Source organism: Caloenas nicobarica, chromosome 21 (genome assembly GCF_036013445.1).
Source record: "Caloenas nicobarica isolate bCalNic1 chromosome 21, bCalNic1.hap1, whole genome shotgun sequence".
NCBI lineage: Eukaryota > Metazoa > Chordata > Aves > Columbiformes > Columbidae > Caloenas > Caloenas nicobarica.
In genome coordinates, this window is record NC_088265.1 from 7290125 (window position 1) to 7360929 (window position 70805).

The window sequence follows — 70805 nt, forward strand, 5'->3', positions numbered from 1 at the left end:
CTGGCATGATGCATGCTAGGATGCTGGTGGGGAACACCCCACACTGGTGGGGGACACCAACTGGATCTGACTCCATTCACCACAACTCTTTGGACCTGGCCATCTCAGATGAATGCAGAGCAAAGTGATTCACTGCAGAGCTGAGGTGCCTCCCAAACTCTGGGAGGAACAACAGGAGGCCAGAGAGACAGTGTGAGTCCTGCCTCTGTGTGTACAAGGGAAAGGCTCTGTCTCTAAACATCCCTGGGTGCATAAGGAGTCCACGATTCCAGCCTAGATGTGGACGCCTGACAGAACTCTGATATTTTTGTGTGTTACTCCAGGAACAAAACCCCACTGACTCAGTGAAATTCATCTCAGCTGCCTTGGACAGGCTCATTGCAAGTGCTTATCTCTGCTATGTCACCACTGCTCAAGATTCTAGAATGTGCTCTCAAAAGAGCCAGAGCAGTCTGAGAGGTTCTGGGGTCCTTGGAAAAGGCAAACATCAAACCCATCTTCAAGAAGGGCAGGAACGAGGACTGGGAGAATTACAGGCTGGCCAGCCTACCTCTGTCCCTGAGAAGGGAATTGGACACATCCCCCTGCATCCATGTCCAGGCACTTGAAGGACAAGAAAGGGATTGCTGAACCAAAACGGGCAGGGAAAAGAAAGGCATGTTGGGTACATAGAGTTTTTCAAGGCCTCAGACATGTTCTCCTATCAAGTCCTTATAGCCAGACTGGTGCTGTCTGAGCTGAAGAAGTAGAAGCTGGGTGGGGAGCTGGCAGAACCATCCAGGCTGAATGTCATCAGCGTTACAAAGCCCTCTGTGCAGCCAGTTACTGGTGGCATCACTCAGTGACCAGCACTCAGGCCAACACTGTTGAATGTCTTTATTCTCCTCCTGTATAATGATGGAGCAAACCTTCAGATCCTTTGTGGATGATGCAAAGCTGGGTGGAGGCCTTGAGACAAGGTGATATTCACGGATTTCTTCAAACCTGAGTTATTCTATCATTCAATGAATCTTGCCATTGGAGAAGTTTTTGAAGACAGAATAGGTAGAGGAAGAAGAACTGGAAAAAAAAAAGGGTCAGAAAAGGAGATCTAAAAGGTGTCAACATGACTACAGTAGTTCCTGTGAAGAATGTTTCTCCACTCAAATCATTAGTAGGAAATAAATTTGATCAGTTTGATAAAACAGTCATAGGTTTATCTGCTCAGGTCCCTGGCCATAAGGAGGATGATGAACGGGTATGTTATTATGAGGTCATTTGTGTCTCAGAAGCTCATAATCTGGTAAGAAGCATATGGTTGTGAAGGGGACTGTGAGGTCAGTCCTATCTCTGGAGGTGACAGGCCAGCAGCAGGAACGTGGCTGGTGAAGTACCTCTGCCAAAGTGCCCCATAGGCTCTACCCAGGAAGAGGGTTTGGAGATCGGTTGTCAACCCCATTCTGCCTGAGTACATGACGGGACAGCAGCAGGCACATGGTTGTGTCTATCAGAGAAGCTGAAAGGCCAGCAGCAGTCATGGGATTTAGAAGATCATGGTGAGGTTATTTCTCTCTGGTGAGGTGAAAGCCCACAAGCATGTTAACTTGTTTGGTATCCTGCTTGAAGGACAGTTTCTGAGATGGTAGAGATTTACTTGGTAGTGGGAAAAAGCAACAGAGAGAAAAAGTTACGAACTGAAACATGGAAGGTGAAGACTGGATATCAGAAATGTCACTGAGAGGGCAGTTCTGCGGTGCAAGAGGTCACCCAGAGGGAGTCTGGATCAGCTCATGGCTTCTTGTTTCAAATAACAGCCAGTGAGGATGGAGACACCTCACTGAAGGTACAGAAATGCTGGGGTGAGAGCAGAGTGCGGAAGTGAGATGGGTGTCTACAGCCTGCAGGGAAAGAGGGGCAGGTGTAGGACCCCGTAGAACAGCCTGTGGTGGAGATGGCAAAGGGCTCTGGCAAGGCTGGAAGGCACCAATAGAACCCAGGTCTTTGTCCCCTTGGCCATGGCAGTTGTCTCTGCCACTGAGGCCTAGGAGAAGACATGTTGTCCTCATGGAACTGGGGCCTCATTGCCTCCTTACAGCCCCATGGTTTTGTACCATCGTTGTCCTTCCCTCGACCTTGCACACCCACATCCCATGTCCCAAGAAGAGCCCTGAGGCATGTGTGAGGGACAGGATCCTCCTTCCCATTGTCTTGAGATCATGGCTTCTCCTTTCTGCTTCAGAAAGCAAACCAAGAGGTCTCTGAGCATCAGAGCCATCTGCAGAGGGCCTTGGACTACCTTAATCACAGCCTCCAATTATCTGCTCTAACGAGTCCCTCGGGAGGCTCTTTCAGTAACAGTCCACAGTGGGACCTGCTAATTCTTCAAGGATCTTTGAGGTTTTGGTTTGGCTTTGCTTCCTTGGGAGCTTTTTTGAGTCTCTTCTCAGTACCAGTTCATGGACTCAACCTCAAATACACCATGGACTCATTAAGAAGACTAAAGCCCTCAGAAGCCATGTGTCGTGGTTTAACCTGAGCTAGCAATACAACCACGATAGCCACTTGCTCACTCTCTCCCCCACCCCCCAACAGGGGAGAGAATCAAAAGGGAAGGGAGAAACTTGGATTGAGATAAACATAGTTTAATAAAACAGCAAAATACTAATACACTACTAGTAAATATATATATATAATAGAAATAAAAGATACTCAAGGCAATTCCTCTCGAACACACTGAGCAGCCAGTCCTAGGAAGCAGCTCGGTCACAGCAGCTGATCCCAAAGAGAGAGAAGAGAGAAAAAAGGCAGAAAAGCCCAGAGGAAAAGGCAGAAAAAGGCAGAAAAGCACTCTGCAAAATGGCAAAAGGCCAGGCTAAATGTCCTGACCGAACTTCTTGACCACTCCCAGAGAGAGAGAGAGAGAGAGGGAGAGACATAGCAGAAGAGCAGTGCAAAAAAGGAGGCAGAAACTGGAAAGCCCTACTCTTAAATAATTAGCATGATGCTAATGGGATGGAATACTCTAATTGATCATTCTGGATGTCAGTCAAGCTCTGCCCCACTTCCTCACACCTGAGCAGGGCACTCAGAATGTCCTTGTCTCTCAGACCAGAGCAATTAAAAGCATTAACTCTGTGCTGGGGTGTTATCTGCTATCCAAAATATGAGCATGCTAGCTATGAAAAAGAAAGGTTTCTAACTGCATGAAGAAAATTAACTCATTTTCAGTCAAACCAGCACACTGTGTCTCTGCCACCATTTTCTTTAAGTATTAAAGACTTGTAGAGCTAATTAGGGAGGTTTCAGGGGGTAGGTAAAGAGGACATTTTCAATGAGTGATAGAAATAATTCTCCAGTTGATAGTGACGCAGAGTATCTTCTAAGGAGGTGAGGAGTGGTAAGAAAAAGCAGTCTCTTGAGGCTAGGCACAGGATGGACATCCTTCTTCCTCATATCTCCAACCCCGCCTATTTCGCTCATTGGCCCCCTGGGAGTTACATCACTTTTTGTTACATCACTTTTTGTTACATCACTTTTCTTTTCATTAGGTTGTCCGTTGATGATTGCACTTGATGGATACAGGTTCTTTGCAGGAATTCCTACCTGCTTTCCTTAGAGAACTGCATGTAAACAGGCAAAGAGGGTTTTTTTTGTTGGTTGGTTGTTTTGGTTTGTTTGTTTGTTCTTTTAATTGGAGGAAAGAAAAAACAAAAGAAAAAAGAAAACCCAATACAACTTAATGAACAATAAAATACACTTCTCAGCTGTCTGGTTAGTTTAAGCAGCCTCAGTGAGGACCATTGCCACAACTCCTACAGGGAGTATGAGAGAGACGGTTGAAAGACGATTCAGCTTTACCTCCCTGAAGATCAAAGCACGATGAGAGGTGAGAGAGATCTGACTGATCAAAGAGTAAGAGAAGGAAGAACCTCTGGAGAACAATGGAAAGTGCAAACGTGCAGACAGGCTTCTGAAGGGATGAGTTCAGACATGGTGAATTGAATAAGGACAGGTAGAAACACCTGGAAGGTCAGGGAGATAAATATACAGCATGATAGACAGAGTTTAGGCAATGCAATCACAGGATAAGGTCAATAATTCTTCTCCCACAATTCATAATGTGCTGGTTTGACTGAAAATGAGTTAATTTTCATTGTGCAGTTAGAAACCTTTCTTTTTCATAGCTAGCACAGTCATTATTTTGGCTTGGTTTCAGAACAAGAGATAACACTCCAGCACATAGCTAATGTTTTTATTTGCTCTGGTCTGAGAGCCTGTCATAGTTTGATCACGGGGAGACAATCAAAAACCGCAACATAAAAGAAGCAGAGACAAAGCAAAGCAGCAGAAGACCCAGCAGAAGAGAGAGAGAGTCCTTCTGGTCACCACCTTTTATATCCAGGAAGTCGTGAATAGGATGAAATACTCCAGCTGGTCAATTCGTGGTCACCTGACTCAAACCACCTCCTCTCGTTGCTCCCCACAATGACCCAGGACAGAGCCAAAGACATTCTGAGCACTCTGCCCACAGGTGTGAGGCATCAAGGAAGGGGGGAAGGATGGGCCAGAGCTTGACTGACATCCAGACAGATTAATAAGAGTATTCCATCCCAGTAGCATCATGCTTCATATTTAAAGAGAGTTAGGAGCTTCCACTCTCTCTTTCTCAGGCATTTCTCTCTCTTGCTCTTGGGCACTTTCTCTTGTGTGCATTTTTAATTCCTTCGCTCTTTTTACCTGAGCCGGGGGAGTTTTGGTTTGGGACGTTTAGTTCAGCCTTCTCCCATTTTGAAGAGGCCTCTAGGCTTTTCTGCCTTTTTTTCCTCTTTTTTTCTCTATTTGGGACGAGGGTGTTGCTTCCTGGGACTGGCTGCTTAGTGTGGACAGAGTTTGTGAAGAATTGCCTCGCGTATCTTTTATTTCTGTTTTATATATATATTTACTAGTAGTTTATTAGTATTTTGTTATTTTATTAAACTGTGTTTATCTCAATCCAGGTTTCTCCCTTCACTTTTAATTCTCTCCCCTATTGGGGGTGGGGGGAGGGGCATGAGTGAGCAGCTGTCATGGATGTATTGCTAGCTCAGGTTAAACCACGACAATACACATTATGACATTTCATATTTAGGCAGGAGAAAAATTAAGCAAACTTTTTATTGAAGGTATTGAATAATTTAAACTGATTAAGAAGTGGGGGATTTTTTGTGTCGTTATGTTTGTTTGTTTGGTTTTGTTTGTGTTTTTGTTGGTGGTTTGGTTCGTATGTTTGTTGGGGTTTTTTTTAATGTATTGAGAGCAGGTCTCATGTTTCCAGGCAGAGCTCCGTGGTCTGATCATAAACATCCAATGCAAACATCTAGAGGCCCCAGGGTACCTGAATTATTTGCCTGGGACTGGTAGTTATCCAAGAAGACTGGCAGATCCATGATGCTTCCATCATTTACATCTAGTCTTCAAGACTTTTATGCTTAATTAAAAAAGTTTCAAGAGTGTAGTTAGAGAGGAAGGTATGTAAAGAGCACTTAGAAGAAGAGATAGAAGAAATCTCCAATTGGAATCAACGCAAAGTGTCTCCCAAGGCAATGTGCACCAGTAGGAAAGCAGTCTCTTTTGATGTCCATCACTGGATGGACAGCCTTGCTCCTCAACTCTGTGACAGCTGCGCATTCCTAGATGAGATTCAGAGCTTTCAATAGTCAGTTGATGGCTCTTTAGCACCTTCTGTGCCCCATTGTTCCTGTCCTCATGTACTCACCTAGGCTGGTGCAAGATGTTGACAGTCACGTCCCCTTCCCCCAGGGCAAAGTGATTGCAGTCACATTCACATCCCCTGACTTGGGGCTAGGAGGGTGGGACCCTCAGTCAACAGGCAAGGTCCTCAGCCAGAGGTGCCCAGACCCAGAGAAACTGAGAAGCTTCTGGACCATACTTGTAATGACCACAGTCAGGTCATAGAATCGTTTTTGTTGGAAGACAACCTTAAGAACATAGAGTCCAACCATTAACCTAACGCTGGCACCAGGTAAAGCAGACAGCTGTTTAATTTCCTCAGTCTCCACAGTGGCTCTACCAAAAGCCTACCAGTACCCTTCTGAGTCCTTGAAATACCCTCTCCTGAGGCAGTCTATGTCAAGGATGCACGAAGCATCTGGGCCAGTCACAATGGGGTGCTTTTGTCAGTCTTTCCCAGTTAGACTCCATCTTCCAGTGCAGTTAGCTGTTGGCATGCCCCTGTCACTCCAGAAATACTGATGGATTCCGCTTCTCTATAGCTTCTTGGCATCAGGGGAGACTGTGCACTGGTGTCTACTATAGCCTCATACTCCTGTGAGTCTGATGTTCCAGGCCACCAAATCCACACAGTCCACTAAACTCGGTTGTCCCTTTCCTCCACCTGGCTGGAGCAGGACCCCTCTAGTCCTGGTCATAGTATTTGTTACCAACGAATGAGTTCGTGTGGCACACATGGGTTTGAATCTCATCCTTGTTACTCACTTCTTGTAAATAGGAATCAGAGGTTCCTTCCATAGTATCAGAAGTGAGATTGGCCCTTCTAGTCTGTCTGGGGAACAGCCCACTGGAGACTGGAGTAGCAGTTTTTCAGGAAAAAACATGTGATTGTTTTTCCTTGCAGCTCATGTACCCGTGCCCCTAGGGTCATGGTGGGTTGTCCACCCCACTTCCTCATATTCTCTCCATGGTCATGGAAGTAAAATCACAGGATGCCTCGTGGTGCATATCCTCTATATCCACCCTCTTGAGCAGAAAATTTCTTACTCCTAATAACTGAGATGCTGCTCTGTACAGGTGTGGAGTATAACATATCCTCTTTGAATCGCTGGAACTCCCAGGACAGTTTCTCATCTATCATGTCCGGTAGTTTCTTCACAGCCAAGACAAGGGACTAAGAGAGATTTTCTTTGTATTGCTGGAGTTGGCCAGCCAATTCCTCCACCACTGGTTCCTCTACGTCTTTCCAGTTCAGTACTGCCAGTGAGCTAGGGTATGATGATGGCGCGCTCCATACAACCTTCCACCACATGGGTCATGGGCACTGGGCTTCATTTGGATCATTGGGTAAATTGTCCAGGTCACTATAAATCACCTCTAGTATGGCTAGTTCCCTCAGGTACTGGGTACCTCTCTCTATGGTAATCCAGTTGCCTGGGTTACATATAACATTTTCCTTGAAGGGACACCTTTCCTTTATGTCTGACAGGAGTCGCCTCCAGAGGCTGAGGGCTTGTGCCCCTTTTCCAATTCCTTTGTCAATACTTCCTTCCCTAGAAAGGGATTCCAGCTTCTTAGCTTCCTTACCCTCTAATTCCAGGTTATCGGACTTGTTATCCCAGCATTGGACCAACCCAGTGACATTGTGCCTACCTGGATGATGGCTGAAATATTTTTACATATCTAGCAGATCATTCAGGGATAGAGATTGGGAAGTTACCATCTCATCTTCTCCTTCTTCCTCCTCCCCTTCTTCTTGTGTTGGCCCTGCTTTTTCATCATCCTTTACTAAACGAGCTGACTTTTGCTTCCAAGCTTTCTTCTTTTTTATAGGGACAACCGATATTGGCATGGATTGGTCTTCTTGCCCATCTGCAGTGCCTGTCACCAAGGTTTGAGTAGCTGTAGTGCCTATCACTGGAGTTGGAGTAAATGCAGTGATTGTCGCACTGTCATCAGATTCAGACATCTTCTCTTCCCCTTGCGGGTACTGAAGAGTGTTGAATGGGGCTCGGTAGGCATGGGCCAGGCCTCAGCACAATGCCGTGATCTGTGTCTCCCTGGAATTCCCAGGGTGACAGCATGCTTTTTCCAAATATTCTACTGTTTTTCAAGATTCTGCACTTGTTCAGAGGTGAAGTTCCAAGACACGTGAGACACATGCAGTCCTAGACATTTGCTCATGCTGTTCCACACAATCCTGCCACTCAGCCTTGGGGCAGATTTCTAGATGGTATTCTTAAATTTATGGCTGACCTTTGACAAAACAGAAACAATGCTCCCCAGAGATAGTAACAGAAGTATTTTAACTACCAAAGGATGTTCACGGTACTGGTAAGTTATTGTAATGAAGGAGTAAACATCACGGAAGAAGGCAGCAAAGGTGCCATTCTGTATTTCCGCCATAAAAAACGTCTCAGATGAAGAGGTGTAATTACTAATGTCTCCACAAGATGGTGCGTGAAGCACAGTAATGGTTTCAGGACAAAGGTCAACTACCAGATTAAGCTCAAGGTCAATGTTCTAACAACCAATTTCCCAGGCAAAACACGGTTAATCATTGCAGAGCACCGCAAACTGCAAAAGCCAACACCATTCTTTAACATGTACCACAAAAACCAGAAGCATAGTTCAGATCAAAAAAAATAATATCAAGAACAGAAGAATTAATATTGTGACTCACAATTTTTAAGAGATATAAATCCCTTAATACACTGTAGTTAATCTGTTATTATGTCAAATACTTCTAGCACCCTGCTGGGCAATAAAAAGGACTGTTGTGGTTTAATCCCAGACAGCAAGTAGGACCACACTGCCTGTCACTCATTCCACCTCCCTAAGTGGGGTGGAGGAGAGAACTGGAAATGAAAAAACCTCATGGATTGAGATAAGAACATTTTGCTTGAACAGCAAAGGATGAGAAAATAGTAATAATAACAAAATAATAATAATAATAATAGAATATACAAAACAAGTGATGCACAATGCAATTGCTTACTGCCTGTGACACCGGTAACCTGTTCATTCTCAAGCAGCAGTATTTTCCCCCTGGTCAATTCCATTTTATATTCTGAGCATGATGCCATGCAGAAGGAATACCCATTTGGCCAGCTTGGGTCAGCTGTCCTGGCTTTGCTCCCTCACAAATTTTTATGCATCTGGTAGAGCACAGGAAGATGAAAAGTCTTCGTCTACCTGGTAACAACCAAAACATCAGTGTATTATCCACATTCTTCTCATACTAAATCCAAAAAACAGCTACTAGAAAGAAAATTAGCTCTATCTCAGCAGAAGCCAGGAAAGTATCCCCAAGTAAACAAAGTCTCTGCTCTCCCAGGGGAGGCCATGGGGACCCAGCAAGATCTTGAAAAGGAGGCTGGAGGATGATTAACATCTTGTTCAGTAAAAGCCCATGGATGGTTCATTGCGCACACTGGAAAACACCCAGAGTCATGAAAAATACTCTGAGCTCGTTCCACAGGTTTAGACCCCTGGGCAAGAGTTCAGTGGCAGTGCGGCCCATCCAATTGCATCTGCATCCCTCCCTGACCATGAACAGCCAGTGCCAATTTTAGGGATCCCAGTGTACTTCAAGTGTTGGTCTGGATTAGCATATGTCACACAGGACCTGTGGGAGACAAAAGCACCTTGCAAGTTGAAGGTGGAGGTGGAAGCTGGGTAGGGGTTCCTGATCTCATCTAAGCTGGCACCAGCTGTCTGTGTCCCTGTAGCTGAAGGCGTTTGTGTTCTACAGCCATTCTCAGTGCTGGAACACACTTTCCTTAAAAAAAAAAAAAAAAGATATATATATATATTTTCCCCCCAAAGACTTAAACAAACAAAAAACAAAAACCAAAAAAACACAAAGCTCTAATGTGTATTGACACCTTTCTTTCCTTTGGTTCTGTGTTTTCAGTTCTTATTTTCAGTTCTTCTTTTCATTGATATAAACTAACATTTGAGAGGCCTATAGGCATTAAGAGAAGATCATTTTGTGTCTTGCAGAGAACCCATGCACTCAAAACTTTCCCTGCCCAGGACTTCTCAGTCTTTGCCCAGAGACAGTCACACTGATCTGTTGACCTCTCTTCACTGGTTTAAATGTTGGTTTAGATGGTCACCTACAGCACATGAGGATTCATGCCCCATAAACGTCTGCTCTGCTCCAGTCAGAAACAGGGCCCAACATCATCATAGGAGGATAAGAGAACTGAGGTTGGAAGGGACCTCAGGAATTCTGCACTCCAGCCTGTCAGAAACAGGGCCAGACCAAGTTGTTCAAGGCTTGATTCAGTCCAAGCTTGAAAAAACTCCCAAGAACAGAGACTGCAAACCCTCTCTGAGTTCCTGGCTGAGCTCATGTGGAAAAAGTTTTCCTTATATCATGGCTGAACCTCTCCTATTTCACCATCCACTCATTGTCTGTTGTCCTTCTACCATGCACCATGGATAGGAGCCTGGCTCTGCATTCTCCGTGACGTCCTCATTGGTACTGGGAGGCTGTGATGAGGTCCTCATCCGCCTTTCCTTCTCTGGGCTGGACAAGCCTGGCTCCCTCAGCCTCTCCTCACAGGGAAACTACTCCAGCCCCTGGCTGTCCTGAGAGCCCTTTGCTGAATCTGCTCCAGCTTTCAAATATCTTTCCTGAAGTGGGATCTGGAATATTCCAGAGAATCCCTTCTCTCAATCTCCTGGCCATGCTCCTGGTCACACAGCCCAGGGTGCTCCTGGCCTCCTTTACTGCCAGGGAACATGGTACCTCCTGTCCAGCTCCCTGCCCACCCAGACCTTTCCCACAGCTGCTCCCAGCCAGGCAGCCCCAGCCTGTGCCACTGCCAGGGTGAGTTCCCTGAAGGAGCAAAAACTGGTGTTTGTCCTTCTGGGATTTCCTGAGGTTCCTGCCAAAGGTATGTTTTCCTCCTCCTAGAAGCCCTTCATTGAGCACAGAGTCCTGGGAGGGTGTTTCAGTAAAGACTCAGGCACAGAAGGCATTGAGTCCCTCTGCACCAGCATTACTCTCTGCTGTTATTAAATTCCCCTCAACAATAGCCCCGCATTTCCCTTGTTCAGCCTTGGTCTCTAACACAGACCTTGAAGCTCTTGGTTTGCTCTTGAGCTTTTCCTTTCCCAAAGTCATCCATGCACAGCAAAGGCAATGTACATAAACTCCTTGTCTCTACCTGTCCTTGCTGTCACCCCTGGCAGTTTCTTTGTGGTCCCTGTCTGCACCTTGTGCTGTTACAGCCCAGCCCTGCTGCCCCACAGATGGTCCCACAGCCCCACAGTGCAAGCACAGCACAGGACAAGGTTCATTCAGGGTGGGGAATGGTTTCCGGACGTGACGCCCACAGCAGTCCTTGGTGCTTTGTCACTCCATGGCCCTCCTGTTAGGTAGCTCCTGGAGAGGCCATGTCAGCTGTGGGGTTCACAGACAGCCCTGCTCCAGAGTCTGTCAGGGTCTGGGCCAGGAGGGAGGCTGGGCAGGGCTGACCTTTCCCTGAGGCAGGGCCTGAGCCCAGCAGGAGGATGGAGATGGCCTCACAGTGAACCTCACCTGGAAACCTGGGCTGAGCAGCCAGTGCTGGAAGTGGCCAATGTGAGATGAGCAGTGCCTGGCTGGTGACGAAGGCCCTGGGCCACCTTCCTGGTCTGTTCATGCCACCAAAGCCACACACCAGTGTCCTCTCCTGTACCTGTATGTCTTTGATCCCTTCCACAAGACCCGGCTCTGTACCACAAAGCCCTGGTGTGAGTCTTCACTCTGCATGGTCATGCAGCATCAGATATACACTGATGTGTTTCTCTCCCAGGTGCTGTCCAGCCCAGTCCAGCTCTATGGAGGCTCTGCCACCTCCCCTGCCCTTTCTCCACTCCTAATGCCCTCTCCCCAGCAAAGCCCAGTCGGGGCTGGTCCCACAGCAGTTCCCATTGCAGGGTGCTCTGGGCAGCCACACCACAGCCTCTGCCCCTCTGAAGAGCACAGTAGCTCCTGGGGGTCAGAGAGGAGTCAGCCCCAGAGGTGGGTAAACTTGCACAGCAAAAAGAACGGAGGCACCTGTGTCTTTGCTCTCCTTTCCAGGAGAACCTTAGAGGTCTGCAACCCCTCCATTCCATCCCCTCTCCCCAGGCCAGCACAAAGCCCTGGCCCTTGAGTTCCTCAAGAGCTCTTACTGCTCCAGGCACAGAGCAGCCTTCCCAAAGATGGTGCAGCCAGAATGACGTTTCCATTTCCCATTCATTCTTTCTATGCTGAGGATGGACCTCAGACAAACCCAAAAAATATATTGCAGTAGGTTCCTTTATTTCACTTAAATACAATGGGAGACTCCCCATTTACACAAAGTCTCGGGGTCACACAAGATGGGTGAATAATTTAGCAGGAGGGAATGAAGAGTGACATTTCCTGGATCACATCAACAGTGCCAGTGGAAAAAGGAAAGGAAAATATAAAGAAGGAAAGGCAAACTTGGCCTGTCATGACACAAACTAAGAGCCCTTTGCAGGGGGAAGCAGGCAGTCTATCGCTGCTGAAAAATATCCAGTCATCAGTTTCCTCAGAGCAAACTGGAGGTCCTGGTTCCTCATGCTGTATATGATGGTGTTCACTTCTGGAGGCACCACTGAGTACACAACAGTCATCACCAGATCCAGGGTTGGGGAGGTGTCTGAGGTGGGGCATATAATATAATAATATACTACTAATAATAATATATGCTACTACTGATAATATATACATAAAATAAATCATATTCAGTGCAATCCTTCCAGAAACTCCGGTTGTGCTGAACAGCAGGTTCCAGAGAAGGGAGCACCATGGTCTCAAACAGCTCATCCCAGTAAGAGAGAGCAAATAGGACCCACACCCACCTGAGCAACCAAACCTCGCCTGCTTCTCACACGCTGGGTTGTAACCAATCTCCTTGTACACAGCCTCAGAGAAGAGTTCTTGAGCTCTCCTAGAGCCTGGGGACAGAGGCAGGGCTGGCATAGGGAAAGGCAGAGGGGCGATGGGACCCCACTGTGCTCACCCAGATCTGTTCCATGGGCCAGCACTGGACCACTCCAACAGCACAGCCCCACTGTCCTGTCCAGGAACAGCTGCCACATCCCCAGTGAGGGCCATATCGCTGTGGAGATTATCTGGGGCAGTGTGACCCTTGCATCATCCCTTCGGCAACAGCGCTCATGTTCTTCTGGTCCCTGGGTCATGCCCCCCACTCCTGTTCTTCTGGTCCCTGGGTCATGTTCCCCTTGTCTGACCCCAGAGCAACTCTCGTGTTTCCTTTTCACCTGGACCTGACCCTTTTCTGCCCCATGTCAGCCCAGAGGCCTGACACCATGGAGATGGATCCTGCTGCTCTGTGCTCCTCCTGCCTTCTCTCTTGCCCCAGAGACCCCTCCAGCACTACCCACAGCACTGCCAACCTTGGCCATTTCCCCTAGGCTAACATCTTCCCCAGTCCTGCTTTGCTGTTTCTCTCCGTGCCCCATCACTATGTCCCACTACCTCTGGGCTCTCTCCACCGCTTGCTCCTGGTGCCCTGTGGCCAGTCAATGGGGAGGTGCATGGGACAGGTGGCAGCACACAGTCTCATCCCCTCAGCTCTGCTTACTGACACCCCACAGCACCCACAGCCCTTCCAGGAGGCATCACTGGGACCTCTGTGGAAGGACCCACCTCTGCACCCGTCCCTGGCACTGAGCACTTGCCCAGCCAGAAGGGCCAGGACCAGGCAGAGAAGGGACCCAAGATGATGGAGATGATGATGGGCACGGAGAATCTCCCACTCCCAGTCAGACGGCCCCAGGTGAGATCTGCATGGGCAAGAACATGGAAGGGGCAACACCAGTCCTGGGAGAGGCAGAAGCAGCACCAGTCCGGAACCCCATCACACAAGGCAGTAGGGGGTGGAAGGCCTCAGGGGGGAGTGATGGAGAAGTTTCCACCTTGCTGAGTAAATTACAACCCTCCCAAACCCCCACACAACAACCCCAGTGCCTCCTCCTGGGAGTTTCACACTCCAGCGAGGAGCTCCTTCCACTCAACTGTGGGTCAGAGCCTGGCCCTGAGGATAGCCAGCCCTGGGGAGAGGACAAATTACCTGCTTGAGGTGGAGATGCTGCTGTTCTGGGTGTAGCTGCAGAGGAGGAGAGCTGGGCTGAGAGGGTGGGAGTGCACGTACCAGGGATCCTCCTCTCCAACACACGGTGTGTATGTCTGTAGATGTCCCTGACACATCCCACCCAAATTGCCACTCCTGTAGCACTAGAAAGACCAGGCCAGGCCAGGGTCCAGGGCCTCTGCTCTGGGTGGCAGGCACAGGCAGGCCAGGGGATAGTGCTGGAGCTGCAGGGCCCCACGAGCAGTGGCCAGAGGACATCCAGTTCCACCGAGGCTGCTCCCTGCTTGGCACCAGGTTGCTGCACTCCACAGGAACATTCTTGTTCTTGGGAGGTCAGGGGCCAAGAGGGTGAAAGGCCTTCCCCAGCTCCCTGTCAATACCCAAACAAGGGGTCCCAGCCCTGCTGCTCACCTGAGCAGCGCATGGCAGCATCTTCTTTATGCCGGCAAGCACATCCATCCCCAGGCTGCGCCCAGCAGTCCTGCAGAGATGACTCTGTCCCCCGGCACTCCACCTGCTCCAGCCAGATCGGGCCTTGCTCCACCCCAAAAGCAGCCTCATGCAGGGCAGACGCTGCGGGGCCACAGCCCAGCTGCCTGCACACCACTTGGGCATCCCGCATGTCCCAGGAGGCATTGCACCCTGTCCCCCAGGAGCCGTGATGCCAGACCTCCGCTCTGCCCAAGCACCCATCCTCGCCTCCCAGAGCATGGATCTTCTCCCTGCCTGGAGAAGGCAAAGAGCTCCCATGGCACTCAGACAGCAGGCACAGCCCTGTCAGGCAAGAGGACTATACAGAGGAGCAGCTCCCTACCTGTGCAGCTGGTGGAGTTGGGGCATGGGACCAAAGGCTCTGGAGGCATTGCAGCTCCCTGCAGACCACTTCAGCATCTTTGGGACCAACATGGGAATCACCAACAGTTTTCCACTGGTCCCCATCATGGATCTCCAGATGTCCAGAGCAGAGGCTCTTCCACCAGCTGGACAAATCCTGGGAAAAAGAGAGAAAGAAAGAGAGAAAGAAAGAGAGAAAGAAAGAGAGAAAGAAAGAGAGAAAGAAAGAAAGAAAGAAAGAAAGAAAAAGAAAGAAAGAAAGAAAGAAAGAAAGAAAGAAAAAAAGAAAGAGAGGAAGGGAGGAAGGGAAGGAGGGAGGGAGGGAGGGAGGAAGGAAGGAAGGAAGGAAACACAAAAAATGCTGGTGACAAAAACACATCCAAGACCCATTCATCTCTTCTCTACACCATCAGAGCACTCAAGAGTGTGTCTGCCACACACTCACGTCCAAAAGTACTGCTCAGACAAAGTGCTCCCACACCAGGTCCTCTGTGCTGCCCAGCACTGTTCCCCCAGCACCACAGAAGTGTAAGAAGTTGGGGTCCAGGAGAAGTGACCCAGATGATGATGACTGCTGTAGCCTACTCAGCCCCTGGAGAGCTGCAGGCCAGGCAGGACCATCATCACCTTGGTGCAACCAGAATCACACTGTGATCTCAGAGGTATTCCTGGGATGCTGGGAGGTTCCTTTTAGGTGGGAGATGTGACGGAGCACAGAAATGGAATAGCTTTTACCATGGCTTGTGCCTGTCCAGAGCCTTTCAATGCCTGCCTGATGAGAGATGTTCTCAGCCATTCTCTGCCCAGGGGTGCACAGGTCCCAGACCAATGTCCCGGCAGGTGGCAGGAGACTCGCATGTCCTCCTGGCCTCATTCTGCCTCAGAGATTGACAGCAGCACAGATGAGAGTTGGCAAGTGCTGGCAAAGACCCTGTTTCACGGGTCAGTGTGGGGAGCTGTGAGCAGGCAGGAGGGGGTGGGCAGCTGGTCAGCGCTGCCTGCATGGGGTCCTGTCCCCATAGGGCTGTCACAGCCCCAGGGATGTCCCAGTACCAGCCTTTGCATGTGGTGATACAGGAGAAGCAGCCAGAGCCAAGCAGCTGCCAAGCTCTTTAAGCCCAGCAGTGCAGGACCACACAGCCAAGTCCTGGGGACAGGCAGCAAGGGGCCCTGTGCCGCCTACTCCTCTGCCCAGGGCCCAGCACTCATGCTCTCTGAAAAGTCCCTTCAAGTCCATCAAGGTACACATGTCTCTGAGGGAGAAACAACCCAGCATAAACAACCATCTCATGCTCTTGCTCCAGGGTGTGGGGTGCCGAGCAAGTCCCCCTGCTGGTGTCCCCAGCACAGGGATCCTCAACCTTGCTGGCTGGGAACTAGCAGAATAGGTGGGGAACAATGGAGACCAACGGACACCTCAGGGCAAGGATGAAGGATTCCCCTGCAGCCCAAGACACCAACTGAAGTGGGTCTGATGCACTGTGGTAGGGTTAGTTCACCCTGGGGTTGGCTTCCTTTGGGCTTTCCCCAGGGACTGAGGTCATGAGCAATGACAGTGCCAGCTCAGCAGTTCAACCAGCATCACTGGGACATACTCCAGCTTATCCATGTTGCTCCCAAAGGGCACAGCAGGGGCCCTTCCCCCATCCCAGCCCCAAAGGTGGGGAACAGGCTGACTCCTTACCTGAACATGTCACCCCAGCATCAAAACGGTGATCACAGTTATGTTCACCCCATCCCGTCTATGTGCAGTCAGACAAGGCAGATTCAGCGGCATTACAGCCGACATCATCCATCCAAACGGGACCAGATCCTGGCCCAAAGTGTCCGTACTTAGAAGCTCCAACAGCAGAACCACAGCCCAGCTGCTTACAAACCACTGCTACATTGTTCATGCCCCAGTAGTCATCATACACGGTCCCTCACTGGCCTTGGTGTTTCACCTCCACTCTCCCAGCGCCTGCCACCATCTGCTAGTGTCATCTCCACAGCACCTTCAAACACCAACATGGGATGAGCTGGGAGAGTGCTGAGCCTCAGTGCTGCAGGTCAGGGGGAACCCCCTTCCTGCATGGAGTCAGAAGTGCCAGGGTGGGAGCCCACTCCCCTCCCGGCTGTCCCCAGTGCAGTGTGAGGGTCCCTTCTATCCCCACAAGCTGTGCAAGGCTCAGGGTGCCCAGGTCCACCACTGTTTGGTTGTTCTCCATCCCACCACACAAGGTACCTCATCCCACTCCAACGGCCACCTGCCCCTCATCCATGCCCACCCACACACTGCCCAGCCATGCACTGGGTACCCACTCCTCCCCAGCCCAGCACACTCTAAACAGCCCTGTGTACCCAGGTTTGCAGCTTCCCATGAAAACCACTTGCCCTTTCAAACCTACCCCCAGGGCTTTCCCTATTCCCACTGAGATGATCTCGAGCATCCCCCCACACACATTCCCCACTACCCTGGAGTCAGCCCAGCCCCTGCACTGGGCCAGGCCCCCCAGGAGTACATCTCTATTCTGCAGATGTTCTCCGTCCTCTTCTCTCGTGGGGCACACTCCCCTTGTGGGGTCAGGGCTCCCCTGCAACAAGGGGGTGGTGAGCAGCACACAAACCCTCTGGGGCAGCCCAGAGGTTGGCAGTGCCCTGGAGATCTCTGGGTGCTGCCATCACCAGTGAGGCCACCACTAGCTCCAGAGGCAGAGTGTTGGGAACAAGGGATCCCAAAAGGTACCCCAGGACAGGGTGTGAATCCAGCCAGGCACAGGCTTCCCTGAACACTGTAGATACTGAACACTGAGATACTCTCTCCCACCCCGACGGGCCCAGGGAAAGGCACAGGCTCCATGGAACTGAGCACCCTCTGCCCCTTGTCTCAGTAGCACCTGCAAAGAAACCCCATTTCCAGAGAGATCCCCATGACTACACTGGTACCCGCTGTCCCTGGGTGGTGGGACAAGGGCATCGGCACTTACCCCTGCACAGCTGTACCCAGAGGAGCAGCCATGGCGTCTGAGGGTACAGGAGTCTCTCTGTGCCCATCCTGAGTGTCCTGCCCTGATGGCACATCCCTCTGTGCTGCAATTCCTGACACAGCTCCAGGGAACTCTTGGGAACAATTATGTCGGGAGGGCAATATCTCTCTGCAGATGCCCCCCCAGCTACAGGAGGAGCCAACTGAAGCAGCAGCACCCTTTTAGACATTATCGGGAGCTATCTCCCCTCCGACACAGCCCAGTCCTCCAATGAACTTCTCCAGCGCCATTCATGACCATATACGAGGGATGGCTCCGCTGCAGGTGTCACATCACTGTGGTGGTGCAGTGTTACAGGACAGGGCTGGTTGTAATGGGGAAAAGTGGTTTTTCAGCCCTTGAGCCCTGCTGTGTGGACCAGGAGCACTGAGCATGTCCCATGACAGGCACATCCAAGACCCCAAGGTGTGAGTGTCCAGCCACTCCCGTGCCATAAGACCCACAGGGCTGGGACTGCACTGGGGGCTGTGTCAGGATGGGAAGGAACCAGCCCCCGTCCCTGCGACAGACCTTGCTGTGCTGGGAGCAGCAGCTGGGAAAGGGTCTTAGCCCAGGCCAGCGCCCCATCCCAAGAGTGCTGGCTCACCCACCCTTCCCTGGAGGCCCACACGGAAGGTCCCTCACAGGAGCTGGAGCTGGGACATGTCCCTGTCCTGGCAGCAGACATGCAGCCCAGAGGCTCAGACGTGTCCCTGGCTGTCAGTGTGTCACCGAGGAGCCATTATTCCCCACGAGTGGATCAGAGCTGCAGCCTGCAAGTCCACAAACCACAGCCCCCGTGCTCCCCCCGCGGCACTTGGACGGGAAGTCTGTGGTTTGCTCCTGGCGCCATGCCCAGGCACATCCCTGCAGTGCCCCCGAGCCACCCCCATGCAGACATGGGCCAAGCAGCTCCCGTCCCCCATGGTGACTCTGTGACAGCACATTGGACAGTCCGCATCGAGCTCCATGGCCACGGGGTGCCAGCGGTGACGTGAGCACTGCACCATCCTACTGCCACCACTGTGTGCCCAAGGGTTATACTGACAGTGACCTCACATCTACTGCCACTGCTGTGTGCTCGTGAGTTACACTGTCACATGAGTGTGTGCTGTATGGACTTGTGCTGACAATGGTTCTTCCAAAAAGTTGTATTTGAGTGTGGTGTAACTATTGTTTTGGTGAATTCAGGAGCACCTACACAAGCTATGTGCCAGCTCCTGGCCTGTCTTCTACTCAGCCACCGGTGATGTCATAGCATTTACATCTGATACTGGCCTGCTCCTGGCCTACAGGTTATTCAGACACCAATGACCTCAAAACCATGTACACAAACTACAGGCCTGCTCCTGCCCTATCAGCTGCTCAGGCAGCAGTGACATTACAAGCACTTACACATGCCATGGGCCTACTCCAGGCCTGTGAGCTACTCAGGCATGACTGACTGAACCATTTGGCGACCTTACAAGCACCTGTAAGGACTTGCACCTGGTCCTGGCCTACCAGTTATTCAGTCAGGAGTTACATCACAAGAACACACCCAAGCCATGTGTCTCCCTCTTGATTATCTTCTGCTCAGACACCAGTGACCTGACCACCACACATCCACCCACTTGCCGTCTGCTCACCTGCAAGACACAAAGGCACAAGCGACAGCACAAGCTGTGACACAAGCCATGTGCCTGCTCTTGGCCTATCAGCTACCTGGGTGTCAGTCATCTCGCAATCACTCACACAAGCCATGAGTCAGCTCCTGGCCTATGAGATACTCAGGCACCAGGGTCCTCACTGGCACAACCCATTTGCTATGTGCTCATGTGGTGCGTGACCACATCTGGCAGCCCCCACCCAATCACTTGATCACTCCTGACCAGAGGGATGGGGGCAGGAACTGGAAGAGCAAAAGCAAGGAAGAAAATCTCATGGGTCAAGATAAGGACAATTTAATAAATGGAGAAGTAATCACTCACAACAGGAGATGTATACTTGGCCTGTCTCTGAGCAAAGCATACCCTGAAGAACACATCTGTCCCTCCAGTTTTATTGCTGATCATGACATATGATCCCTTTGTCAGCTGGAGTCAGCTGTCCTGGCTTTTTCCCCTCCAGCTTCTTGCCACCTCCAGCCTCCACACTGTTAGGGCAGAATGAGAAACAGAGAAGACCTTGAGGCTGTGCCAGTGCTGCTCAGCAACAGCTACAATGTCAGAGTCTTGTTCAAGCTGTTCTGGCCACCAAGGCAAAGCACAGCACAGCAGGGGAACAAGAAAATTAGCTGCATCCCAGCCAGACCCAGCACACTCTCCACCCCTTATTCCATACCGTGTGCAACCTGCTCACATCCTACAGTGTTCAAGAGATTTACATCTACCACCACTCCCTTCCCCATTCTTTGACATGATACATGCAGCACACTGGGTTTGGCTGATATGGCTTAGGTAGACTTGGACAAGTCCCAGCACACTGGGTTTGGCTGATATGGCTTAGGTAGACTTGGACAAGTCCCAGCACACTGGGTTTGGCTGATATGGCTTAGGTAGACTTGGACAAGTCCCAGCACACTCCTGACTTCTCCCTTCACTCAGTCAGCCAGAGGTTTTTGAAATATTCAATCAGGTTATGAGCCTTAGGACAAGGAAGACCACCCCACAGTGGTCTTACAGGCAGCTGGGAGAGCCCTCACAACCATGAGGAAAGAGAGATCCCTCCCACCCTTCCTCTGTTTGTCACCTCGAAATCCAGTTTGAGGTTAATGGGTTCTATGGCGAGTTCCTCTGCTTCACATGGTCTTTTTTGAGATCCCCTTCGGGTCTTTTCCATATTGTCTCCATGCATATATTCTGCTGAAGATGGCATTTTATCCTGGTTTTCCAGGCAGTTTGCCTGTGTATTGCAGCACCAAGAAGAGCTCAGAGCCTGACCCAGTAAACCCACATGGCCCATCCTGCTGGGCTCGGCTGAGGTGCGGGGGCCTTCCAGTCTGGCTCACAGGACTGGGCTTTTCCCTTTATGTTAAAGGATTTGTGCTGAGGACCCCTTGGTGGCCTCCTGCGGGGTGGGAGCGGAAGGACATAGCCCCTGGGCATGATCCAGCTTGTCTTTGTCCTCCTCACCTTCATGAAGCTCCTTCCACCCCAGACATCTGTGGGCTGCTTCTGTTCCTGCTGAAGTGGGGGCTTTGACTCATCCTTATATTTTTCTTTTAGTTCATGTTTAAACTCTGTTTGTTCATTCCATTAGGTCTTATTGAAGAAGGTTTTATCCGGTTTATATGTATGTTATAATGGCTATACGTATATTTAATTTGTCTGGTTTTACATATTTTTGTAAATATATAAAATGTATACACACATATACATGTATAGAGGTATATATGCATTTAAATACAATATCTTTTCATTAAAAAAAAAAATATATATATACTGGCTGCTCATGGCTTGGATGGGCATACTCTTCACTGCGAGAAAAAACAGTGGGATGGCCAGGCCCAAAAAGTTGTGGTGAATGGGGTCAAATCCAGTTGGCAGCCAGTAGTGAGTGGTGTTCCCTAGGGCTCAGTATTGGGGCCAGTTCTGTTTAATATCTTTCTCGATGATCTGGACCAGGGGATTGAGTGCACCTTCAGTAAGTTTGCAGATGACATCTAATTGGGTGGGAGTGTTGATCTGCTGGAGCGTAGGAAGGCCATACAGAGGGATCTGGACAGGCTGGATCAATGGACTGAGGCCAATTGTATGAAGTTTAACAAGGCCAAGTGCCAGGTCCACTTGGTTCAAAACAAACCTAGGTAGTGCTACAGGCTCGGGGAAGAGTGGCTGGAAAGCTACCCGGCAGAAAAGGACCTGGGTGTGTTGATCTACTACAGCTGAATATAAGCCAGATGTGTGCCCAGGTGGCCAAAAAGGCCACCAGCATCCTGTCATGTAGTATCACTAGTGTGGCCAGCAGGACCAGGGCAGTGACTGTCTCCCTCTACTGGGCACTGGGGAGGCCAAACCTTGAATCCTGGGGTCAGTTTTGAGCCCCTCACTGCAAGAAAAACTTTGAGGTGCTGGAGCAAGTTCAGAGAAGATAATGGAGCTGGTGAGGGGGCTGAAGCACAAGTCTGATGGGGAGCAGCTGAGGGAACTGGGCCTGTTCAGCCTGAAGGAGGCTGAGGGGAGACCTTCTCAATCTCTACAACTACCTGAAAGGAGGGCTTAGCAAGGTGGGAGTCATTTTCTTTTCCCAGCTAGCAAGTGATAGGAGAAGGGAAATGGCTTCAAATTGCACCAGGAGAGGTTTAGATTGGATATTAGGAAATTTATTCACTGAAGTGTTTGTCATATATTGGAGAGGCTACCCAGGGAAGTGGCTGAGTCATCATCCTTGAAGGTATTTGAAAGACATGTAGATGAGGTGCTTAGTGACATGGTTTACAGGTGGGGTCTGCAGCATCAAGTTTACGGTTGGGCGTGATGACCTTAAAGGTCTTTTCCAATCTACACGATTCTACGATTCCATGATTCTATGATTTTTCTGTATATTTAGCTATACAACATTATATATTTTTTCCCTATACTTACATAGAAAGACAGACAACTTGTCTCCAGCAGGTCCTCTGTGACAGCATCCAGTCCAGACATGGACTTCAGAGACACTGACTCTTCTGGAGGTGGCACTGAATACTCATGGTTAGGCAGTGAAGCTCTGCCTGAAAACAGGAGAAATTTTCACATGTGCTTAAAAGTATGAGCAGGACCTCGTCAACTGAAACAGTTTAATACTTTTAATAAAATGAGAGTGTTTGCCCATGATATCAAATTAAGACATTTTCAGGATGCACATTAATAGCAAGAGGAGAACTACTGACCTTCTATTCCATTTGCATTGTCAGCACTCTCTGTTAGGCTGTGCATTTTATCTCCCTCATCTTTGACATATTTCTAACTGTCCTAACTAAAGTGACCATATATAAAGTCACATTTCCAGCAGTGTATCTGCACATAAGCACTTGCACTTACTCTCTGGATTTCCCTCCCCCTTACTCTTTGATTATTCAGAGACCTTTCAGCAATCCAGTTGATGCTTTCAGCTTCAGGGAGTTAAAAGTTTGCCTTTCTTTCAGTAGTCTGTCGAATTCTGTCTTCAATCAAGTCTTTAATTGTGCTAATTTTATAATATCGTTTCTGTCTAAAACATTTTTTGCGTGGTAATGCCTTGTGGAATGTGAAGCTCATTGGTGACCACTTCTACTTGGCATACAGTTGAGAAATACGTTCTCTTTTAATGGTGAATCTTGACAGTTCTATTTTGTTTGTTTAAAAATAAGAAAAATCCCTCTTTGCCTTTGTGCAGCCAGGTCTCTAAGGAAAGCAGGTTGGAGCTGGTGCAAAGGAGCTGTAACATCCAGCTGCAGACCTCAGTGCAGAAGTCTGATGTAAGGGAAAGGGTTGCAAGTCCTAGGTGGTCAATGAGAGAAATGATGGGGCTGGGGAGGTGAGGAGCAAGGTTGTCCACACTGTGTAAGACCTCCAGGTACAGCTTCTCCAACCAGTCCAAACCAACTTTGGAGACAATCTGGATCAACATCAAAGAGGAAATGCTTCTATCACCTACTCTCTAAATTGAAAAAACATTTTACTACACTCTTTAAAAGTTATTTTTCTTAGAAGCTCTTTAAAATCTTTCTCAATAACTACACTAGGAAACCACACTAATTAACTGTACAAGACTAGAAGACAATTACGGAAAGAAACATGGTTTGTTAGGGCTTTCTTCAGTGTAATGAGCCCTGTGGTGCATTTATTGTTGAGTCCTTCAGCCTCAGGTGCTGAGAGGAGATTGCACAAACCTTTCCAGAAGTCAAAGTCAAAAGAAAGTAATCCTAAGTACCTTGAAGTATTAATGAATTCCACTGAGGACCCTGGTTTTGTCTGATGAAGCGGAGAGGCCAAGCCCTGACCCCAGCCCCTGGAAAGGCAGATCCTGTCCCTCACACTTTGCTCAGGGCTCTTCCTGGGACAGGAAGATGTAGGGTGTGTGATGCTGAGTGAAGGACAATGGTGTGACACTTCTCAGCCTTACTGGGGGTTGCAAGGAGGCAGTGAGGCCCGTCCAGTGCCTGAGGACAACATGTCTCCTCATAAGCCTTGGTGGCAGAGAAAATTGCCATGGCCAAAAAGACAAAATCTTGGGTTCTCTTGGTGACTTCCAGCCTTGCCAGAGCCCTTTGCCATCTCCACCACAGGTCATCCTGCACTGTACCACAGCTGCTTCTGTTTCCCTGCAGGCTGTAGACACCCATCTCACTTCCTCACCTTGCTCTCATTCTGGTACTTCCATACATTCAGTGACATCTGTCTGGCTTCACTGCGTTCCTTGAAACACAAAGAGATGGATTGATCTCATACTCCTTCTGGATGATTTATCGTACCACAACACTACTCTTTGAGTGACATTTCTTCCTCCTCATCCAGTCTGCGCTGTGCGGTAGTGTTTCTCTCTCCTGCTGTTTCCTACCTCCAAGGAAACCTCTGCTGTCTGGGAAATAACCCTTCAAGCACAAACCCAAACCCACCAGCCTTCTTGTGGCCTTTCACCTGACCAAACAGAAGTAACCTCACCATGCTCTTTCAAGGCTGCTCACCTTTCAGCTTCTCAGGTAAACACAACTAAGCCGTGTACCTGCTGCTTTCCCATCACATACTCAGGCAGAAGAGACGTGACAGCCAATCAGCCCCCTTTATGGAGTGATCCCAGGTCCTTCAGCAGAGTCAGTGTATCAGCCAGGTGCCTTCTGCTGCCCTGCCAGAGACACCGGTAGTTGTGAGCTTAATAGTACATGCCCCAGCCATGAAGTCAAGGGCTGACCTATCAGCTATTTCAGAAAGAAGTGACCTCACAGTCACTTTCTCAGCCACGTTCCTGCTGCTGGCCCATCATGTCCAGAGACAGAAGTGACCTCACAGCCCCCTCCACAGCCATTGGCTTCCTACTGGATTGTGAGTTCCTGCGACACAACTGACCACAGTATGTTGTACCCAACCATCGGCCTCCTTGTGGTCCAGAACCTGAGCAGATAAATGTAAGCTGGTTTCATAAAATATATCTTATAGATTTCCTACCAAGGGTTTGAGTGGAGAAACATTCCTCAGAGGAACTGCTTTGTTTATACTGATGCATTTATATCTCTGCTTCTGCCTCTCTGTTTATTCTTCTTCCTCTGTCTATTCTGTCTTCAAAGAGCTCTCCAAGGAAAAGATTCATGAAATCCTAGAATAACGCAGATTGGAAGAGACCCCTGAATACCATTGTGCTGGGTCTGGCTGGGATGGAGTTAACTTCCTCCATGCAGCCCATACCCTGCTGTGCCCTGTGCTCTTGGCTACAACAGTATTGATTGTGCACTGATGGTTTGGATGTTACTGAGCAGTGCTCACACTGCATGAAGGCTGTGTCTCCAATCCCAGAAAGGCTGGTAGCATAGGGGCGGACAAATGGTTGGGAGGGAACACAGATGGGACAGCTTACCTGAAGTGACCAAAGGGATATTCCATATCATATGACATCATGCTCAGCAATAAAAGCTTAGAGAAACGGATGAGGAGAGGGAGGGGATGACATTCATTATTGAGACTTTTGTCTTCCAAAGCAACTGCTGCATGTACTAAATCCTTGCCTCCCAGGAGGTGGCTGCACATTGTCTGTTGATGGGATATAGAGAATAAATCTCCTTGGGTTCTGGTTTTCTTCTGTGTGTGGCCTTTGCTTTTTCCCTTTTTTCCCCACTTTTTCTTTTTTTTCTGCTTTAAACTGCCTTTATTGTGACCTATAAGTTTTTCCTCAGCAGGCACCAACTCCCACTTGTTTTACTCAGAGAAATGAGCTGTATGCAGACACAGAAGGATGTTTCTTAATTGTAAATAAAAATGAGAGACATAGTTCAATGAAAAAGAAAGCACATTCCTCAGCTGTGTATTATGTCCACATTAGCTCTGGATTCCAATTACAATATTCATAAACCTTAGACTGATAGAGAACACATTTTCATGTCCAAAACAGATGGCACAACCCCTCAGAGCACTCCCTGCTTGGACCTGTTTGTCCATATTCAGTCTCACAGTGAGTCACACACTGAAGTCATGAGCTCCCCTGATTCACAAAGGGAAGCAAAGAGACAAAGTGAATGAAATGCTCTTTTCAACAGCTAAAATTGCGCTAGTCCAAATACATCAGGGTTACAGGAACATTTTCAGGTTTTCTCATTTCTTACAAGGTAAATTACACACAACTCCATTGTAGATGAAGGCAGGGATGAGAGCAATGTTGGAAACCTTGGGTGCAATTGCCCAGGTTTCCTTGCCTAGTTAAGAAAGAGAAATCAGTTATCTCAACTGAGACACCTTGACCTTCTCTGCTTGCTCACCAGCATCTGCTTCAGGAACATTCCCGTAGGTCCTGGGTCACATTTCTCTGTCACACATAAGGGCTTCAGCTACCCCCAGGTATCTTTGAGGCAGTGGCCACCTCTGTGTGGGTGACTGCATCAACATCTGAATGAAGGTGTCAGGCTAAAGTTGAAATATATACAGAAAAGATATCTATGTAATAACTGTGTAAGAAGTCTTCATTTTCAGAATTGTGAGGTAAATCTATACATTCTCATTATTTTTGTCATAGGCCATGGACATGAACAAGTGAGATGATGGCATTTTCTCTCACGCTTTGTAAATATATATTTATACAGCCCAATTCCAAAAGTACATTTCTCCCAACACTTGGAATAGAGAAATTTTTCTGCAGAGCTGTAACCCAGCCAGAATGTCCCTAAGCTGTGTCAATTCAAGGGTCTCATCCATCCCAGGACCTGGACTTTGGATTTGTCCTTCTTGGATATCGTGAGGGTTCCCATCGACCCATCTCTCCAGTCTGTTTGTCCTTGAAAAGAGAATATGTTGGGGGTTGATGTGAAAAGCCTTGCTCTTGTCCCAGTTGAGTACTCTCCCCTCACCCACACATGTGGTCCTTTCATCATAGGAAGCAATGAGGATGGTCTTGCATAATCATCCCTGGGTTCAACCAGGCACCATCTCTTTCACAAATCCAGAAACGCAGTCCCAGAGGACACACTCTGGGATATGTGTCTCATCCAAAGTGAAGCTAAACAGCCTTTAGCTCCTCAGATCATGCTCTGGGCCTTGTTGAAAAGTACATGCAACATTTTCTTTTTGCCAGTCATCAGAGAATCCCCCTAGTCTCCATGACTTTGGTGGTGACTGGCCCCACTGTGACATCATCTTGCTCTCTCAGCACCCTTGGATGCAGCCCTTCTGGTCCCATGGACTGATAAGGGTTGAGCTTGCTCAAGTGACCCAAAACTTGATTCCTATCTGCAATTGGTTGTTCTCCAGAGTCCTGCCTTGAGGCACAAAAGCTTGAAGGACTTTGCTGGTGAAGACTGAGGCAAAGGTGACATAGACTATCTCACCTACCTATCTCACCTCATCTGTCTACACCTACTTTGACTAAATGTTGAGGAAGACACTTCAAGTAAGTCAGAGGTGCCACAACTATTGCTATGAAAAAAAAAAAAAAATGGAAGATCGTTCTCATAGGAGACTCCCTTCTGCAGGGAACAGAAGGCTCAATATGCAGACCAGACCCACTTCTTAGGGAAGTCTGCTGCCTCCTTGGGGCCAGGGTGAAAGACATGAAAAGAAAATTTCCTGCCCTGGTAGGGCCCTCAGGTTACTATTCGTTACTAATTTTTCAGGTATGCAGTGCTGAGACTGAAATGGGAAATCCAAAGACAATAAAGTGGGACTTCAGGGCCTTGGGATGACTGGTTAAGGGATCAGGAGCACAAGTAGTGTTCTCCTCTGTTGCAAACCCAGGGAGCAGCATGCCAGCATTTGAGGAATAGGGTGTCAGTGAGGCCCTTTGGTCTGCTGTCTTAGTAGAGGTAGGGGATGGGGAATCATGCAGTAGAAGAGACACAAGGGTTATAGGTGTGTTAGAAACCATCCAAATATCTGAGGATGGCCCCAAAAGAATTAGGATTTCTCACTGCAAAAAGGTGGTGGGATCAATAGCCCAGCTGCAGTGCACCTGTGGAAACGTAGACAGCACGGGCAGCAAACAGGAGGAACTAGAAGCCATTGTGCAACAGAAAAAACATTATATAGTTGCCATCACAGAAACATGGTGGGATGACTCCCACAACTGGAGTGCTACATTGGATGGCTGTAAACTCTTCAGAAGGGATAGGCAAGGAAGGAGAGGAGGTGGAGTAGCCATGTATGTTAGGGAGTGTTTTGATTGTCTGGAGCTTGATGAGAGTGATGATACGCTTGAGTGTTTATGGGTGAGAACAAAGGGGAGGCCAAGGAGGCAGATATCCTGGTGGGAGTCTGTTATAGACCATACAACCAGGATGAAGAGGTAGATGAAATAATCTGCAGGCAGCTGGGAGAAGTCACATGATTGCTAACCCTTGGCCTTCTGGGGGCCTTCAACCTACCAGATGTCTGCTAGAAATACAACACAGCAGAGAAAAAACTGTCTAGAAGCTTCCTGGACTTCCTGATACAGCTGGTCACTGAAACAACTAAGGAAGGCACCCCACTGGACCTGTTGTTTGTGAATAGAGAAGGACTCACAGATAATGTGTTAGGTGGAGGTCATCTTAGCCATAGTGATTTCTAGTCTTGGAGAAGTAAGGAGGGTGGTCAGCAGAACTTCTGCTTGGGACTTCTGAAGGACAGACTTTGATCTGCTGAGGAGGATGGTTGGCAGAGTCCCTTAGGAGGCAGTCCTGAAGAATAAAGGGATCCAGAAAGGCTGGTTGCTCTTCAGGAAGGTAATCTTACAGGCGCAGAAGCAGCCTGTCCCCGTGTGCTGAAAGACTGGGGAGAAGGCTGACCTGGCTGAATAGAGAACATCAGCTGGAATTTGGGAGTAAAAGGAGAACTTATAATATTTGGAAGAAGGAGGAGGCTACTCAGGAAGACTACAAGGATGCTGTGAAGTTATGCAGGGAGAAAATGAGAAAGGACGAAGCTCAACTACACCTGAATCCAGCTACTGCTGTAAAAGGGAACAAAAAATTCTTTTATAAATACATCAGCAAGAAAAGGAGGTCTAAGGAGAATCTCTGCCCTCTGGTGGATGCAGGGGAAAACATAGCGACAGAGGATGAGGGAAAGGCCGCGGTACTAAATGCCTTCTTTGCCTCAGTCTTTTATAGTCAGACTAGTTGTGTTCCAGGTAAACAGCCCCCTGAGTGGGAAAATAGGGACAGGGAGCAGAATGAAGCCCCAATAACCAAAGGGCAATGGTTGGCCACCTACTACACCACTTAGACACCCACCAGTCTACGTGGCCAGATGGGACGGCGGAGGTAATCACCAAGCCAGCTTTCCATTATCCATGAGCAATTCTGTTTAACTGGGGAGGTCCCAGTTGGCTGGAAGTTGGCAAACATGATGCCAACCTACAAGAAGAGTCGGAAGGAGGATCAGGGGAATTATAGGCTTGTCAGTCTGACGACGGTGCCAGGAAAGGTCATGGAACTGATCATCCTGAGTGACATCATGCAGCACATACAAGACAACCAAGCAATCAGGCCCAGTCAGCAGGAGTTTATGAAAGGCATGTCCTGCTTGACCAACCTGATCTCCTTCTATGACAAGGTAACCTGCTTAGTGGATGAGGGAAAGGCTGTGGATATTGTTTACTTAGACTTCAGTAAAGCCTTTGACACTGTATCCCACAGCATTCTCCTGGAGAAGCTGCAGCTCATGGCCTGGATGGATGTATCTGTGGTGGATAAAGAACTGGTTGGAGGGCTGGGCCCAAAGACTTGTGGTGAACAGACTTAAATCCAGTTGGCGGTTGGTAATGAGTGGTGTTGGCCAGGGCTCAGTTCTGTTTAATCTCTTTATCAATGATCTGGATGAGGGCATTGAGTGCACCCTCAGCAAGTTTGTAGATGAGACCAAGTTGGGTGGGAGTGTTGATCTGCTAGAAGGTAGGAAGGCACTACAGAGGTATCTGGACCTGCTGGATCGATGGGCTGAGGCCAGTTGTATGAGGTTCAACAAGGCCAGGTGCTGAGTCCTGCACTTGGGTCACAACAACGCAAAGCAACCCTGCAGGCTTGGGGAAGAGTGGCTGGAAAGCTGCCCCATGGAAAAGGATCTGCGAAGGTTGGTTGACAGCTGCTGAATATGAGCCATCGTGTGCCCAGGTGGTCAAGAAGGCCACCAGCATCCTGGCTTGTATCAGGAATAGTGTGGCCAGCAGGACCAGGGCAGTGACAGTCCCCTGTACTCATAGCTGGTGAAGCACCACCTTGAATACTGTGTTCGGTTTTGGGCCCCTCATGACAAGAAAGACACCGAGGTGCAGGAAAGAGTTCAGAGAAGGGCAACAAAGCTGGTGAGGAGCCTGGACCACAAGTATGGCTGAGGGACCTAGGGGGGTTTAGCCTGGAGAAAAGGAGGCTTATTGCTCTCTACAACTACCTGAAAGGAGGTTGTTGCAAGGTGGGTGCTGGTCTCTTCTCCCGAGTACCAAGTGATAAGATGAGAGGAAAAGTCCTCAAGTTGCTCCATGGAGGTTTAGATTGGATATTAGGAAGTACATCTTCACGGAAAGGGTTCTAAAGCACTGGAACAGGTTGCCCAGGGAAGTGGAGGACTCACCATCTCTAGAGGTGTTTAAAATACGTATAGATAAGGTTCTTAGGGACATGGTTTAGAGGTGGACTTGGCAGTGTTGGGGCAATGGTTTGACAGGATGATCCTAAAGGTCTTTTTCCATCTAAATTAATTCTATGATTCCATGGTTAGATGGATAGATGGATGGATGGACGGGTGGAGGCAGAGAAGGGGCATCAGCCTTCCTATCAGCCTGTGGGGCCAGCCTTGGCATGAGGAAACCTCTCTCCCTGTGTCCTTGATCTTAACATCATAGAATCACAGAACAGTTTGGGTTGGAAAGGACCTTTAAAGGTCATCTAGTCCACTCCCCTGCTGTAAGCAGGGACATCTTCAACTAGATCAGGTTGCTCAGAGCCCTGTCCAGCCTGGTCTTGAATGTCTCCAGGGATGGGGCATCTGCCACCTCTCTGGGCAACCTTTCCCAGTGTTTTACCACCCTCATTTTAAAAACTTTCTTCCTCATGTCTAGCCTGAATCTCCCCTTTTTGAGTTTAAAACCATTACCCAGAGTTGCTCCTTTGCTCTTGTCCATAGAAGGTATCTGCCTCCAAAGAACCTTTCCACAGGGGAGTGTGTCTGTGCTGGCCTGAATGACTGTCCCTCCCCCTCCTTGAGTGACCACAGGGTCCCGATCTGGTGGTGCTACTTTGCATTGGGAGCAGACTGACGTGCATGAAAACCATGGTGAGACAGTCCAAGGCAAATTCCTGTAGGTCCTTCACTATCTCCAGGGGCACTGGGCACCCATAGATGAAGGTTCAAACCAGGACCATTGCTTAACATGTTGCCCCATGCCCTCCTCCTCTTAGCCCGTGAATAACCCAAGCAAAGCAGCACGGCCTTGTTGGTGGAATTTCTTCAGCCTGACCACTGAAGAGTCCAACCTCCAAACACAGGAACTGAGGAAATCCCCTTTTATTACAGAGGTGTAACACTGGAGACGAGCTGTACCATGATCCCAAACACACATAAATAAGCCTCTGGATCAGACAGATGGGGTTCATGCCTCTGGAGAAGTTTAGTGGATGCAGACATTCCTGGACAAACATGGTTATCACAGATAAAATGCCCAAAGCATGAGAGATTCCCGAAATGAACTGGAAATCACTTCTGAAGTGACAAGGGCAAATTATCTCTGCCAACAGGAAAATGAAAGAATCAGCTTCTTCAGAGCAACTTTCAGCTCCAGGTTCCTCATGCTGTAGATGAGGGGGTTCACTGCTGGAGGCACCACCGAGTAGAGAACCGCCACGACCAGATCCAGGGATGGGGAGGAGATGGAGGGGGGCTTCAGGTAGGCAAATGCACCGGTGCTGACAAACAGGGAGACCACGGCCAGGTGAGGGAGGCATGTGGAGAAGGCTTTGTGCTGTCCCTGCTCAGAGGGGATCCTCAGTACGGCCTTGAAGATCTGCACGTAAGACACCCCAATGAAAACAAAACATCCAAATGCTACTAAGACACTAATCACAAGAAACCCAACTTCCCTGAGGTAGGCGTCTGAGCAGGAGAGCTTCAGGATTTGAGGAATTTCACAGAAGAACTGGTCTACAGCATTGCCCTTGCAGAGTGGTAGAGAAAATGTGTTGGCAATGTGCAGCACAGCACTGAGAAATGCAGTGCCCCAGGCAGCTGCTGCCATGTGGACACAAGCTCTGCTGCCCAGGAGGGTCCCGTAGTGCAGGGGTTTGCAGATGGCAATGTAGCGGTCGTAGGCCATGATGGTGAGAAGTGAAAACTGTGCTCCAACCAAGAAGGCAAACAGGAAGACTTGGGCGGTGCATCCTGCATAGGAAATGGTCCTGGTGTCCCAAATGGAATTGACCATGGATTTAGGTAGAGTGGTAGAGATGGAGCCCAGGTCAATGAGAGAGAGGTTGAGGAGGAAGAAGTACATAGGGGTGTGGAGGTGCTGGTCACAGGCTATGGTGGTGATGATGAGGCCGTTGCCCAGGAGGGCAGCCAGGTAGATGCCCAGGAAGAGCCAGAAGTGCAAGAGCTGCAGCTCCCGTGTCTCTGAGAATGCCAGGAGGAGGAACTGGGTGATGGAGCTGCTGTTGGACATTTGCTGTTTCTTGCCATGGGGGCTCTGTTCAAAAAAGGAAATGATAACCTAAAATGAGGGAAGACTCCTCTGAGCAAAGCCACTCCATTTTTCAAAGAAATCACCCCCAATTTAAATGCATTTCCTTTCTCTGGTCTATGCTGGCCGAGTATGCTGTGGGGAGCAGGACCTCTGGCCATGTGCTGCCAAGCAGCCAGCTTTACTATGCTGCAGTGGGGACATGGGAGCTGGTTTGTCACAGTTCCACCGTTTACAGGGAATGCCAAATGTAATTCGCCTTGAATGGAAAAGTTCAGTATCTGCACTCATGATTGTCAAGAGCTTGGGCTGCAGAGGAGAAAATAAGCTTGTCTTTATAATTAGTTTGTCTGTGGTCCTTATTGTCTACCACTATGTCCGGTGAGGGGAGTGGGGCTTAGGGGTAGAAATCCTCATTTATACTACTGAAAATGCGAATAATCTTGAGACAGGACAGGCGAAAGGGCTCAGCAGCTTGCTGTAGCTCAGTGCAGAGTCAGGAGAGCATCAGTCTTTAACTCGCTTGACCTCTGCTTTCACTTGTGCCACCTTGAAGATGACTTCACACACAAATTACTCTTTAAAAACCCGAAACAACTGGACTCGTATGGGAGCATGGGAGCACTGTTTGAAAGGGCAGATCTGCAAATTCTTCTCTGTCTCAGCCTGGTGGTGGATTTGTGAGGAAGAGAGCAGGACACGACCCCTCACCGAGAGGGGCAAAGGACTCTGTGAGGAGAGTGCTGACCCTCAAGAATCATGGAATTACAGAATCATTTTAGTTGGAAGAGACTATTAAGATTATTAAGTCCAACCCAAACTGAAATCTAGCACTAAACATGTCCCTAAGAGTCTCATCTATACATCATTTAAAGTAAAGGCTCAACACTCCCTGGGATCCTACAGGAGAGCTGGGCCTTTCTGGGGGCAGCTTGCAAGCCCAGCAGGACACACAGAGCAGAGAAGAGCAGAGCAGAGCAGAGCAGATGGGATGTCCTAATCAAGAGAATGAGATCATTGCCCAGCAGACAACACCCAGCAGACATCTACAGAGAAGGACCAAAAGAGAGCTCCGGCACACACTCTGCTCTACTGCCTGTAGCTGTCTCTGCCTGGAGCTGTTTCTCTCTCATCAGGTCTCCTCACTGTCATTGTCACAGACCCCATCCCACCTGCTGTGTGCTCAGCTCTGCCCTGCAGACTGCTCCCAGCAGCTGGGCACTGGCCAGGGGCAGCTTTGTGTGGGCAGGCTGATGAGGCAACCCTGATGAGGCTGGAAAGTGATGCTGATGCTGTCCGTAAGCCATGGTGTGTTGATTTCTGATAGTCGCAGGTTTATTCACCTTCAAGAGAAACAGGGTTTCACTGACTTGTCCTGAACTGAGACCTTAATTGCTCACCCAAACAATCCAGATTAGGAGACTGAAAGGACAGGATCCTTCCCTTTCAGGTAGCTACTGCCGTGACGTGCTTCTTGAAAAGCCCCCTGGGAAATTTCCTGGGGTGATCTGGAGCTCTGGGCAGCCCTGACCCAAGGCAGCACACTCTCTAGAGCAGGACACTGCTTTGCCAGAGCTTCTCCCCACAGCATCGTGGGGAGCTCTCCGGGCAGGTGGCAGAGTCCCTGCCCCAGCACAAAGCCCCTGGACACTCCTGGGTGCACACCCTGACTTCACATCAATTCAAAATTGCCTTACAAGAACCCACTCCTTACAGATCCTATAAGATGTGGCTGTGCCAGCTTTAGGAGACGCCTCCAGGAGCTATAGCTGCATTGCCCTACACCCAGAGACTTACTGTGACAAGGACTGCAAAGTTTTCTTCTCCAGTGAGCTCCCAATCATCCTTCCAATCCTGGCCACATTTAAGCTCTCTCTCTGCCTTGTTCCTCTCCCCTCAGTGCTGCAGGCAGTGCCCTCAGCCCTGCTGTGCTTTGCAGAGGAGCTGCTCATGGGCAGAGCTGTCTCTCTGCAACACTGCCATTTGCCATGAGCTCCCTGTGTCCCAGGAGCCCAGCCCAGCTCAGCAGCAGAGGAGCAGCCCAAGGCATTTTAATGACCCCTCTGGCGGGTTTGTTGCCAAGACTACAGACAGTGATAGGAAGTTGAAGAAGCCTCTCAAGAAGTCAAAGCTGGATGCAAACTTCAAACTTTCTTGTAATCTTAATGGGTCCCACTGAGGGACATCATTGAGAAACTGTCCCCGGGGTCTGGTAAGAGCAGAAAAGTGGAGGCAGTGATGATAGCTCAGGAAAAGCAAGGGAAATGTGGCTCTGATGCTGAGTAACCTGAATGTGTTACTTAAGACAAAGGGCCAAGCCCCGATGCCCAGCCCCTGGGAAGGCAGATCCTGTCTCTCATGTGTTGCTCAGAGCTCTTCTTTGGGCAATGGGATGTGGGGTTGTACAATACCACGAGCACAACTACAGTATAATCTCTCCCAGGATTGTGGGTTGCAACAAGAGGGAATGAAGTACCACAGAACTGCACTTGCAGTGACATTTGTTTCTCCTCATGTCCAATCTCAACCTTCCCAGCTGCACTTTGTGGCATTTTTTCGTTCTCAGGCTGTTTCGCTATTTTGGTAAAAGCTCCACTATCTCTGAAACCACCCTTCAAGCAGTATCAGGCTACTCCTATAATGCCCTGAGCCTCATCGCCACTGGGCAAAAGGGCCAGAGAAATCCAGGTCTCTCAGTCCATCTGCACAGGTCAACTGCTGAAGGCCCCAGACTCTAGGTCTCCTCTGGGCACTTTCCAGCTCCTCTCCTCTCCATCAAAACTGGGAGCTGGTATCTGGGACAAACCCATGTGTGTGGATCCCTACCAGTGCTGTGTCAAGGGGGATAATAACTCCCCTTGTCCAGGTGAACATGTTCAACCTAATGCAGCCCTCTATGCAGGTGGCCTTGTTCATGGTGAGCGTAAACCACTGGCTTGTACAGCCTTCCCTGTAGTTCCCAGGCCCTTCTCCTCAGAGTCTCTCCTCAGCATTCAGAGTCACACAGACTCAGGTCCCAGTTGGCCCTGATATGTAGGTTTGTTATTCCTCTTGAGGCTGGAATGGCCAATTCTCCTTGTAAACTTCAAGAGATTTCTGTTGGTCAGATCCCTGAGTTTCTCAAGGCCCCTCTGCATTCAAGCTCCATTTGGTCAGCAGTAATGTCTGTGTGCAGGTGGTTCACCTTGACTGTGGTGTGGTCTCACAAGATAACAGCATGAGGAGTTGAGGGCAAACTAGAAATAACATTGGCCCATTACTTGATGAGCATGGTCACCTAATTGAGAGGGACATAGACAAAACTGTGATGTTTAGTGCTTTCTTCACCTCAGTCTTCAAAACTGATGGTGGATTTTCACTCTAGGGTGAAATCAGTGTCCTCAGCTTGCTCCCTGAAATGTCTGTACACCAATGTGGAATAAGCAAGAGGAGTTAGAAACCTATGTGTCAGGAGATTATGATCTGGTGACAATTACAGAGACATGGTGGGACAGCTCACATCACTGGAATGTGGCCATGGATGGCTACGTCCTTCTCAGGAAAGACAGGCCAGCAAGGTGAGGTGGTGAATTTGCTCTTTATGTGACAGAGCAACTACAATGTATTGAGTACTGTCCACGGGCAGATGAAGAGCAAGTTGAAAGTCTGTGGGTGAGAATTAAGGGGCAGGCTGGAAGGGCTGATACTGTTGTGGGAGTCTATTACAGGCCACCAGATCAGGGTGAGGAAGTTGATGAGGCCTCTACAGGCAGCTGAGAGCAGCCTCACACTTAAAGGTTCTGGTTGTCATGAGGGATTTTAACTACCCTAATGTTTGCTGGAATGACTACTCAGCCAGTCATCCACAGTCCAGGAGGTTTCTCCAGTGCATTGATGAGAACTTCCTGATGCAAATGGTGGATGAGCCAACTAGGAGAGGAGCTGTCCTGGGTCATTGGGGGGAGCAACGAGAGGAGGTGGTCTGAGTCAGGTGACCGTGGATTGACCAACTGGAGTATTCCATCCCATTCAGGACTTCCTGGATATAAAAGGTGGACCTGAGGGACTCTCTCTCTCTCTTCTGCTGGGTCTCCTGCTGCTTGGCTTTGTCTCTGTTTCTTTTCTGCCGTCCGTGCAAGCTGAGGCCTCCTGGCCATCACTGGAAGCTGAGGCCTCATGACAGACTGAATCTAGTTCCAGTTGGCTGAAGGATCCTGCTGGACTAGCTGCTGGGAATTGCAAGACTGGTTCTATAATATTTGTTCTTTATTTTTAAATTTTTTTTAATTTTAAATTTTTTAAATTCTTTATTTTTAAATAAACTGCTTTATTTTTCTCTATGTTTATTTAGTAGCATTAGTAAAACGTTTTCAAATTTTCCAGCTTTCTTCTCTCTGTCCTTCTTTCATTTCCTCTCAAAATCGCCTGTCCTTAGTGAGAAAGGGGTGGGGGCGGGGGCAGAAAACAGGAGGGAGGAAGAGGGTTAAGGAAAATACATCTGCCGCGGTTTTTTATTGTCTCCCCATCATCAAACCACGACAGGAGTGCTGCTGGATCTCGCTAACAAGGAAGGTCTGGTTGAAGCGGTAAAGGTTAAGGGCTGTCTTGGCTGCAGCGACCATGAGGTGGTGGAGTTAAGGATCTCATGTGGCAGGAACAGAATACCAAGCAGAATCGCAACCCTGAACTTCAGTAGGAAACTTTGGCCTTTTCAAGCAATTGCTGGGGGAAATCCCGTGGGAAAGGGTACTTGAAGGTAAAGGGGCCCAAGATAGGTGGTTAGCATTCAGGAACTGCTTCTTCCAAGCTCAAGATCAGAGCATCCTGACTTGTAGGAAGTCAAGGGAGGGAGCCAGGAGTCCTGCTTGGTTAAACAGGGAACTGCTCGGCAAACTCAAGTGGAAGAGCAGAGTCTACAAATCATGGAAGGAGGGGCTGGCCACTTGGGAAGAATATAAGGCTGTTGTCAGAGGATGTAAGGAGTCAACTACAAAAGCCAAGGCCTCCTTAGAATTAAACCTGGCAAGAGGGGTCAAGGACAACAGGAAGAGCTTCTTCAAATACATGGCAGATAAAACTAACACCAGAGGCAATGTAGGCCCACTGATGAATGGGGTGGGTGCCCTGGTGACAGAAGATACAGAGAAGGCAGAATTACTGAATGCCTTCTTTGTCTCTGTCTACTCTGCTGGAGGCTGTCCTGAGGAGCCCCGTACCCCTGAGGCCCCAGAGGAAGGCAGGGCAATGGAGGAGTTTGCCTTGGTTGATGAGGACTGGATTAGGGACCAGTTAAGCAATCTGGACATCCATAAATCCGTGGGTCCAGATGGGATGCACCCGCAGGTGCTGCGGGAGCTGGCTGAAGTCATTGCTGGACCACTCTCCATCATCTTTGCCAAGTCTTGGGAAACAGGAGAGGTGCCTGAGGACTGGAGGAAAGCAAATGTCACTCCGGTTTTCAAAAAGGGCAAGAAGGAGGACTCGGGCAACTATAGACCGGTCAGCCTCACCTCCATCCCTGGGAAAGTGATGGAACACCTTATCCTTGGTGCCATCTTAAGACATATCAAGGATAAGAGGGTCATCAGGGACAGTCAACATGGCTTCACCAAGGGGAAGTCGTGTTTGAACCAACCTCATAGCCTTTTATGAAGACGTAACAAGGTGGATTGACGATGGCAGAGCAGTGGATGTGGTCTACCTTGACTTCAGCAAAGCATTTGACACCGTCTCCCACAGCATCCTCACGGCAAAACTGAGGAAGTGTGGACTGGATGATCGGGTAGTGAGGTGGACTGCAAACTGGCTGAAGGAAAGAAGCCAGAGAGTCGTGATCAATGGGGCAGAGTCTGGTTGGAGGCCTGTATCTAGTGGAGTGCCTCAAGGGTCAATTCTGGGACCAATACTGTTCAGTATATTCATCAATGACTTGGATGAGGGAATTGAGTGTACTATCAGCAAGTTTGCTGATGACACCAAGCTGGGAGGAGTGGCTGACACGCCAGAGGGCTGTGCTGCCATCCAGCGAGATCTGGACAGGCTAGAGAGTTGGGTGGGGAAAAATTTAATGAAATATAACAAGGGAAAATGTAGAGTCTTGCATCTGGGCAGGAACAACCCCAGGTTCCAGTACAGGTTGGGGAATGACCTATTAGAGAGCAGTGTAGGGGAAAGGGACCTGGGGGTCCTGGTGGACAGCAGGATGACCATGAGCCAGACCTGTGCCCTTGTGGCCAAGAAGGCCAAAGGCATCCTGGGGTGTATTAAAAGGGGGGTGGTTAGTAGGTCCAGAGAGGTTCTCCTTCCCCTCTACTCTTCCCTGGTGAGACCTCATCTGGAATATTGTGTCCAGTTCTGGGCCCCTCAGTTCAAGAAGGACAGGGAACTGCTGGAGAGAGTCCAGCGCAGGGCCACAAAGATGATTAAGGGAGTGGAGCATCTCCCTTATGAGGAAAGGCTGAGGGAGCTGGGTCTCTTTAGCTTGGAGAAGAGGAGACTGAGGGGTGACCTCATCAATGTTTATAAATATATAAAGGGTGGGTGTCACGAGGATGGAGCCAGGCTCTTCTCGGTGACAACCAACAGTAAGACAAGGGGTAATGGGTTCAAGCTGGAACACAAGAGGTTCCACTTAGATTTGAGAAGAAACTTCTTCTCAGTGAGGGTGACAGAACACTGGAACAGGCTGCCCAGGGAGGTTGTGGATTCTCCTTCTCTGGAGACATTGAAAACCCGCCTGGACGCCTTCCTGTGTAACCTCACCTAGGTGTTCCTGCTCTGGCAGGGGGATTGGACTAGATGATCTTTCGAGGTCCCTTCCAATCCCTAACATTCTGTGATTCTGTGATTCTGTGATCTCAGCCTCAGAGCCACCTGCACTTTTCCTTTACCTGATGTAATCACAGCCTCCAATTATCTGCTCTAATGAGTCCTTGGGGAGGCTCTGTCAGTAGTGGCCTCAGTGGGGCCCATTCATGCTTCAAGGTACTTTCAATTTCCAGAAATGGCTCTCCCCAGCTGAGCAAGGAAACATCAGTGATGACTTCAGTCTGCTTCATAGCAGGTTTGTCTGGAGCACCAAGGACATCTGGAGAGTGCCCAGATGGGCCACAGAAAGTGCTGCCTTGGGCTGCTTCTCTGCTGCTGATCTTGGCTGGGCTTCTGGGACTGAGGGACCTCATGGCAAGTGGCAGTGCTGCAGAGAGGCAGTGCTGCAGTGAGACAGCTCTGCCCAGGAGCAGCTCCTCTGCAAAGCGCAGCAGGGCTGAGGGCACTGCCGGCAGCACCGAGGGGACAGGAGGCAGGCAGAGAGAGGTTAAAGGCAATGCAGACTGGGAGGCTGCTGAGGGCTCACTGGAGGAGACATCTTCACAGATACTAAGTCTATGGCTGCAGGGCATTGCATCTACAAATCATGGCACATTGCAGAGCCTATGAAATATGTAAGTACAACTCTCTGAGATCATAGAATCACAGAATCACAGAATGTTAGGGATTGGAAGGGACCTCGAAAGATCATCTAGTCCAATTCCCCTGCCAGAGCAGGAACACCTAGATGAGGTTACGCAGGAAGATGTCCAGATGGGTTTTGGATGTCTCTAGAGAAGGGGACTACACAACCTCCCTGGACAGCCTGTTCCAGTGCTCCATCACCCTCACCATGAAGAAATTCCTTCTCAAATTTAAATGGAATCTCCTGTGTTCCCATTTATACCCATTGCCCCCTGTCTTATCATTGGTTGTCGCTGAGAAGAGCCTGGCTCTATCCTCGTGACACTCACCTTTTACATATTTATAAACATTAATGAGGTCACCCCTCAGTCTCTGATGTAGAGGAGGAGAATGTGATCCCGATCAGGAATTGGCTTCTGCACTGTCAGAGGGACAAGGCATGATGGCTGCCTTCTCCCAGGGATGACCTGGGGGTGTAAATGTTAATCTGCACCCAGGGCTGTCCTTCAGAGCAGGGTTCCTGCACAGCAGGGCTGTGTGCTGGGGCAGGGACTCTGCTGCCTGCCAGGGTCAGCACTCAGCCTGCCTGAGGAGAACCCCATGGTTCTGTGGGGAGAAGCTTGGGGTGGAGGGAGTGACCATTGGCAAGGCAGGAAGGGTTCTTCTGATGTTGGGAGGCTGCTGTGTGGGTGAGGGCTGCTCAGAGCTCCAGATCAGCCCCACAGAAAATGCAGAGTGTCCATCTGAAGAACGACATCAAGACAGCAAGACCTGAAAGGCAAGGAGTCTGTGCTTTCAGTTTTCCACTCTTGGTTGGCTGGCTGGGAAATGGGAGATGGCATTTTATTTCTCTGCTTTGGAAAAGGCCCTGAGACCCCAGTTGTTACTAGGACTTGTCAGAGCTGCTCCAGAGCCCCTGCATACACCGAGCTGAGCACACAGCAGCTGAGTTTGGCAGTATGAGCATTGTCAGGGACAAGACCTAGGACATAGATAACAGAATCCAGCAGGGACAGCTCCAAGCAGCAGAGACATGGGCAGGGATGAACAAGGATCTACTGTCAAGAAATGACATAGGAAGAGTGATTCGGGCACCTGTCTGCCATCTCCTGCAGTGCAGACACCGAACATGGAGCAGACCCCTGGTCTCCTCTCCTACCTCTTCTCTTAAGGCCATGGATGATCTTTTTGCAGCCTCACTCCTTAGAAAGAGAAATTACCAAGCACCCAGCTGTCTGTCTGTCTCCTGGCTCCATCTGCAGCAGCTCTGTGGCATTTCTCCCTTTTTCCTCTCCTGTCTTTTCTCACCTTGTTCTTATCATGGAAACTTCTGGGATCGGGTTTGTAAAAAGTTGCCATTCAAAGACAAGTCCTGTGGGTCCTACCATGCAGAGCTATCCATTTCTTCCTGTCCTTGCACCTTCTTTTATTACCTAACTTATTTATATCTCTTCCTCCATGGACAGTCCCCATGCATAGAGACAGAAAATGTCCAACAGCAGCTCCATCACCCTGTTCATCCTCCTGGCAATCACAGACATATGGGAGCTGCAGCTCTTGCATTTCCGGCTCTTCCTGGGCATCTACCTGGCTGCCCTCCTGGGCAATGGCCTCATCATCACCACCATAGCCTGTGATGACCACCTCCACACCCCCATGTACTTCTTCCTCCTCAACCTCTCTCTCCTCAACCTGGGATCAGTCACCATCACTGTCCCCAAAGCCATGGCCAATTCCCTGTGGGGCACCAGGGCCATCTCCTACTTGGGATGTGCTGCCCAAGTCTTTCTGGTTATTTTTTCATTTCAGCACAGTTGTATCTTCTCATAGTCATGGCCTATGACCGCTATGTTGCCATCAGCAAACCCCTGCACTACGGGACCCTCCTGGGAGGTAGAGCTTGTTCCAAAATGGCAGTAGCTGCCTGGGTCAGTGTTTTTCCCTATGCTGTTCTGCACACTGTCAATACATTTTCACTGCCACTCTGCAAGGGCAATGCTGTGAACCAGTTCTTCTGTGAAGTCCCCCAGATCCTCAATCTTTCTTGCTCAGATGCCTACCTGAGCGAAATTTACCTTCTTGTGGTTAGTGCCTGTTTGGCATTTGGGTGTTTTGCTCTCATTGTGGTGTCCTATGTGCCATACTGAGGATCCCCTCTGAGCAGGGATGGCACAAAGCCTTTTTCACGTGCCTCCCTCACCTGGCCATGTTCTCTCTGTTTGTCAGCACTTTAATGTTTGCCTACCTGTGCCCCCCTCAATCTCCTCCCCATCCCTGGAGCTGGTGGTTTCAGTTCTGTATTCGGTGGTGCCTCCAGCAGTGAACCCCCTCATCTACAGCATGAGGAACCAGGAGATCAAAGATGCCCTGAAGAAACTGTTTGAATACATGTTACATCAACATCATTAAAGTATCCACTATCTTTATATGACTCTGAGGGTATCTCAGGAAAAGCCGGGACATTCTTGTGTTATTTTGTTTATTTTACGTTTATTTTTTATATGTGTGATAATATTAATTGCAATAAATATTATTATTCATCCCACATCTTCTTGACATCCATCATGTTTTTCTTTTTTCTGAGGAACTACCTTAATATATCTGTTGTGGTTTAACCTGAGCTAGAAATAGAACCATGATAGCTGCTCCCTCACCCCCCTGCCCACCTTCCCCCCCGCTAAACAGGGGAGAGAATTGAAAGGGAAGGGAGAAACTTGGATTGAGATAAACACAGTTTAATAAAATAACAAAATACTAATACCCTACTAGTAAATATATATATTTGTAATAGAAATAGAATATAAAATTGTGCTGGTTTGACTGAAAATGAGTTAATTTTCTTCATTCAATTAGAAACTGTTCTTTTTCATAGCTAGCATGCTCATTATTTGGATTTAGTTTGACAAGAGATAACACCCTAGTACAGAGTTAATGTTTTTAATTGATCTGGTCTGAGAGCCAAGGATGTTCTGAGTGCTCCGCCCCCAGGTTTCAGGCATTGAGGAAGGGGGACATAGATGAGGTAGACCTTGACTGACATCCAGACTGATCAATAAGAGTATTCCATCCCATTAGCATCATGCTTCATATTTAAGGAGAGTTGGGATGTTGTTCTCAGCTTCTTCATGGCACAAGACATTCTCTGCTTGCTCCTCTGATTTCACCATTGTCATCCTGGACTACGGTAGCTGCATCTTCATGTGTGTCCAGCCTTCCAGTCACCACATTCCTACAACAAGGCAGTGCCCCTTCTCAACACAGCTTTAGATGACTCCCTTTATTTTCAGGCTGAGGAACCAGCTGGTGAAAGATGGTATCAAGGCAGGCTTGAAGACAAGTGTGATAATCTTCAAGAAACACTTCTTCGTCTGACAAGAGCTTTTGAAAGTGAATTTTGAAAAGGAGAGGAGTGTGGAGGACAAACACATGATTGTGATGCATTTGCCAAAATGAGACCTAGGCTCCTTTGAGGGCTTTCAGCATGTGAGAGGACCATGAAATTGCTAGGGAAGTGCAGAGTCACAGTGTTAGTAGGCCTGTGAAAACGGGCTTCCAAGGCAAGGTGAGGACCAGCAAAAACTTTCAGTCCTGGCACGTGTTGTTGGTTGCTGGTCCTCACCTTCCGTTGGAAACTCTTTCACAAGTCAGTCAACACTGGGAATCTGTGCTTGCCTATCCACTTCACAGTCCCCTCACTCTCTGTCACTCTTGCCAGAGCCAAGCTCCCACCGCAGAAGGTGCCAGGACTTAAAGCTGTTTCTGGCCCTCACCTCCACTTGGCAGGCCTTTCACAGCCCCACCAACACTGGAACACTGTGCTCACCCAGCCACCTGACAGTCCCTACACTCTCAGTCACACTCACCAATGCATAGCTGAAAAAATTGTAAATGTCCAGCGATTGCTCCCACACAGAACATGCGGTGTCTGAAAGCTCTTGCTGGCCCTCACATTCCCTTGGAAGCTGTTTCACGGGCTGAACAATGATGGCAGACTGCACTAGCCTAGCCTCTTCACGGTCCCCTCATTCTCTGCCCTGCTTATGAGGGCCAGGCTCCGCAATTGTAAACATCCAGCCTCTGCTCTCACATGGAATGTGGCAGGGCTGAAAGCTATTGCAGGCCCTCACCTTCCCTTTGAATCCTTTTACAGGCCCAACTAGATGGGAGATCTGCTCTTTCCTTACAACTTAATGCTCCCCAAACTCTCTGTCACTCTTACTAGAATCATACAATCACAGAATAGTTTGTTTTGGAGGGGACCTTTGAAAGTCATCCAGTCCAACCCCTGCTGCCATGAGCAGGGAGATCTTCAACTAGATCAGGATGTTCAGAGCCCTGTCCAGCCTGGGCTGGGATGGGGCATCTACCACCTCTCTGGGTAACCTGAGCCAGAGTTTCACCACTTTCATTGTAAAAAATTTCTTCCTTCTGTCTGGCCTGAATCTCCCCTCTTCTAGTTTAAAACCATCACACCTTGTCCTATTGTAACAGGTCCAGCTAAAAAGTTTGTCCTCATCTTTCTTATAGGCCCCTTTTAAGTACAGAAAGGCCACAACAAAGTCTCCTTGGAGCCTTCGCTTCTCAAGGCTGAACAACCCCAACTCAGCCTGTCTTCACAACATAGCTGTTCCAGCCCTCAGATCATTTTGGTGGCCAACTCTGGCCTCTCTCCAACAGGTCCATGTCTTTCCTGTGCTGAGGACTCCAGAGCTGGACACAGTACTCCAGGTGGGGTCTCACCAGAGCGGGGCAGAGGGGTAGAATCACCTCCTTTGACCTGCTGGCCATGGTCCTTTTGATGCAATCCAATATACGATTGGCTTTCTGGGCTGCGAGTGCACATTGCCGACTCATGTCCAATCATCCACCAGCACCCCCAAGCCCTTCTCCACAGGGCTGCTCTCAATCCCTTCATCCTCCAGCCTAGATTGATACCAGAGGTTGCACTAACCCTGGTGCAAGACCTTGCACTCGGCCTTGTTGAACATCATGAGGTTCACGTAGACCCACTTCTTGAGCTTTTTCAGGTCCCTGTGGATGGCATCCCATCCCTCAGGTGTGACAAATGCACCACCCAGCTTGGTGTCATCTGCAAACTTGCTGAAGGTTCACTTGATCCCTCTGTCTATGTCATTGATGAAGATATTAAACAGTACTTATCCCAGTACAGACCCCTGAGGGACACCACTTGTCACCCATGGAAAAGGACCTGGGGATGTTGGTTGACAGTGAATGAACATGACCCAGCAGTGTGCCCTCGTGTCCAAGAAGGCCAACAGCATTCTGGCTTGTATCACAGAATCACAGAGTGGTGAGGTGTTTGTGGAATGCCCACATGTCTATGCAGAATAACCCATCACTTGAATTAAAAAGAAGCAACTAAGCAGTTAAATTTCCTTCCTCATGGTGTTTTCTTCTGTTTTTTCTTTTCATTTTCTTCCTTATCTTTTTCATTTTCAGCAGCTTATTTCTCAGTTTCTTCAGGGTTCAGGATCTTCAGCAGCTGCTTTCACCTCATAACCACCAGCTCCATGTTCTTCCCACCAGACTGCACCACCTCAAGAAGCGCCTTGATGACAAGTTTGATAGTGAGATCATCTGTTTCAATGGCTTCATCAGTATAGTTTTTCTCCAAAAATTCATGCACATATTTGGCTCCTCTGACAATGGCATTAGCCATCCAAGCATGGTATGTACCAGACGGATTAGTCTGGTACAGCCTGGGGGGTTCCATCAAAGTCAAATCCCACTATAAGTGCAGAGTTACTGAAAGGTCTGCCACTGCTGCTTTGTGTGTATCTCTGTTTCAGATTAGCAATGTAAGGAGTCATGTACTCTACAGTGACAGGAACCTCCACTGTCAGTCTGTGGCTTTGACACTCCATATGAGCTCTGTTTATAACTATTCTGGCATCAGCTGTCAGCCCTGCAAAAGCCATGCAGACATTGTTATCCAGAGCACAGATCATCCGTACAGTTCTTTCATCCTGAAGTTTTGCCACAGACTGGTTTTCCACACCAAGAACAAAAATACCCTTCCCTCTTACTCCAACCACAGTGGAGCCCTTCTTCACTACCTCCTGGGCCTACTCCACCTGGAAAAGGTGCCCGTCCTTGAAGAATATGGTGATAACCCACAAAGAGTGTAGCCAGCAGGAACAGGGCAGTGACCATCTCCCTGTACTGGGCACTGGTGAGGTGGCACCTCAAATCCTGTGTTCAGTTTTGGGTCCATTACTACAAGAAAGACCTTGAGGTGCTGGAGAGAGTTCAGAGAAGGGCAATGGAGCTGGTGAAGGGTCTGGAGAACAAGTCTGATGGGGAGTGGCTGAGGGAACTGGGTATTGTGGTTTAACCCAAACTAGGAATATAACTATGACAGCCACTCACTCACTCCTTCTGTGCCCCTGCCACCAACTAGGGGAGACATTCAAAGGAGAAGTGAGAAACTCATGGATTGAAATAAAGGCAGTTTAAAAAAATAACAAAATAATAGCAATATCCCACTGCTTTAATAATGTATATAAAATAGAATTTGAAGTAAAAGATACTCAATGCAATTCCTCACAAAGTCCATTCACACTGAGCAGCCAGTCCCAGGAAGAGACACCCTTGTTCTGAACAGCCAATCCCGGAGAGAGAAGAGAGAATAAGGCAGAAAGACCCAGAAGCCTCTGCAAAGCAGCAGAATGGCAAAAGGCGAAACTAAAAGAATTCTCAAATGGAAATCCACTGGAATGGAGCAGAACAAGAATGAATCTGCATGTCCCTCTCTGTCCCCTCTAGCTGGAAAACTCCAACTCTCCTTAAATATGAAGCATGACGCTAATGTCATGGAATATTCTTATTGATCAGTGTGGATGTCAGTCAAGGTCTGTCTCATCTATGCCTCCCTGCCCTGCTGCCTTGCACCTGCAGCCAGAGAATTCAGAAAAGACCTTGGCTCCCAGACAGCAACTAAGATAACAATAAGTTCTTACATTCTCTTTGTTCCAGCTCAACGACACTGGCAAGTTACTTGAACAAAAACATTAATTCTGTCCCAGGGTGTTATCTTCTTGTTCTCAGAATAAATCCAAGCAATGACCATGCTAGCTATGAAAAAGAAAAGTTTCTAACTGCATGAAAGGGTTGTCAGGCTTTGGAACAGGCTTTACAGGGAAGTGGCTGAGTCACCATCCCTGGAGGTGTTTAAAAGACGCGAGGTGTGGCGCTTAGGGACATGGTTTAGTAGGGGGCTGGTAGTTGTTAGCTTATGGCTGGATGTGATGACCTAAAAGGTCTTTCCCATTCTACATGATTCTATGATTCCATGATTCCATTATTTTCTATAGATTTACCTATACTTAAACATAGATTTTTCCATATACTTACATAGAAAGACAGATGACACAGATCTGATAAGATTAGTGCAAATTTGATCATCCAAAAAGAAAGCATTTCACTGAAGCTTTTTACCCTGCTTTCCTTCATCAGGCAAGAGTGGTAAGAACCTTCAAGCATGACTCACTCTGTGCCATGAGTTAGAGGTGTCATGGAAAATTATGGGAAGAGAGATTTTTTTGGAGCCCTGGGCTCTGTGTAAGACACAAGAATTATCTTTCTTAGTGCTGTAGTCATGTAGGTATGATGGAGATGTTGAGAACATTTGAAAAAAATGAGGCAACAAAGAAGTAGAATGAAAGATGTAGAGTGAAGGAAATGTCCTATTTCAAATTTAAGCTTCAAACACTGTTGGTATTGTTGTCCTCCTTGCTTTGTTTTGTCTTGTTTTAATACGCTGACCTCTGAGGGATGTTGTGCACTGACTGTTTGCAATGGCAAGTGATCATAAAATTGGGGTGGGATGCATCTACAGGGACAGGGGCATGTGGTGCCAATGCATGTGCCTTGGGACCCTCCGCCCAGGTTCAAGCTGTGGCTTCTGAGGGACTCTTTTCTCCAGCGAGTCCTCTGTGGCAGTGTCCAGTCCCAGACATGGACTTCAGAGACACTGGGTCTTCTGGACATGGCACTGGATACTTATTGTCAGACAGTGGAGCTCGTCCCTCTTCAACTATGGCCGACATCTGGGAAGGACCCTGCCTGCCGTCCTTGCAAATCTGAGACCTAGTGACAGACCCTGCATCCTTGAATCCAGTTCCAGTTTGCTGCAGAGTCCAACCAAGGACTTCTGGGTGCCTGCCCTGCAGTTACTGGAGCAGTTCTGAGCTTTGCTGGGGAATTCAAGATTGGTTTTGTATATTTTGTATTATTTTCTCTATTTTATTATTAGCATTACTAAAACATTTTTAACATTTTTCCAACTTGCAAGTCTGTCTCTCTTTTCCTCCTATTGCCTCTCCTTAGCGGGAGAGGTGGGGTGGGGCTGCTGCGACGGAGAGGGGGTTAACAGAAAGCATCTGCCACAGTTTATTGTCGCCCTGCAATCAAACCTTGGCAATTTTATAATTTCCTTTCTGTCTAAAACATTTTTTGCATAGTTATGCCTCATGGAAACTGAAGGTCATTGGTGGCAGCTTTTACTTGACATACAGTTGAGGAGTGTGTTTTATTTTAATGAATAATCTCATCATTTTCATTTTCTTTGTTCAAAAAGAAAGACAAATCCCACTTTGCCTTCGTTCAGCTGGGTCTCTAAGGAGAGCAGGTGGGAGCTGGTGCAAAGGAGCTGTAACATCCAGCTGCAGACCTCAGTGGAAAATTCTGTTGTAAGGAAAAGGGATGCAAGTCCCAGGTGACCAGTGAGAGAAATGATGGGCTTGGGGAAGTGAGGAGAAAGGTTGTCCACATTGTGTCAGATCTCAAGGGACAGCTTCCCTGACCAGTCCAGACCTCCTTAGGAGAGACCCTGTACCAATATCAATCAGATAATTCTGCTATCACCTCTTCTCTAAGCTGAAAAATAAAAAAACCCTACACATGTTACAAGAAAAAAAAAGTATTTTTGTTAGAAATCTTTCTGCATAACTACACTAGGAAATCTCTCTAATTAACTGTATGAGACTAGAAGACAATTACAGAAGAGACATGGTTTCTTAGGACTTTCTTCACTATAACAAGCCCCATGGTGCATTTGTTGTTGAGTCCTTCAACCTCAGATGCTGAGAGGAGATTGCACAAACCTTTCCAGAAGTCAAAGTCAGAAGAAAGTAATCCTAAGTATCTTGTATTACTAATCCATTCCACTGAGGGCCATTACCAGCAAAGCCTCCCCAGGGACTTGTTAGAGCAGATAATTGGAGGCCATGATTGCAGATAGACAAAGGGAATGTGCAGGCAGCTCAGATGCTGAGAAAACCCTGATTTTGTTTGATGAAACAGAGAGGCCAGCCCTGACCCCAGCCCCTGGCAAGGCAGATCCTGTACCTCACACATCGCTCAGGGCTCTTCCTGGGGTGGGGGCTGTGGGGTGTGTGATGCTGAGTGACGGACAACTGTGTGACAGTTCCCAGCCTTACTGAGGGTGTGCAAGGAGGCAGTGAGGAACCCCCAGTGCCTGAGGACAATGTCTCCTCATAAGCCTTGGTGGCAGAGACAATTGCCATAGCTGTGGAGACAAAGCCTTGAGTTCTCTTGGCAACTTCCAGCCTTACCAGTGCCTTTTCCTATCTTCACCAGAGGTTGTCCTACAGTGTCCTACAGCTGCTTCTGTTTCCCTGTGGGCTATAGACACCGATCTTGCTTCCTCACCTTGCTCTCTCCCTGGTATTTCCATACGTTCACTGATGTCTGTCCACCCTCACACTCTATTCCTGGAAACACAAAGAGATGAACTGATCTCATACAGAATCACAGAATGGTTAGGGTGGAAGGGACCTCTGGATATCATCTAGTCCAACACACCTGCTAAAGCAGCTTCACTTAGAGTAGAGTGCACAGGAATGTGTCCAGGCGGGTCTTGAATGTCTCCAGAGGAGGAGACTCCACAACCTCTCTGGGCAGCCTGGTCCAGTGCTCTGTAACTCTCGAAGTAAAGAAGTTTTTCCTCATATTCAGATGGAACCTCATTTGCTTCAGTCTGTGCCTGTTGCCCTTCACCCTATCATTGGGCACCACTGAAAGAAGTCTGGTCAATCATCTTGACATGTACCCTTGAGATATTTATAAACATTGATGAGCTCCTTTCTCAGCCTTCTCTTCTCCAGGCTGAACAGACCCAGCTCTCTTAGCCTCTCAAGGTGCTCTAGGTTCTCTAGGACCCTAATTGTCTTCATAGCCCACAACTGAACTCCCTCCAGTAATTCCTTGTCCTTCTTAAACTGGGGAGCCCAGAACTGGACACAGTACTCCAGATATGACCTCACCAGGGCAGAGTAGAGGGGGAGGACAACCTCCCTCGACCTGCTGGTCACACTCTTCTTAATGCACTCCAAGATACCATTGGCCTTCTTGGCCACAAGGGGCCATTGTTGACTCATGGTCAACCTGTTTTCAACCAGAACTCCCAGGTCTTTCTCTGCAGTGCTGCTTTCCTAACCTACACTGGTGCCTGGGGTTATTCCTCCCCAGGTGCAGGACCTTGTTGAACTTGCCCTTGTTGAACTTCATCAGATTCTTCTCTGCCCAGTCCTCCAGCCTGTCCAGGTCTCGCTGAATGGCAGCACAGCATTCTGGTGTGTCAGTTCTTCTACCCAGTTTGGTATCATCAGCAAACTTGCTGAGGGTGCACTCAGTCTCTTCATCCAGGTCATCGATGAACAGACTGAACAGGAGTGGACCTAATACTGATCTCTGGTTTTCCCTACTAGCTACAGGCCTCCAACCAGACTCTGCACTGTTGATCACAACCCTCTGAGCTCTGCCATCCAGTCAGTTCATGATCCATCTCACCATGCATTCATCCAGCCCACACTTCCCGAGCTTGCCTATGAGGAGGTTGTGAGAGATGGTGTCAAAGTCTTGCTGAAGTCAAGGTAGACAATGTCAGCTGCTCTTCCCTCGTCTACCCAGCCAGTCATACCATCATAGAAGGCTATCAAGTTGGTCAAACCTGATTTCCCTTTGGTGAACCTGTGCTGACTCCTCCCAGTAACCTTCTTTTCCTCCCACTGCTTGGACATGATGTCCAGAATGAGATGTTCCATCACCTTTTCAGGGATGGAGGTGAGGCTGACTGGCCTGTAGTTTCCTGGGTCACCCTTCTTGCTCTTTTTGAAGACTGGAGTGATGTTGGCCGTCTTCCGGTCCTCAGACACCTCCTGTGTTCTCCAAGATCTTTCAAAGATGATGGAGAGTGGCTTTGCAGTAACATCTGCCAATTCTCTCAGCACTCATGCATGCATCCCATCTAGGTCCATAGATCTGTGGATGTCCAACTTGTCTAAACGATCTCTAACCTTATCTTCCTCAGCCGAGGGAAAGTCTTCCTTTTGCCAGTCTTTCTCTCCTGTCTCTAGGGTCTGGGATACCTGATGGCCAGTCTTAGCAGTAAAGATGGAAGCGAAGAAGGCATTCAGTAACTCTGCCTTCTCTGTATCACCCATCAGCAGGGCACCCTCCACATTCAGCAGCAGACCTACTGATGCCGTAAATTGGCTAATTGAAGAAACTTCTAAAACAAACAAACAAAAAAGTGGTTTTAAAAACAAGCATCGCCTTTATTGATGTGTTGGCTCCCATGAGTATCATTCCACCTAGTGAGGGGCCCCAAACAATTCCCAGATACAGGTTATATCCACACAGATCATACATATTCATTACATTTCCAAGAAATCCTTTCATATGCATTACATTCCTTTGTTATTGGGCTTGTAACCTGCTTGTACTGGTGTTACCACCTTACCTTCTCAGAGCAAGGGCATTGTCTCCTACCCTTCTCCTGTTTATCACAACAAATATCATTCTTGTGACTTAACGCCTAACAAGTGTTTAACACCTAACATCTGTGAACCTTATTCTTATTAACTTAGTAAATGCCTAAAATCTATGACCCTTATTCGTATAGTCTTACTTTATTACTAATTGCTGATTTTAGGTATCACTACATTTTCCATAACCTTCCTTTTGCTGCTGATGTACTTGAAGAAGCCCTTCTTGTTGTCTTTGAAATCCCTGGCCAGATTTGCTTCCAAGTGGAACTTAGCCTTCCTCACTGCATCTCTGCATACTCTAAAAGGCTCCTTATATTCCTCCCAGGTGATCTGTCACTTTTTCCACATTACATAAACATCCTTCTTCCACCTGAGTTTTGACTAGAGCTCCTTACTCATCCGTGCTGGTCTCTTACTCCCTTTACTTGATTTCTTCCTCATAGGTATGCGTCATTCTTGAGCTTCGGGGAAGTGATATTTGAATATTAGTCAGCTCTCTTGGATCCCCCTACCTTCTAGAACCCTATCCCATGGGATTCTTCCAAGCAGGACCTTGAAGAGGCCAATTTCACTCTGCTGAAGGCGGTGGTTTTAGTCCTACTTATTACCCTGTTTCCTCTACACAGGATCGTAAACTCTACCATCTCACAGTTGCTGCAGCTGAGGTTGCCCCCAAACATGATACTTCTGACCACTTCTTCTTGGTGTGTTAAGAAAAGGTACAGCAGCACACCCCTCCTCATTGGCTCCTCCATCATTCTGAAGCAGTCTGGATCACCCATAGATCATAGATTGTCCTGAGTTGGAAGGGACCCACAAGGTTCATTGAGTCCAACTCCTGTCCCTGCATATGACAACTCCACAGTTCACACCATGTGTCTGAGGGCATTGTCCAGTCTCTTCTTGAACACTGTCGGGCTTGGGGCCATGACACCTCCTTGGGGAGCCTGTTCTAGTACTCCACCACCCTCTCAGTGAAGAACCTTTTCCTAATGTCCAACCTAAACTTCCCCTGGCACATCTTCCTGCTATTCCCTCAGGTTCTGTCATTGGTCACTAAAGTGAAGAGTTAAGTGCCTGCCCTTCCCCCTCCCCTTGTGAAGAAGCTGTAGACTGTGATGAGGTCTGCTCTTAGTAACCTCTTCTCCAGACTGAACAAACCAAGTGACTTTAGCCACTCCTCATACAACTTCCTCTCCAAACACTTCACCAACATTGTAGCCATCTTTGGGATACTCTCCAGTAGCTTAATATCTTTTATCCTGTGTTTCCAGACCCGCACACAGTGCTCCAGTTGAGGCTGCATCAGTGCAGAGTGGGACAATCACCTCCCTCACCCGGATGGCAATGTTGTGCTAGATGCACCCAGGACACGGGTCCCTCTTGGCTGCCAGGGCACACTCTTGCCTCATGTTCAAGTTGCCATCAACCAGAACACCCAGATCCCTATCCACAGAGCTGCTCTCCAGCATTTCATCCCCCAGTCTGTATGCACAGCCAGGGTTGCCATATCCCAGGTGCAAAATCAGGCACTAGCCCGTGTTGAACTTCATGTGGTTGGTGACTCCTGAGTTCTCCAATTTATCCAGATCCCTCTGAAGGGTCTCTCTGCCCCTGAGAGTGTCAACAGCTCTTCCCAATTTTGTGTCATCAGTAAAATCCCTAAGTAATCCCTCAAGTCCTGAGTCTAAGTCATTTATAAAGACATTGAAGAGCGCTGGCCCTAAGATGGATCCCTGCGGAACCCGCTAGTGACTGGTTGCCAGCCCGATAGAACCCCATTTACTAGAACCCTTTGAGCCTGGCCCATCGGCCAATTGCTCACCCACTGTATTGTGTGTTTAGCCAGCTGTGTTCTGGCCATCTTGTCCAGGAGGATACTGTGAGAAGCAGTATCAAAGGCTTTACTGAAATCCAAAAAGATCACATTGACAGGCTTCACTTGGTCAACTAGGCAGGTAACCTTGTTGTAGAACAAAATTAAGTTTGTCAACCAAGTCTTTCCCCTTGTAAGCCTGTGGTGGCTGGGACCAACAAATGCATTGTTGTTCAGATGTTTTTCAATACCTCCCAGAACAATCTTCACCATGGTTTTGCCAGGAACAGAAGTGAGGCTGACAGGCCTATAGTTGCCAGCATCATCCCTGTTGCCTTTCTTGTAGACTGGGACAACATTTGCCATCCTCCACTCATCCGGGACTTCTCCAGATTCCCAGGAGCATTGAAAAATCACAGAGAGAAGTCTTGCTATGACATCAGCCAGCTCTTTAAGCACCCTTGGATGAATCTTATCAAGCCCCATCGACTTTTAGGGATCTAGCTGGAGTAGTAAATCCTGTACAAATTCCAGATTGACTGATAGTTTATTGCTCTTGTAGCCATGGTTTCTAGCCCAGGGTTATGGGAGCCACCAAGTCCATCATCAGTGTTGAAGACCAAGGCAGAGAAACTATTAAACGTCTCAGCTTTGTCTATGTCCCTGCTACTAAGGTGACCATGCTCATCAAGCAACGGGCCAATGTTATTTCTAGTTTGCCTTTTGCCATTAATATAGTTTTAAAAGCCTTTTTTACTTCCTTCACAGTACTGGTCACCTTCAATTCTCATTGAGCTTTGGCAGCACAAATTTCCTCCTACAATGGCAAGCAGAATCTCTGTAGTCATTCCATGTTGCCTGACCTTGCTTCCACTGACCATGTAATTTCTTCCTTTTGCTGTATTTCAAGAAGAAGATCCCTGCTCAAACAAGCTGGCTTTTTGCCTCACCTGCTAGATTTTCAGCATTTTGGAATTGCCTGGTCCTGTGATTTCAGTAGGTGGTACTTAAAAGATGACCAAAACTAATGGACCCCAGCACCTTTAAAAGCGTCTTCCCAGGAAATCTTACTAAGTAGTTCTCTGAGCAGCCTGAAGTCTGCTCTCCTCATATCTAGGGCTAAGGTCTTGCTGGCAGTTTTCCTCCTATTAGCAAAGGTTTTAAATCTGACTGCTTTGTGGTCATTGTGGCCAAGGGAGCCACCAGTCGCTGCTTGTCCCACAAGACCCTCTCTGTTAGTGAGAATCAAATCTAGGAAGGCACCTTTCCTTAGTACCTGCACCAAGAGGTTATCATCCAGATGCTTTAGGAATCTTCTGGACCTGTTGGTGCCAGCTGTGTGATATTCCCAGTTGACATCTGGCTAGTTGAAGTCCCCCACAAGGACAAGGGCAGATGATTTGGAGGCTTCACTTAGTTCCCTAAAGAATAAGTCATCAGTGTCGTCATCCTGGCTGAGTGGCCTGTAGTAGACATCTACGACAACATCCGCTTTACTTGTCTGACCTCTAATTCTTACCCAGAGGCTCTCAACTTTGCTATCACCAGCTGCCAGCTCCATGTACTCCAGCCCCCTCCACTACATATAGTGCCATCGCCGCCCTGCCCCTACTCTGCCTATGCCTTCTCAATAGCCTATAGCCATCCATCATGGCATACCCATCACAGGATTCATCCCTCCAGGTTTTGCCACTGCCAGTTATATCATATCCCTGGGACTGGGCCAAGGCTTCTAGTTCATCTTGCTTCTTGCTCATGCTGTGCGCATTATTGTAGAAGCACTTCAAGTGTGGTTGATTGTCCCCTTCACCTCATTGCACAGTCTGAGGAATCTCACTGCCAAGCATGTCCTCAAGCTTTGTGTGCCATCCCGCTGCTCATCACTGACTGGCCTGGTACTGCCCCCTTCCCTCCTCCAGTCTAGTTTAAAGCCCTATCATTCAACCTTGCAAACGCCTGAGCAAACACCCTTTTCCTCTTCCGTGAGAGGTGCATTCCATCGGGTGTCAGGAGACCTGGCGAAGGACTGACTATCCCATGGTTGAAAAGCCCAAAGTTCCATGGATGACACCAGTCACATAGCCACGTGTCAGTTTGCTGGGCCTGCCTGTTCCATTCTGTATTCCTGCCTACAACTGAAAGGGTGGTGGAGAAAACCACTTGAGCACGTGAGCCATTGACCACCCACCCCAAAGCTCTGAAATCCTTTCTGATTTGCTTAATACTACTTTTGTCTGTCTCTTCCCTGTCAACACTAAAAAGCAATAGCAGGCAATTATCAGAGGACCTTACCAGCCTAGGGAGTTGTTGAGCCACATCTCTTACCCTGGCCTCAGGGAGGCAGCAGACTTTCTGTTGGCTGGGTCAGGTTGGGATATCAGGCCCTCTGTTCCATTCAGAGGGAGTCATCTATGACAATTACCCTTCTTTTCCTCTTTACATGTGAGGTTTTGATCACTTTACTGGGTTTCATTCATGTGGGGCATAGGTTGCTTAGAGGACCCCTCCTTCCCAGACAGGTCTTCAGCAGCAGCACCAGCTGCTTGCCCATCCAATACCAGGATCTCATACCTGCTGTATACAGGCACCTGGGAAGGTGAGGCAGGCTGAGGGTGTGTTCACCTGCTGGCCCAAGCGGTAAGCTATTTCCGTTTTCCTCCACCTTCTGGGTCGCCCCTTACAGTTTGGTGGTGAGAGGGTTGGGGGTCCTTTGTATCTGGTGGCGTGGTTGGTTTCTGCTCCTACATCAGGGATGGCAGACTTTGAGTCCACCAGTCAATCTCCTTTTCTGACTCTCTGATGCTCCTTAGCCTGGACACCTCCTCTCAAAGCTCTGTCACCAGGCTGAGCAGCTCCTTCACTTGGGCACATCACCCACAGGTGAGCTCGCCTCTGCCATCAGTCCTCGAGCAGAAACTCGGGCACACTCTGTACCCTGGGACCTGGACAGCTGCATCTTCCCTCCCAAGCTCATTTTGGGTGGCTGCATCAGTTCCTGCAGCTGGAGGGACCATGAGAGATGCCGAAGGCACAGCTCTTCTCTGGGTGGATACCATACCTCTTGCTGTACTCAGCTCCTTGCTAGTGGTTTGTATCCTCTATTTGAAGTGGCAGGGTCCTCCCTACTCACCCTTCCATGTGAACTGCTGTGCTATCTACCTCACTCCTGTTTGCTGGCCCTGTTTGCTGCACTCCTGGTTGCCTGCACTCCCTAGGGACTACGTCAGCCTCTTGCATGAGATCATCTGGATTCCAGGTGGTCACTCTGCCAGTCCATGGATATGCCTGGCGCTGGGTCTGCCCCTCTTCTCTCCTTCATCCATGCTCTGCAGCAAACTTATCATAACTGCCACTGTGCTCCTCGCTCACTTGTCGCTGACACCCATGGCTTTGTGTTTCAAGTAACAGCTGGCAAGCATGGAGAGAGAGCAGCACAGGTAGGGACATACTGGAATGAGAACAAGGCGGGGAAGTGCATTGGGTGTCTGCAGCCTGTGGAGAAACAGCCACAGGCCTGGAATAGTGTAGGATGGCCTGTGGTGGAGGAGAGCAATGCTGCTGGCATGGCTGAATGTCCCTGAAAGACCAAAGGTATTTCTCCCCTTGGGTGTGGCTGATGTCCATACCACTGAGGCCTAAAAGGAGACATATGGTTGTCATAGCCATGGGGCCTCATGAACTCCTTGCACCACCTTGGGGAGGCTAGAAAGTGTCACATCGTTGTCCATCACTTCTCATCGCACTCCTCACATCCCCAAGAAGAACCCTGAGACATATGTGAGGGACAGGATCTCCCTTCCTATGGGCAGAGGGTCAATGTCTGGCCATCAAACTGCATCAAACAAAGCAAGGGTTTTCTCAGCATTAGTGCTGCCTGTGCTTTGCTTTTGCCTGGTGTAATCACAGTATCCGATTATCTGCTCTAATGAGTCCCTGGGGAGGCTTTGTCAGTACTGACCCTCAGTGGGGCCTATTAATTCTTCAGGGTACTTTGAACTTCTGGAAAGAAGGGTTTGTCCCCAGCTGAGGGAGGGAAAACCAGTGATGACTTCAGCCTGTTCCATAGCAGGTTTGTCTGGAGCCCCAGGGACACCTGGAGGGAGCCCAGAGGGGTCAGAGAAAGTGCTGCCTTGGGCTGCTCCTCTGCTGCTGAGCTGGGCTGGGCTCCTGGGACCGAGGGACCTCATGGCAAGCAGCAGCGCTGCAGAGAGACAGCTCTGTCCAGGAGCAGCTCCCCTGCAAAGCGCAGCAGGGCTGAGGGCTCTGCCTGCAGCACCGAGGGCAGAGGAGCCAGGCAGAGAGAAGTTGAAGGCAGTAGGGAGTGGGAGGATGCTGAGAGCTCACTGGAAACAAAATCTTAACAGACAGTTTGTCTGTGTCTGCAGGGCGTTGCATCTACAAATCATGGTGGGATCTCATAAAGTTGGCACTTTGCGGAGCCTGTGAGATATGTAAGTACAACTCTCAGAGATTCTCTGATGTAGAGGAGGAAGATGTGCTGCAGAGCAGGCATTGCCTTCTCCGCTGTCAGAGCGACAGGAAATGACGGCTGACTTCTCCCAGGGTTGGCTGTGGGGATGTAAATGTTAATGTGCAGGCAGTGGTGCCCAGGGCTGGCCAGGGTCAGCACTCAGGCTTCCCAGGGAGATCCCCACAGTGCAGTGGGGAGAAGCTGAGGGTGGAAGGAGTGACGCCCATCATGGCAGGGTCCTTCTGCTGTTCAGATGGTGCTGTGTGGGTCAAGGCTGCTCACAGCTCAAGGTCGTTCTGGAATGTTTATAATAGCAGGTTCCCAAGAGAAGATCAGTGCAGGGATTACTATAAAGATAAGGAGCCCTCCTGACTCATTTCAGTTTCCTATTGCAGAGTTGTGGGGGGCTGGGGAAAAAATAAGTGAAGAAGGAGCACTCAAGTTTTAACAAGTCACTGAGGCTCCTGAACTGCAACTCTGAGTGATCAGTAGGTCTGCCAGAAATCTCATAACATGTCTTCAGCCACTCCTCTGCCTGTGGACAACACCAGCATCACCTTATCTGGACCTAACAGCCTTAGTCTGACCTGTCCTTTTTTTCAAACCTCCAAACAGGAAGATGCGCCCAGGCAGTGCCCTGCAAACAGAGAGGTTTCCATAGGGCCACGGTGAATGTACAGAGGGTGTGATGGGGTCTGTGAGCACTGACAGTGAAAAGACATGGCACAGGGAAACACCTCCCAGAAGGAAAATCTCCAGGCAGAAGGAATATGGTCTGGAGAGTATAGGAAGAAAAAACTAGAAATGTTGTGGAAAGGAGAATTCAGAAACCTCCATATGATCCCTTCTAGTGCAGAGCCCTCCCCTGAGTAGCCCCCTCACCTCCTCTCCCACCCAGCAAAGCCTCTGCCCTCGGAGCCAGGGGCTCCAAGGTATGAACCGGTTCCTCTGCAGCCAGAGCTCCAGTTCCCTCTGCAGAGCACAGGGGCTGAGAGCAGCTGCCCGGCAATGTTGGTGTGTGGGAAGTGGCTGCCCAGCTGGGGAAGGATGACGCTGTCTGAGTGCCCAGCTGTCTCTGCCCTGGCCTCTCTCAGACCCACACTCATGGGATTTTTCCTTCTTTCTCCTCTGCTCTCTGTTCCTGTTGTTGTGATCTTGTTCTTGCTGTCAGGCTCTCTGGGGATGGGAGTTTCAGCTGCAGAGTCAGACCCTGATCTTGTGGGTCCTTTCCTGCAGCTGTGTCCATGGGAACACATGTCCCAGCTTTCCTCTGACCTGTGGGGCTGTGCGCAATGAAGTCTGTGGGGCTGGGGAATGAGCTGAGTCTCCCTTAATCAAATGCCACCATTAGGACACTTGGCTGTCTCCTTGAGATTTCCTTCCAAGCTATGAGCTTCCCTCCAGGATGAATACCCGTCCTATAGCATCTGTGTGTTATCTGAAAGCCCCATGGAGAAGCAAAGAGATGCTATGACAGACAAAATGCTGTTGGGTTTGTGAAATGTGTGTCCTGGGCTAAACGTGGGGTGCTGAGGACTTAGGAAAGGGTGAGACATGCCATGGTCTGATGTGGATCATACCTCTGCTCTCAGCAGTTCTTGGTGGGTTTTCAGGGTAACATGGGAGTGTGATCAGCCTCCATCTCAGAAAGGTTCCAGCCCAGGGCAGCTGGGAGCAAGAAAGAGGGACAGACCAGCTAGCCTCACTCTGCACTAAGCTACAGGCATCCTCTAACACCACAGGACTTGCTCTGTTCTCCCTGAGTGCAGCAGAAATGCTGAGGGTTTCTGACATACAAGAACATCCCTCGGGATGGGAGGGGAGAAGGAGCTGTAAATACTCTAAACCTCTCACACTTCGTTCCAGGACTGGCCCCTGTCCTCACCATTCCCATGACCTCTCTGCTGCAGAGCAGGGCTGACTCCTCAGCAGCCACCAGGCACAGGCCCTGCTCCTCTCGGCACCTCGAGCCAGCAACACCCAGGGCTCCAGTCACAGAACTGAAAGAAGGTCTCCTGGAAAAGGGTGTGTGTAAGAAGGGGAAGGGTATATGAGAAATGGCTTTGATTTTGCTCAGAAAAGTCTCCCCTGTCTCCTTTCCTCCTTCGGACAGGTCCCTATGCTCTGACACAGCAAATGTCCAACACTAGTTATATCACCCAGTTCCTACTCCTGGCAGTTTCAGACGCGCGGGAGCTGCAGCTCTTGCACTTCTGGCTCTTCCTCAGCATCTACCTGTGTGCCCTCCTGGGCAACGGCCTCGTCATCATCACCATAGCCTGTGACCAGCACCTCCACACTCCCATGTACTTCTTCCTCCTCAACCTCTCCCTCCTCGACCTGGGCTGTATCTCAACTACTGTCCCAAAGACAATGGCCAGTTCTCTCTGGGACAACAGGGCCATCTCCTATGCAGGATGTGCTGCCCAGCTCTTTCTGTTTCTGTTTTTCATTTCAGCAGAGATTTATCTCCTTACCATCATGGCCTATGACCGCTATGTTGCCATCTGCAAACCCCTGCACTACGGGACCCTCCTGAGCAGCAGAGCTTGTGTCCACATGGCAGGAGCTGCCTGGGGCACTGGGTTTCTCAATGCTCTGCTGCACACAAGCAGTACATTTTCACTACCACTCTGCAAGGGCAATGCTATGGAGCAGTTCTTCTGTGAAATCCCCCAGATCCTTATGCTCTCCTGCTCAGACACCTACCTCAGGGAAGTTGGGCTTGTCATAGTTAGTACCTCAGTAGCATTTGTGTGTTTTGTTTTCCTTATGCTGTCCTATGTGCAGATCTTCAGGGCTGTGCTGAGGATCCCCTCTGAACAGGGACAGCACAAAGCCTTTTCCACATGCCTTCCTCACCTGGCTGTGGTCTCCCTGTATGTCAGCACTGGTGTGTTTTCTCACCTGAAACCCCTCTCCATCTCCTCCCCATCTGTGGACCTGGTGGTGTCTGTTCTGTACTCGGTGGTGCCTCCAGCAGTGAACCCCCTCATCTACAGCATGAGGAACCAGGAGCTTAAGGATGCCCTGAGGAAACTGATGACTCTTCATTTTTCAGAAGCAGTAATGAACTGATCTCTTCTTTGTGCATATCACTCATAGTGTAACTCATTACTGGCTCAGCCCAGTTTTGGTAGGTTGTTTGGTTTGGTTCCTTTTGTTTTTAGCTTTTCTTTGTTGTATTAATGCTGTCCACAAAAAAAAAAAAAAAAAAAAAAGAAAATCGTTCTTCCTCCTATTTCTGTGTCAGTATCTATCTGTCTTTTGTGACCCATAGACTTTGTGTAAATAAGGAGGTGTTCATTCTGTGTGTTCAAACAAAATAAAAGACCCTGCACTGACTTGTTTGTCCATGATCCGCTCTCCGCGATCTCTGCGGCTCCCTTTATCATCCAAGTGGCTGGAACCACACATCCTGTTCTTCCCACAGTCTGTCCCCTTTTCCACATTACATAAACATCCTTCTTCCACCTGAGTTTTGACTAGAGCTCCTTACTCACCCATGCTATCCTCTTTCTCCCTTTCCTTGATTTCTTCCTCATAGGGATGCATCAGTCTTGAGCTTGGAGGAAGTGATGTTTGAATATTAGTCAGCTCTCTTGGATCCCCCTACCTTCTAGAACCCTATCCCATGGGATTCTTCCAAGCAAGACCTTGAAGAGGCCAAAGTTCGCCCTGCTGAAGTCCTATTTATTGTCCTGTTTCTTCCATGCAGGATCCTGAACTCCACCATCTCACGGTTGCTGCAGCTGAGGCTGCTCCCAAACATGACATCTCCTACCAGTTCTTCTTGGTTTGTTTGTCCAGCAGCACGCCTCTCCTTGTTGGCTCCTCCATAATCTGTGTCAAAAAGTTGTCATCAATGATCTATGGGATGCTCCTGGACCGTGCGTGCTTAGCTGTGTTGCCCACCCAGCAGATGTCAGGGTGATCGAAATCTCCCATGAGAACCAGGGTATGTGATCGTGAGGCTACTTCCAGCTGTCTGTAGAAAGCCTCATCAACTTCCTCTTCCTGATCAGGTGACTCGTACTAAACACCCACAACAGTGTCCCTCTCGTTAGCTTGTCCCCTAATTTTTACCCCTAAGGAGACATCTTGTTCTTCTCCCCACTCTAGACAGAGTTCAAGACATTCGAGTTACTCTCTCACATAAAGTGCAACTCCTTCACCTCACCTTGCTGGCCTGTCTTTCCTAAAAAGTACATAGCCTTCCATGACAACATTCTGGTCATGTGAGGTGTCCAACGACATCCCCATAAAAGCAATGAGATCATGGCAGTGCAACCACACCTAGATGTCTAATTCTTCCCGTTTATTCCCCATGCTGTGTGTGTTGGTGTATAGACATTTCCGAGAAGTAATCAAGCATGCAGGTTTCCCATGAGGGCTTCAGAAGGACCCACCATAGCCATACACACCCTTGAGGTGGTTGGTCTTCTGGTTCTCATCTTAAGGGCCAGCTAAGGAATATTTGTCACTGCTCTGGTTGGCCTGGCTTATTCCCCAGCTGGACGTGATTCCATGAGCATTGCCACTTCGGAGCCTGCTCCCCAGGCCCTTCAGTTTAAAGCCCTCCTTACCTAGGACACCACAGGAGACTATTTCTGAGGCCTTGCAAAATTCCATGTGCACAGCATGCCTTGCTTTCCCCTGCCTATTTTGGTTCAACAGTCCCTTTCTTTTTGCACAAGTGCCCCGAAATCGTTGCAGGAGGATGTCTCCCATCTCAGAGATGGGGATAGGCTGATCAGCCTGTAATTACCCAATTCTCATTCCTTCCCTTCTTGAAGTCGGTTTCACATCTGCCTTTTCCAAGGACCCCAGAACATCTTTGGTGGCTCTCGTACCTTTGAGAGCACAATACAGAATCACAGGCATGGGTGACGTAGCAGACAGGAGCACTTGCAATGAGCCTGTCCAAGACAGCTGAGATGAAGCTTGCTGTGCCAGTGGGGTTTGTTGCTGGAGTCACACATAGCAATGTCGTGGTTCTGTCAGGCATCTACATCTGAGCTGGCCTTGTAGACCCCTTACGCATCCAGGGATGTTCAAAGACAGTCTTTCCCTTGTACACACAGAGACAGGAATCACAGTGTCTCTCTGGCCTCCTGTTGCCACTCCCAAAGGATGGGAGGCACCTCAGCCTGTGGTGTGTCTCCCTGCTCTGCACTGGTCTGAAATGTCCCACAACATGTGGAATGGACACTGGGACCTCAGTTCAAGGAAACACATCCCGGTGCTGCATTTTATTGTTTTCCGTGGGATATTTCTCCCAGTGTGAAGTGACCTTGAAACACTGTCTGTCCCACAGGCTTTCATGGAACCCCAAGGAATAGCTGATGGTGTTTGGACTCACTCGGGTTCATTTCACTGCATGTATATGATGTGCATGCTTACCAGATATATACACAATGCAAACATGGACTTCTGACCTACCCATTCGGTGTCTCTCTATGAAGAGCAAACTCTGTGGGTGGGGGTGACAGGTCCGTGCTGGAAGCGGTGGTTGTGAGGGGTTCTCCCTCCTCTACCCAATAGCTGCAGCCATTGCATGAACACATCACACTGGGGTCTTTACTCACACCCATGATGATACAGTCAAGGAACACACCAATCATTTTCACGTTGTGCCTGGATACACCTTGTCTTCAAGGACAACATCCTTTAAGCACAGCAATGATCCTCATACAAACTCAATTGAAAATAAAAAGGAAACGAAATGGGAACCAAGATGAACTGTTGCTAAATCAGGAACAGTTAAAGAAGGAACAGAGAGAATGTGGGACTACATTCAGGCACAGGATCGCTCTTCCTAATGAGGGCCCCAAACAATTCCCAGACACAGGTTATAACCACACAGATCATACATATTCATTACATTTCCAAGAAATCCTTTGCATATGTGTTGCATTCCTTTGTTATTTGGCTTGTGACCTGCTTGTACTGCTGCTGCCACCTTATCTTCTGAGAGCAAGGGCATTGTCTCCTACCGGTCTCCAGCTTATCTTGAAAGATGCCATTCTTGTGACTTAATGCCTAATAAGTGCCTAAAACCTAACATCTGTGCACCTTCTTCTTATTAATTTAAGAAGTGCCTAAAATCTATGACCCTTATTAGCTTATTACTAATTGCTGACCTGTTAGAGAGCAGTGTAGGGGAAAGGGACCTGGGGGTCCTGGTGGACAGCAGGATGACCATGAGCCAGACCTGTGCCCTTGTGGCCAAGAAGGCCAATGGCATCCTGGGGTGTATTAGAAGCGGGGTGGTTAGTAGGTCGAGAGAGGTTCTCCTTCCCCTCTACTCTTCCCTGGTGAGACCTCATCTGGAATATTGTGTCCAGTTCTGGGCCCCTCAGTTCAAGAAGGACAGGGAACTGCTGGAGAGAGTCCAGCGCAGGGCCACAAAGATGATGAAGGGAGTGGAGCATCTGCCTCATGAGGAAAAGCTGAGGGAGCTGAGGCTCTTGAGCTTGGAGAAGAGGAGACTGAGGGGTGACCTCATTAACATTTATAAATATATAAAGGGTGAGTGTCACAAGGATGGAGCCAGGCTCTTCTCACTGACAACCAATGATAGGACAATGGCCAATGGATACAAAGCGGAACACAGGAGATTCCACTTAGATTTGAGAAGAAACTTCTTCTCAGTGAGGGTGACAGAACACTGGAACAGGCTGCCCTTGGAGGTTGTGGAGTCTCCTTCTCTGGAGACATTCAAAACCCACCTGGACACCTTCCTGTGTAACCTCATCTAGGTGTTCCTGCTCTGGTGGGGGGATTGGACTAGATGATCTTTCGAGGTCCCTTCCGATCCTTAACATTCTGTGATTCTGTATCATTAATGCCTCCTCTTTTCTTGAGGGTTTGTAGCCATTAGGCTTCAATCCTGATTAAAATCCAAGTTTATAATCACAACATTCAGCTACAGGACACTTTATCCTACAGTCTTGAGATATGTGTTAAAGCAAGACTCAACTAATTGTGCGGGCCTCAAAATGTCTAAACTGCAAGGTCAATAGTGTCTGTAATTTGTGACTGTTTTGCAAGCCCTTCTTTTCTTTGTTGTGTGAGCACTAAAACTGAAAGGTTTTATGTATCTTTAGGTTACCAACTGCAGACAGGATTCATGCCTAAAGTCTATGACCCTTATTCATATAGTCTTACTTTATTACTAATTGCTGATTTTAAGTATCAGGCCCTCCAAGTGCTAGACCACTAAGTGTTCTAAGACACTCCAGAAACCACCAGGACTGTTTGTGTGCTGCCATATTGCCATTGCAAAAAATGCCAGAGGCATTGCAGTCCCCAGGGAGACTCAGGCTTCTATACCCAGGGACTTAATTCAGATCCTTAGAGAAGATTATGTCCTCTTCCTCACCCTGAGTGCAGGTTTCTCATCTCCCACCACAATGTCATCTTTACTGGCCTTTCCCCTAATCCTCACTCACAAGGACTAGCCAAAGTTTTCATTTGCCCGATAGAGGAACTCTGTACATCCAAGCAGCTTCTCCACTGGGAGAGAAACTTCACTCCCAATCCTTCCAGCCTGTCTGTCCTGAAAAGCCTGTACCCATCCATTACAGGGCCCTGAGCTGTGTGACTTATCGAATGCCACCATGGCAGTGACTCCATGGACGTCAAAAAGCAGAGGCTCCAGCTCATCCTGCACCCCTGGCTTACAATACTGGTGCATGTTTGAGCTGTGGCACCTCAGATGTAGCACCAGGCCAATCTCTGAATTGGCCTAGGGAAACCTGGTACCAAGAATCAAAGTTCCTATGTGTGCAAAGGCTTTCTTCATAGCAGAGACATGACTGAATGATTGGCAGATAAAAACATGAAGCTGAAATTGGATGCCAAGAGAGTGAGGAAACCTTCCTTCCCCAAGACCAGAGGGAAACAGGTCTGGGAGGTGAAGCCCTGACAAGAAATGGGTTCTCTGTAGTGATGTCTCTGTTACCCCTGAGGGCCTTGGTGGACATGAAGGTGATCTCCATGAAGGACAAGGTGCTGCTGACAGGGCCACTGTGAAAAGTGTTGGTTTGTTCCTCAGCTGTATCATCAGGAGCATGAGTGAAGGTTGATGGAGAGAAAAAACACAAGTTTGGAAGTGTAGACTCATGTGGAGATGCCAGCGTGATGTGCTTTCTATTCACAGACTGCTCCACATTTACTGGATAGAGAAAGGAAAGATCTTGCCACGCTTCAGAGGTGGCAATCAACTTCTTGCACAAAGGCACCAAATCTGTCTGCAGTGCTGTTTGGGGTGTCTGTCAAACACTTGTTCTGAATGGAGATGGCTTTACTGTGCTGTACCTGCCATTAGCATGTAGCTGTGTGTGAAAGCCTTGGCATCTCACATAACATCATGGGCGTGTAATCAGCATTAAATGAAATAACTACCTTGAATTTGTTTAGGCACTGTGGGGATGTTCATGGCACTATCATCATTACTGTCAAAGGAGCTATAGTCAGCCCAGCTGATGGAAAAGATAGAAACTTAGCTCTCCCTATGGTACATGACTCCATTAATCAGATGAATGCCCGCATAGGCTGCCCAGAACATAAAAGATAAAGATTCTGTCATCCCAAAGATAGGCATCTGATGTCATTTCACTGGCCAAAGAGATTCCTCACTGGTCTTCAAGAAGATGCCCCCAGATGCTGCCCTGTCTCCCAGCATTGCTCTACTAGAGCTTGCAGCAAGCACCATGTTTCTGGGACCACCTCTGGCACTTCAAGTATCACTGGGTCTTTGCATCTGAACCTGTCAGTCCTGGCTTTCATCTCCATTAATCACATGGAGCTCACATGCAGTTGTCTATTGTGTGTGCACCTGAGCTGATATCAAAGGAATCCACCTCCTGTGGGTTTATGCTGTATGTGGGGGGAAGCTGAGAACCACAGACGTGGAATGGGGGCTGAATCCCTTCCCCAGCAATGGTAACTGAGATAATTCCCTGTCCCTGTCTGAGTGTCGTGTCTAAAGACGGGACAATGATAAGGTGATTCTTCGACCAAACTCTTTTTCTAATGGGAGAAATGACACTGCAGAAAAGAAGTGTCTCTATCCAGCTGAGAGAGGGAACATCAGTGATGACTTTCGCCTGTTTCACAGTGGGTTCTTCTGGACCCCAGAGACACTTGGAGAAAGCCCAGAGGGTGCAGAGAAAATGCTGCCTTGGGCTGCTCCTCTGCTGCTGAGCTGGGCTGGGCTCCTGGGACACAGGGAGCTCATGGCAAGTGGCAGCACTGCAGAGAGACAGCTCTGCCCAGGAGCAGCTCCTCTGCAAAGTGCAGCAGGGCTGAGGGCTCTGCCTGCAGGCAATGAGGGGAGACGTGTGAGGCTGAGAAAGCTTAAAGGCAGTTGGGAGTGGAAGGGTGCAGAAACCTCACTATGGGATAGTACTCATAGCTTTCTCCATGGTAAGTCTCTGGATGCATGGAAATACAGCTTCACTTCCTGGAGGGATCTCCTAAAACTGATACATCTGGCAGTTTATGGAATCTGTTAGGAAGACTCTTAGTTTCTCTAATGTATAGGAGGACTATGTGCTCCAGAGCATGCCATTCCAAATGCATATTTGGAGGGATAGGACATGCTGGTTGCCTTCTCATAGGGATGGTTGTGGAGGTTTGCCTATGGGTGTGCAGCTGGGGGTGGCCAGGGCTGAACTTTGGAACAGGGTCCGTGTACTCCAGGGACTATGTGCCAGGGTAGGGACTTTGCCACCTGCCAGGGTCAGCACTCAGCCTGCTCAGGAACCTCTCCACGCTGTTGTGTGAAGATTCTGTGGGTGGAAGGAACAACCTTTGGCAGGGCAGGGTCCTGCCCTTGAGAGAGTGCTGCATGAGTCAGGGCTGCTCACAGCTCCAGATCACTACAGGACATTCACAGAATCACAGAATCACAGAATCACAGAATGTTAGGGATTGGAAGGGACCTCGAAAGGTCATCTAGTCCAATCCCCCTCCCAGAGCAGGAACACCTAGGTGAGGTTACACAGGAAGGCGTCCAGGCGGGTTTTGAATGTCTCCAGAGAAGGAGAATCCACAACCCCCCTGGGCAGCCTGTTCCAGTGTTCCGTCACCCTCACTGAGAAGAAGTTTCTTCTCAAATCTAAGTGGAACCTCTTGTGTTCCAGCTTGAACCCATTACCCCTCGTCTTACTGTTGGTTGTGACCGAGAAGAGCCTGGCTCCATCCTCGTGACACCCACCCCTTATATATTTATAAACATTGATGAGGTCACCCCTCAGTCTCCTCTTCTCCAAGCTAAAGAGACCCAGCTCCCTCAGCCTTTCCTCATAAGGGAGATGCTCCACTCCCTTAATCATCTTTGTGGCCCTGCGCTGGACTCTCTCCAGCAGTTCCCTGTCCTTCTTGAACTGAGGGGCCCAGAACTGGACACAATATTCCAGATGAGGTCTCACCAGGGCAGAGTAGAGGGGAAGGAGAACCTCTCTCGACCTACTAACCACTCCCCTTTTAATACACCCCAGGATGCCATTGGCCTTCTTGGCCACAAGGGCACAGGTCTGGCTCATGGTCATCCTGCTGTCCACCAGGACCCCCAGGTCCCTTTCCCCTACACTGCTCTCCAATAGGTCATTCCCCAACCTGTACTGGAACCTGGGGTTGTTCCTGCCCAGATGCAAGACTCTACATTTCCCCTTGTTATATTTCATTAAATTTTTCCCCGCCCAACTCTCCAGCCTGTCCAGATCTCGCTGGATGGCAGCACAGCCCTCTGGCATGTCAGCCACTCCTCCCAGCTTGGTGTCATCAGCAAACTTGCTGATAGTACACTCAATTCCCTCATCCAAGTCATTGATGAATATATTGAACAGTATTGGTCCCAGAACTGACCCTTGAGGCACTCCACTAGATACAGGCCTCCAACCAGACTCCGCCCCATTGATCACAACTCTCTGGCTTCTCTCCTTCAGCCAGTTTGCAGTCCACCTCACTACCCGATCATCCAGTCCACACTTCCTCAGTTTTGCCGTGAGGATGCTGTGGGAGACGGTGTCAAATGCTTTGCTGAAGTCAAGGTAGACCACATCCACTGCTCTGCCATCGTCAATCCACCTTGTTACGTCTTCATAAAAGGCTATTCCCAGGAGACTTCTTAAGAAAAACAGCAAGGCAGGAGATACCTAAAAGAGAAAGCTCTTCTTCCATCAATCTCCTACTCTGGGTTGTGGTTGTGGGCAATGGGACATAGAAACTCATCTCTCAGTTCAGGAGGAGGCACTGAAATTCCAAAGTGTTTCTCTTAGAGGTGAATGAGCCTGAGAGTATCATAAACCATCCTACCATGGCTTACAGACATCATCAAGATAACTTTTCCAGGCTCAACAGGGTTGGTCTGATGTTCCCATCAGAGCCTGCCCACACAGAGCTGCCCCTGGACAGTGCCCATCTGCTGGGAGGGCTCTGCATTGTTTAGAAGCAGAGCGCTTGGCTTATATTTGACTAGTAATTAATAGACTTATTGTAAGTAAGAAACTAATCAATTACTTATGTAAGTGTGTATTAATTGCACTTGTGCGAAGAGCTGCCAACCTGGAAAGGTCGGTCAGCGGACACATGAAAAGACTCTCAGAAGCCCTCTCAAGTGACTGCAGTACCTGTAAAAGCATGCTAGATGGCCGCAAAGACCATGAAGCAACTAACTTCATACTAACCTTACGGTTATGCAATTATTTCTTAGTATAGATGTACTGTATGTTAAAAATTTCCAAAACTTGTAATGATTATGCAGTAATTGTGTGAATATAAGCAATGGAAGAGCGTCCAGTAGTTGGAGCACTTATAGTGGATAATTCCCATTACTACTCCAGCGCTGTTAATAAAGAATGCCGGCTTAACGGTATAATTGACTTTTGCTGTTAAGTTTATTTCTTTGTTTCACCATTGTTGCTCTAGGTGGCAGCAACAATGTTCATAACTGAAAGGGCAGAGATCTTGGCTGTGTTGGGGAAGTCCCAGCTGCACCAAAGCCCTCAGTCATCCCCACCATAGGTTCTCTCACACTGTTCCATGCCTGTACCCGTTCTCCTGCACACTTTGGCCACCCCTGCTTCCCCCTTTCACTCTTACCCTGGGATCTTCCAGGCTTCACAAATGTCTTTTTGTCCTTCCTGCCTTTGCCTTCTAAGACAAAACTGTGGGTTTTAAGGGATTTGCCAAACCTGTGAATCCCCAAGAAGCACATCCGGCTGCTTTCAAAGCTGATGCTCCTCAATCACATAAGGTATCCAAGAACCATACGTACTTACTGGACTCTCTCCACTAGCTCCATATCTCTCTCATACTGGGGAGCCCAGAACTGGGCACACTGCTGCAAGTGTTGCACCAGTGCTGAACAGAGCACAAGGTTCACCTCCCTCCACCATTAGCTTTATATGCAGCAAGAGCACATCACCGGGATGTGCTCACAACTTGGGATCTACTGGGACCTCCTGGGGCCTTTTCTGTCAAGGTTCTTCCCAGACTGTCAGCTCCCAGCATATATTGATGCTTGGCATCATTCATCACCAGAGGCAGGACTTTTGCACTTCCCAGTGTTGAACTTCATGAGGCCCTCGTCAGCCCATTTCTCCAGCCTGTTCAGGTCCTTCTGGATGGCAACATGACCCTCTGGCCTATCAGCCCCTCCTCCCAGTTTTGTCTCACCTACAGACTTGTTCAGGGTACACTCTGTCCTGTCATCTGGAACATTAATGAAGATGTTGAACAGGACTGGACCCAGTCTTGGTCTCTGAGGTACACTGCTATGTACTGGCCTTATGAACTGATCCCTAC

At 48.7% G+C, this 70805-nt stretch overlaps 3 protein-coding genes across 3 annotated transcripts; 2 read left to right on the forward strand and 1 right to left on the reverse strand.

The window, feature by feature from the left end:
- Nucleotides 1-12195: 12195 nt before the first annotated feature.
- Nucleotides 12196-32440, reverse strand: LOC135997047 (olfactory receptor 14A16-like). Its single transcript, XM_065649441.1, has 2 exons — nucleotides 31553-32440; nucleotides 12196-12273 (listed from the first exon to the last, which is right to left on the reverse strand). The coding sequence occupies exons 1-2, from the start codon at nucleotides 32438-32440 to the stop codon at nucleotides 12196-12198; spliced, it is 966 nt and encodes a 321-aa protein (XP_065505513.1).
- An 8937-nt stretch (nucleotides 32441-41377) lies between these two features.
- Nucleotides 41378-42298, forward strand: LOC135997024 (olfactory receptor 14C36-like). Its single transcript, XM_065649390.1, has 3 exons — nucleotides 41378-41660; nucleotides 41720-41973; nucleotides 42116-42298. Exons 1-3 carry the CDS (start codon nucleotides 41378-41380, stop codon nucleotides 42296-42298), a joined length of 720 nt encoding a protein of 239 aa, XP_065505462.1.
- A 17827-nt stretch (nucleotides 42299-60125) lies between these two features.
- LOC135997025 (olfactory receptor 14A16-like) lies at nucleotides 60126-62231 on the forward strand. Its single transcript, XM_065649393.1, has 2 exons — nucleotides 60126-60971; nucleotides 62112-62231. The coding sequence occupies exons 1-2, from the start codon at nucleotides 60126-60128 to the stop codon at nucleotides 62229-62231; spliced, it is 966 nt and encodes a 321-aa protein (XP_065505465.1).
- Nucleotides 62232-70805: the final 8574 nt, after the last annotated feature.

Coding starts and splice junctions, on each gene's coding strand:
- LOC135997047 (XM_065649441.1), bottom strand. CDS start 32,440: ATGTCCAACAGCAGCTCCATCACCCAGTTCCTCCTCCTGGCATTCTCA. Junction 12,274..31,552: donor TGAGGAACCTGGAGCTGAAA/GTTGCTCTGAAG, acceptor CAGGACCTCCAG/TTTGCTCTGAGGAAACTGAT.
- LOC135997024 (XM_065649390.1), top strand. CDS start 41,378: ATGTCCAACAGCAGCTCCATCACCCTGTTCATCCTCCTGGCAATCACA. Junction 41,661..41,719: donor GGCCATCTCCTACTTGGGAT/GTGCTGCCCAAG, acceptor ATCTTCTCATAG/TCATGGCCTATGACCGCTAT. Junction 41,974..42,115: donor GCGAAATTTACCTTCTTGTG/GTTAGTGCCTGT, acceptor TCTGTTTGTCAG/CACTTTAATGTTTGCCTACC.
- LOC135997025 (XM_065649393.1), top strand. CDS start 60,126: ATGTCCAACACTAGTTATATCACCCAGTTCCTACTCCTGGCAGTTTCA. Junction 60,972..62,111: donor ACTCGGTGGTGCCTCCAGCA/GTGAACCCCCTC, acceptor TCCCCACTCTAG/ACAGAGTTCAAGACATTCGA.